The sequence below is a fragment of the Ixodes scapularis genome, unplaced genomic scaffold (assembly GCF_016920785.2).
Source record: "Ixodes scapularis isolate PalLabHiFi unplaced genomic scaffold, ASM1692078v2 PGA_scaffold8__174_contigs__length_109621045, whole genome shotgun sequence".
Classification (NCBI taxonomy): Eukaryota; Metazoa; Arthropoda; class Arachnida; order Ixodida; family Ixodidae; genus Ixodes; species Ixodes scapularis.
The window spans coordinates 59,283,162-59,344,109 of NW_024609883.1; the positions used below are offsets into that span (position 1 = coordinate 59,283,162).

At 47.9% G+C, this 60,948-nt stretch overlaps 2 protein-coding genes, 1 non-coding gene and 2 pseudogenes across 4 annotated transcripts; 3 read left to right on the forward strand and 2 right to left on the reverse strand.

Moving 5' to 3' along the window:
• Positions 1 to 2,515: 2,515 nt before the first annotated feature.
• LOC115323042 lies at positions 2,516 to 4,119 on the forward strand. Its single transcript, XR_005718198.3, has 3 exons — positions 2,516 to 2,961; positions 3,534 to 3,637; positions 4,083 to 4,119. It is a non-coding gene; the product is annotated as an uncharacterized LOC115323042 (transcript).
• Positions 4,120 to 11,708: 7,589 nt separating this feature from the next.
• LOC115314005 lies at positions 11,709 to 12,657 on the reverse strand (annotated as a pseudogene).
• A 31,435-nt stretch (positions 12,658 to 44,092) lies between these two features.
• LOC120836074 lies at positions 44,093 to 45,709 on the reverse strand (annotated as a pseudogene).
• A 1,689-nt stretch (positions 45,710 to 47,398) lies between these two features.
• Positions 47,399 to 48,286, forward strand: LOC115309373. Its single transcript, XM_040210706.3, has 4 exons — positions 47,399 to 47,690; positions 47,770 to 47,933; positions 48,017 to 48,146; positions 48,281 to 48,286. Exons 1-4 carry the CDS (start codon positions 47,484 to 47,486, stop codon positions 48,284 to 48,286), a joined length of 507 nt encoding a protein of 168 aa, XP_040066640.1. The 5' UTR covers positions 47,399 to 47,483.
• A 2,106-nt stretch (positions 48,287 to 50,392) lies between these two features.
• LOC115329952 lies at positions 50,393 to 51,461 on the forward strand. 2 transcript variants are annotated; one of them, XM_040501006.1, is made up of 3 exons: positions 50,393 to 50,459; positions 50,529 to 50,836; positions 50,995 to 51,461. In XM_040501006.1, exons 2-3 carry the CDS (start codon positions 50,550 to 50,552, stop codon positions 51,365 to 51,367), a joined length of 660 nt encoding a protein of 219 aa, XP_040356940.1. In that variant the 5' UTR covers positions 50,393 to 50,459; positions 50,529 to 50,549; the 3' UTR covers positions 51,368 to 51,461. The 2 variants fall into 2 exon arrangements, with proteins under 2 accessions (XP_040356940.1, XP_040356939.1); XM_040501005.1 differs by lacking the exon at positions 50,393 to 50,459 and having other exon boundaries at positions 50,461 to 50,836.
• The last annotated feature ends 9,487 nt before the right edge of the window (positions 51,462 to 60,948 follow it).

Here is a 60,948-nt window from a genome sequence, read left to right on the forward strand (position 1 = left end):
GTGCGTCGTCGTAGAGGATCTCTTCTGCGCTTAAAACGAAGTGCACGAACTCCGCGAACGACTCGCCGGCCGCCATGACACCCCAAACTCAAGTCGAGGAGCGGCTCGAGGAAGCGCCGGACCTACCTTGAGATTCTCGAGGAAAGAGTCGAGTAATTCCTCGAGTCGAGGAGCGTTTGGAGTGGAGGTCGGTTTATGAAGCGCAAAACCGGCCTCAAGTGGAGTTTTGAGTCGAGTTTGAGTCGAGGCCCGTTTATGAATTCGGCTGTTAGTTTACGACAACTTAGCTAAGAAGTTCGTAAGTTAAGAACATCGTAAGAAGAGGAGAAATCGGTATTCAGAAATCGGTACAGTTCGCGCTTTCCACTTTCTCGTGTTTCCTTCTCTCCTGCCCTCCTTTCCTCCCTCCACCGCCCTCCACCACCTGTTTACCGCCCTCCCCCGAGGGACCAACACGGAGAATGGATTAGGAGACGCCTCCGGTTAATCCGGCTTAACCCGCCGAAGGGGGGTCTGCTGCTTGACTAAAAATTATTTCGCTGCTCGAAAAAGAAAAAGAAGACGCCGCGGGCAGCGATTCAGTGCGCTTTGCCGGATGCGCAACGCTACGTCCGCCTTGAACGAGCTTTTAGGTATTGGTTGGACTAGCATTTTTCGAAGCACGGCAGGTTTTGTGTAGGTCCTATCATATGGTCCTGCAAGACCTCCCTGTCCGTTACCAGCTCACTACCTTTTTTTTTCTCCTGCGGATATGCCCCAGAGATTGATTACTAGAATTATTGACGTTTGTTGCAATTTGCAAATGATGTGAAACAAAGAAGTTCTCCTCAGCCACGCAAGGTACGTCTCGTATTTTGAAGTTATTGCCCAAATGTTTCGTTTGATGCTATTAGTGAATTATACATTGTTTTGGGTATTTTGTAGTCGGTTCCCGGACATTTCATCGAACGCCGTTTTATTGACGCCGTTTCATAGAGAAAATGCACGTTTCATTCAACAAATATTAGTCAGTCCGCGATGAAAGTAAAATGAGACATCCCTTTTTTTAATTTCGATATTCAAGTGATTAAAATAAAAAAAAAAATTTGGTTGTGACTTCATCTACCTTACAGTGAACAGTGTACCGCCTCACGCAATTGCGAAAAGGGAGCTGTACAACACTGATCTCTAATGTATTCGATGAAAAGGCGTTCAATGAAACGACTTCGATGAAAAGGCATTCGATAAAACGGCGTTTCGAAAAATTTTGAGAAACGGCTTCGATGAAACGGCGTTCGATGAAATGTCTGGTCCAACTCATGGTTATTTGTAGTAGCCGTTGCAATATTTCGTTGGGTGCTTATACGCATATATGCCGTTCTTTCTGACAGCAGCGTCTTACCAGCGGTAGCAGAGATGGATGAAACATCAGCCTATTCTTCGTTCGTTTCAAAAAAACGTTTGAGCGATGGAACAGAGAAGGAGTATACCTGCACCATTAAAAGTTTCCGCAGAACTATAAACCTTACATTTTCCTGCGAAGAAGAAATGAGCAACTTTGATGACTTGCTGAAAAAGGCGAAGCATCCACACAAGGATGAACCGTTAGCTGGTGTCATCACAAAAGCAGTACAGATGCTGGCTGATGATGAGAACCGGCGAGTGAACAAGGCTGCTTCACTAGTGGCAGAGAGGGACAGCGAGGAACCATCACTTTTACTCTGCGACTCGTCAGCACTATCCAAGATGGTCAACGCTGTCCAAGATCACGCTCGGAGGTGTCCAGAAGATGTCGTAATCGTCAAGGTGACACCAAGGGGATTCGCAGCTCGCCTAGAATTGAGATGCCATGAACATACTTTAGTTTTAGATACGAGCTCCAGTGTTGGAGATTTGCGAGTTGTGGACTGCTCTGTGGCGGTTGCCTTCGTTTGCAGCGGAATGCTGGGAACTCAATTTGAAAAGGTTTGCTTGTTCAGTGGAGTCCCTTATTCACGTCGAACACTCGACAAGCTCACTGTACAGATTGGTGCTGCGGTGGAGATTTCAGTAATGGAGTCATTGACAGCCGCTCAGCAAGAGGAATCGAGATTAACAGATCAGCCAGAATCCTCGACGACATCGCTGAGCATCGAAACAGACGCCAGGCACGCCTGCAGAAAAAATTCGTTTCATACTGACGTTATTGCCCTAGGGCAAAAGACCCACAAGGTGGTGGGAATTGTACATATTACCAAAAAAGAGGAGCCATCATCACAAAAACACGAAGCCGTTGGAACGCGAAAGCTCTACAAGTACTTTGATGAAAGAAACATTTCAGTTACTGACCACTCACACGACAGAAACACGACGGTCAACAAGATTATCAGAGAGCGTAATGGGACAACGAACTCCAACGACAGATGGCACGCCGCCAAAGGAACGCTCAAAGGAATGAAAACGATAGCGTTTGGCCCCCAAAAAAAGTGAAGGTAAGACGTGGCACCCTGAGCTTTCGGACAAGTGCAAGTTGGTGAGGAACCATGTATATTTTGCTATGGCAACGTGCGATGGTAGCGCCACCAAACTGAGGACGACGCTGCTGAACTGGGTTGACCACTTTTGTGGACGCCATTCCAACTGCGTGGAGGACTCTCCCTGTAAGACGGCGGGGCATGTTCCGAGTACGCTGTTGATCCAAGATCCAGTCGCAGAGAATCTCCTCTCTTCTTTTTTGAGATCGACAACAGTCTTCAAGAATGCTGGGGACTACATCCAAGCAAAAGACACCCACCACGTGGAGTCCTTCAACAACACCATGTTGATCTACATAGACAAGCGAGTTCATTATATGGACCGCTCCTACAACCTCAGACAGGGTCTCGCAGTCCTGGATAGGAATGAGCATGTCGGTCGGCAGTATACGTCGACGTACTTCGTCGAGGACGCCTGTCATCCTGATCGACAGGGGGGGAAGAAGAAGTACACGAAAAAGACGTTTAGGTATGACCATCATCTCGCGACTAACTCTCGCAGAACTATCGTTGGTGAACATTGCTGGAGTGTTACGGGAGGAAAGCTCTATTTAATATATGAAAAAATACTAAAAATGTTAGCACGTATATAAGAGAGGTAGCATATACTCGGTGATACCCTAAGCAAATGAAGTGCCCCTCAAATTAAACTATTGATTTAATGACTTTCATAGGTCCTGTGGTAATTGTAACTGGTTGGCTTGCCTCGTGCATGTATTTTATAAATGAGCACCTGTATGCGCCTAAAAATACTCCATGCGTCCATTTCCCGGCAGAACACTAGGGAGAGCCAATCACTGCGGTCTTCGGAGTTATCTCGGCCAACGAAATTATTACAACCTAAGGCCTCAATCAAGCTACTGAATAGTTGATTATTTCAATATGAGAGAGACCTAGTTTTGTTTCTTATCAGGTCTGTTTCTGTTTGCAATCAGTGTTTCAAGTAATAAGCTTTAATGTTATTTGATATAAAACCTCCATGTCCAAGACCAGTGAATTGTACCGATAGTACAAGCGCGTAATAAATTATTTTTATTTTAGTTTCACACAGAAGATCCGCCACCTGCTCCTTGAAACTGCAGCCTTGAAGGAGTCCAGCCAAGAAACGGACGAGTCCATCCCTGAAAATGGCTCCTGAAATCAAGGTATACCTTGCTCTAAATGTTTTATGTCAGAAATCGTGAGCGAAAACTTGATGCAGCGTAGCAGCCAGAAGTAATGCCCCTAAAAATAAATTTCAAATACGGTCACGAGTTTATCTTCAATTCCATTAGGGAGTCCATTTTCCGCTCCGGTCAACGTCTCACCAACTGCACATGCGCGCCACGCTACACCTGCAAGTGGACAGGGCCCCTCAAATGCGCTGACGTACTGTTGTTTACCCCTCATCTCAACCAGTGCTACCGTGTGCTTTTCTGCTTCGTCACTGCGTGCTCTTTGCGCGTCCTTTATGTTGCCCGTTGATTGGCGTTCCCCTTTCTTGTACTTACTTTTTTCCCCAATTCCTAGCAAAAAAGTTCTTGTGCGCGAAAAACTGTTTTGGTGCACTTGCACGGTGTGTATTTAATAACGTTACCTTTTTTTTTTCAGCCCCTGAAACCCTGCCCGTTACCTGATTGACCAAAAAAGCAAGGACACAACGACGGCAGCGTATTGAAACAGAGCAAAATAAAATGTACATAATATTTATAAGAACACCGTTGTCTTCATTGCTTGGCTTTCAAATTTTTAGTGCTGATAATCATCGTAATCAAAAAATTTTTATGAATGAAAACCTCTCGTCGTGCATCGAACCCAAGATTATGCTTACGTGAAAGATAATTCGGCGCGGGAGCGGCTCAAGTCACCGTAAACCTTGTTTTTTGTTTTTTTGTTTTTTTTTTCAACGCGGGATTTGCGTTTGAGTCTAGCTGAGGTACCACTGGCAGAACACGAATCGCATACTTGGAAGGTGTATACCGTTATATACTCCATCTGAAAACTCATATAGCTGGTTGAGTGAATTCAATACTATCGGATTTCGTGAAGCTCGATTTGTTGAATCGAACTTCAACAAATCACACGCACCCATTCCACCTATTCCTGTTTACCCAGTCATAGTCGTTCCCTTACGATGCAATACGACTACAATTAACGGCAGTTTATGCAATGTTGACGTTGCACAGCCGTGATCGCACGGTTTTTAGAGGCGCTATAGAACGAGCACAAGCGTCACTACAATTTCGGTACACTGATTGATTCCTGTTTCCCCGCCGTGACGTCACGCGAGAAAAGCGATTTCTGTCTGTGAAATTAGGAACACAAAAATCAAAATATAACCACGGTAATAAAACAAAGTTAAATGGATCTCTGCAGCCAATACCGATCCATTCGCGAGGTGACTATAGGCAAAAGCATTACCTCCGTGGCTTCACTCTCTGCACACCACCAGAAAAAGTCATACAAACTCTTTGGCGCTATTATCAACACGATTGCGTTTGCAAACCGGTTGTTTGACTCAGCTAGGGTTTGTCTTTTCTGGCTTTCATAGCTCTGTATGAAACCAGAAAGGTAGATACTTTTCTACATTGGGTGGGTTTGCCGGGGGCCTCCAGTTATTTACGGCCAAAATCACACTAGAAGCGCTTCAGCAATGTCCACTTTGGTTGACACAGGTACTCTCTAAAAATGCCTGTCGTCTACTTTCCCAAAGGATACTTGAAAAGCCTATCATAGAGACAGACGGACAACGAGGTCAAGATTGTGCTTAGACCTAAAAAAAATTGTAACACAAAGTTAGCCTTGTCATTCCCAAACTCGTTGCCGGAAAAAATTGTTATGCGAATTGCAAGCCAGGTTTGGTAATAGTAACATAAGATACGTACAGCAGAATACCCTGCCATAAGAAAAAAAAATGATTTGGCTAAAGCCAAAGTAACACGAAATAGGTGCTAAGTGTTTTTGCGAAAGGGAGCGTAAACCGAAAACAAATAAAAGACAGAAAAAAGGAAAAATAAGAAAAAAAGTTTGGTCACGTGACCAAAAAAAAAAATATCAGTCCACGCGACCAAACAAAAAAACGAAGAAAAAAAAAAACGAGTAAAAACCATTTTTTTTTTGCCGATTTCGACGCTAGGCCCTCTTGATCGTGCACCAACATAATTCGGCCAAGGGTAAGCTTATGCATTCTCACATCATAGGAGAAAGCTTAGGCGCCCTCGTAGTTTTTCATACCTGTGTTTACTTTATTTATGGCCAGAATTCACGTTCCAGAATGCTTTTAGACTCTTGGAGCAAAATTAGTTTTCCTCACCCGAATCATTTTAGACCTTTGGAGCAAAGCCAGTTTTCCTCGTCCGAATCATACGTGCAGGCATCCCCTGTTCCCGTCTGTAACAACACTCAACAACAACAACAGCTCATCCGAATCACCTTGTAAAGCCAGTAGACCGCACTGGGTCGTCCAGCTCATCAAGCAGCACGAGACCACAACCGGGAAGGCTACTTTCAAATTCTCTGACGTGCCCGTTCCCCGCATCCAAGGTCGCCGCTTGACAAGCTTATCTTTCTTCCACCTGGTTTCCGGAACCCCAACGGCAGCTTTGCTCCGTCCCCTTTCCCTCTCGAGAGGATAGCTCGCCCCGAGGCAAATCCCATTCTGTCGACGCTTTTTCCATCCTTCGCTGGTCTGTTCCCTCCCCGTCCCGCAACTTCGGGAGAGAAGGTTCTTCCCTGCAGAACGGCCCGTTTGTACGGCGGCCTTTAAAGGAGTCATGAAACGCCTTTTCAACTTTTTTCTGTTTAGCTCTCCTCCTCACCTCATAAATCGCGCATTGTACCAAACAGTTCAAGAAGTCGGAAAGGGGGGAGTCCCCTCTTGCTCGGAATCTCGCTTGACTGGCCGGACACAGCCATTGTCCCCCTAGAAGATTAGCCCGTCGCTCAAAATTCCAACTAGTTGCTTACCCCACCCCGTTCACCCCGAAGCTGACAGTGCTGTGGAAGCTACGTGCTCGTTGGGCCAGCCACACATTTTCCACGTGATCATGCTCTCTCGCGCATACCGACTCGCAGAGAATGAGGTCAAGTGATGAAAGGGAGACGGCTGATTGGTCCGGCAAGCGCGTAGCTTCCACCGCAATGTCAGCTTAGGGGTAAAGGGATTAAGTGAGGTCCGGTGTCGTGTGACGGGCGCTTGGGCCCTGGTGACGCGCTGCGGGGGCCCGGTTAAGCGCGATCCAAACCAACGCTTCTTTTTGCGCCTGTAGGTCGTGCGGCTGCGGATGTGACGCATTTTCGTGACGTCGCGCCGCTTCTTCGCTCCTTCCGGGCGCGCACGAAGAAGTTGGTTGATTTCAACTTCTTTCTCAAGCCGCACAAAAAAGCGCGGTGACGTAGCAGGCCGCGCCTGTGTCCCGGCCAATCGGTGGAGGGCAAGTTCCGGCTCCGCGTTTCTCGCCGTCTGGCTGCCCTCTCCTCCCCCCCCCCCCTTTTATTCTCTTCCAACATGACAACGCGATCTCTCTCCCTCTCTCTTTCTCTCGCCGGCCAGTCTGTCGCTGTTGCACTTTGCTTGTGCGCTCGTGCCTGCGTGCGCGCGTGCGCCCCCGCCCGTAGCTGGCCCGTCCAAACCAAAGCGCACGCTTCTGACTCAGAAAGCGCGCCCGGAAACAGCAAAAACGACGCGGAATGCGTCACATCCGCAGCCGCACGACCTACAGGCGCAAAAAGAAGCGTTGGTTTGGATCGCGCTTTAAAGCGCGATCCAAACCAACGCTTCTTTTTGCGCCTGTAGGTCGTGCGGCTGCGGATGTGACGTATTTCGTGGCGTTTTTGCTGTTTGCGGGCGCGCTTTCTGAGTCAGAACCGTGCGCTTTGGTTTGGACGGGCGAAACTTCGGGCGAGCGCGCACGCGCGCACGCAGGCACGAGCGCACAAGCAAGGTGCAACTGCGACAGACTGGCCGGCCAGACGGCGAGAGAAAGAGAGAGAGAGAGATTGCGTTGTCATGTTGGAAGAGAATAAAAGGGGGGAGGAGAGGGCAGCCAGACGGCGAGAAACGCGGAGCCGGAACTAGCTTGCCCTCCACCGATTGGCCGGGACACGGGAGCGTCCTACTACGTCACCGCGCGTTTTTGTGCGCGTTGAGAAGAAGTTGAAATCAACCAACTTTTTATGCGCGCCCGGAAGGAGCGAAGAAGCGCCGCGACGTCACGAAAATGCGTCACATCCGCAGCCGCACGACCTACAGGCGCAAAAAGAAGCGTTGGTTTGGACCGCGCTTTATGGTGGCTAGTAGCCCGGTGACGCGCTGCGGGGTCCGCGGATGTATCACATTGAAAAGGAGGAGAGTTTACGAAGGGAAGGAGGTACGAAATAGTCCGCTATGTTTTGCAAATTTTCGTAGCGAAAGTCAGGGTTCTGACTTTCTACCTTTGTTCTTTTGGCCCACTGAACGATGTGCTATTAGTAAAATCCCAATATAAATTGATTTACTCCAGCCTAAAATTCGTTTCATGAGTGAGAAGAGGAAAGCGACGTTGTCGTACGGAAAAACTAAAACTTACCGGTGCTGTTGCTATGGCGACGGCGTCTTCGGCAGCACGAACAACCAATCGGAGAGTGTGATGTTTCTGAAGGACGGACGGAAAACAACCTTTATTCTCCACGATACATCAAATATATACACAAAGGAAGGACGCGCCCCCTGGGGGTGAAAGAACACGAATGAATACCGAAACTGAATATAACATACTCCCTCCCTTATTCGTAGTGATTAGTTGCTAGTAAGTGTTAGATATTCCTAAGCATGCACTGTACATATTTACACACTACATAACCACTGCTATACACATAGACAACTAGTCGGTCTGATAGTCTTTGAGCCAGGCCGGTCGTCGGCGCTCTCGGGACGGGCGATGGGGACGCTGCACGGCTGGGGATGGTAGTGAGCTTGTAGAGCGCTGCGGTACCCCAGGGGACCGCGGTTGCGGCCCAGGAGAAGGCGGCTGCAGCATGGAAGGCTCCAGTCCAGGCAGCTGCGGATCAGGAACGGGCGTCTGCGGTGCGGCAGACTGCAGTCCGCCAGGAGGCGGCGGCCGCGACCCGGGAGAAGGCGGCGGCGGCAGGTCAGGCTGCGGCACTCGAACCGGAAGCTGCGGCGCAGGTGGCTCTGAACGTTGGGACGGTGGACTCGTGCCCCTCTCTGGAACCCTGGAAAGCTTGGAGGCATTCCATGTGCGGCCATCTCCAAGTCTGAAAGAGACAGGTCCCCTCTTCGCCAACACTTCAGTTGACGAAGAAAAGGCGCGATCTCCCTTGAAGCGAACTGACGGCTTCTTGACACGAACGAAATCGCCCACTGCTATTTTCGGCTCCTTAGCAGCTCTCCTCCGGTCCGTGTACTCCTTGCTACTTTGCTGTTGAAGCCGGACCCTTTGACGCAGTCGCGCCAGTTCCTTTACTGGGTCTTTTGCGAACGCTGGTGCCGAAAACCCTACAACATCCAACCTAGTTCGAGGCATCCGCCCATGCAGCAGAACTGCTGGGGCAACCCCAGTGGTAGCCTGTGGAGTACAACGGTAAATAGCAAGGTAGTCAGTGACTGCTTGTCGGATAGGTCGCCTTTCGAGGAGTGAAACTTGGATGAAGTTCTTCAAAGTTCGATTAAGCCTTTCGACTTGCCCGTTCGCCTGGGGGTAGTATACTGATGAGTGCGACAGCTTGATGGCCCGGTTTTGAAGAAAGGTTATAACTTCACGTGAAGTGAACTGCGGCCCATTGTCGCAAACAATCTCCTCCGGGTATCCTTCACGGGCAAAGACACTGGTTAAGAATTCTTTTACGGTGCTTGTGGTCACTTCGCTGCAAAAGTATACCTCTGGCCACTTGGAATGGTAATCGACCAATGTTACAGCAAATCGGCTATTGCGAGGTGCATGCTCCAATGGGCCAACAATGTCTAGGCCCAGTTTCTGCCAGGGTCTTTCAGGCCACTCAACAGGCTGCAATGGCACTGGCGATGTTTTGGCAGACTTATCTGCCTCCAGGCAGATGTGGCAGTTTTTCACGGCCGATTCCACTTGCTTTTCCATTCGTGGCCATCAGAATAGCTCACGAAGTCGCGCCTTTGTGCGCGTGATGCCCGGATGTGTCTCATGGGCAACTGCGATGAACTGAGCTGTGAGGGAGGACGGAACAACGAGGCGCTCTGCGCGCAGCAGCAGGTCATCAACAATAGAAAGCTCTTCGCGCACTGAGTAGAAAGATTTTGCCTCCTCTGGTACGGACTTTTGTGGTGGCCAAGAGCCGCACACGAACGACTTGACGGTTTGCAGGCAATCGTCGTTGAGGACGGCTTGCTTGAATTCTTCCTTCGTCATGGAGGCCGGCTCGACCAACGAGACGATTTCTTCTTCCTTGGAAAGTTCTGCCTCCGACGTAGGAGCTGGCAACCGAGAAAGAGCATCGGGCACAGTGTTGGTGGACCCCTTGCGGTACTCGACCGTGAAATTGTAACACAGGAGTCGTGCACTCTAGCGTGCAATCCGGAGTGGCCTTCTTCCACGCCCCTGCGACGATAGCAATGATACCAACGCCTGATGGTCCGTACGAATCTTGAAATGGCGACCCCACAGGTAAGTGTGCCATCGCTCACACGCCCAAATGCATGCCAATGCTTCACGTTCACCAACCGAGTACTTTCTTTCAGCTGGGGACAAGGTGCGAGACGCGAAAGCAACTGTGCGGAGCTCGTGGCCATTTTGCTGCTGCAGGACAGCTCCCAAACCGCAGTCGGAAGCGTCGGTCGACACGATGACTGGAAGTGATGGATCGAACATGTGGAGAACTGTACTCGAAGAAAGCATTTCCTTGACTCTCCGAAAACTGCTGTCTGTTTCAGCTGACCAGATGAAAGGCTCATTCTTGCGAAGCAGAACGCGCATAGGCTCGATCACTTCGGCCAAGCGTGGAACGAATTTGGAATAGTACTCGACAAGACCTAGGAACGACCGGAGGGCCGCAACATCTGTTGGCACTGGAGTGTTAATTATCGAGTCCACTTTCTCTGGAAGCGGTGCGATACCTCGTGCCGTGACCCTATGGCCTAGGAAGGAAAGTTCTGGAACGTCGAAGAGGCATTTGTTGTTCAACTTCAGGCCGGCGTCCTTGACTTTCTGCAAGACCGTTTTTAGATTCAAAAGATGTTCTTCAGCACTTTTCCCAAAGACTATCACATCGTCAATGTAGAACAACACTCCAGAGCAGCCATCAAGAATTTTGGCCATCATCTTCTGAAATGCCGCTGGGGCAGAGGCTAACCCAAAACAAACTCTTTTGAATCGGAAGAGTCCTTCATGCGTAATGAAGGCTGTCAGATCCCTGCTGTCAGGGTGCAAAAGAACCTGATGGTAGGCGCAAGCCAAGTCAAGCTTTGAGAAGTGTGTCGCGCCTACCAAGGCATGAAGAAGTACTCTGTGTGAGGCAATGGGAAGCTGTCTGGTTCAACAGCCTTGTTAGGCTCCCGAAGGTCAACACATATTCTGAAGCTGCCATCTTTCTTGTCAACGACAACAATGGGGGAAACCCATTCAGAAGCATCGACAGGTTCGATGATGTCAAGGCTCAGCAACCTGCGAAGTTCATCTGCTACTGGTTCCCGGAGTGAATATGGGAGACGACGAAGCTTCGAAATTACCGGCTGCACGCCTTGCCGAGTTTTGACACGATGCGTGAATCGCTTAGCAAGGCCCAACTCAGGACTGAAAAGTGAAACGAAGTCGGGTGCCAAGGCTGGCGGAAGGTTTGCTTGCCTCGATTGCTCTCTTGACTGCGTTGGAATGCGAGAAGGTGTCGGGTCATTGACACGCGGCGGCGGGACGACGGACGTGTGCAGGCACTCGAGAGTGGAACCCGGAATTTGAAGATTTAGAGCCTTAATGCCGTCGAGGCCATTCAGACAGGTGCCTTGGCTAACGATGTAGAAAAGACGTGGTGCAGAGCGCCCTTTAAATTGAACGTCTGCCTGAAAACACCCTAGCACGGAAATTGGACGCTTAGAAAAATCAAGCAAGGTGACGTGCGGAGCTGGAAGGAGCAAAACGCTTTCAAAATGACGACGAAATGCGTGTTCACACAGAATCGAAACAGACGACCCCGAGTCAACAAGAAATGTCAAGCTGACATCCGCTACGCCCACTTTTATGTATATTGCTCTGCGAGCAGAATGCTGCACGGTCAAAACTTGCTCAGAACTTCCACTTGACGAAACATCGTCATCAAAATCAACTTCACGAACCCTGCCTTGCGTTTGTCGCTTGCGGTTGCATACTCTCTGAAAGTGGCCCTTGACGCCGCAAAACGAACATTTCTTTCCCTGCGCTGGGCACTGTGACGCTGATGCGCGGTGGTTCCGCGAGCCGCACCGAAAACAGTGAGGTGAAACGGACCGGCTATCTCTGTCTCGCCGAGGGGGGCGGTGCCCCTGCGACGCACGTGAACCGCTCGCTTTCCTTGAAAAGTTCTGCTGACAATGCTCTTTTGGCTGTGAACTGGTTTTTCGCGAAGAATGCGGACGACGCACAGAAACAGGCTCGACTGAAGCAGAGAATTCCTTTAGTTCTTCAGCTGCTTGCTCAAACTGAAGAGCGATTCGTACTGCGCTCTCGAACGACAGGGAGGAACCCTCGAGTAGGAACCGTTCACGTACGCGATTGGAAGCAACGCCGGCAACAAATTGGTCACGGAGAGCCTCATCTTGTGAATTGAACGAACAATGCGAAACGAGCTGCCGTAAAGCAGCAACGAAGTCATGAACAGACTCGCCTGCGTGTTGGTTGCGGCGGTGGAAACGATGACGCTCGACGACTACGTTGCACGACGTCGAAAACTGCTTCCGTAAGGCGGCGAGTGCAGACGCGTACACGTCAGTAGTGGCCGCGGTAGGCTGATCTTGAACTGCCGGTGCTGCGGCGCTTGACCCTGCAGGTAAAGTCCGGAAAACACGCTGCCCTTCCGCCCCCAAACAATGCAGAAGAATGGCCTTGCGTCGCTCTGGTGGGCACTCAGCTGCTTCGGACGCTAGAAGGTAGACTGTAAAAGTCTGCTCCCACTCCTCCCATGTCAGGGACGGACGGCCGGGCGTCTGGAGGAACGGCGGCGGCGGAGCGAGGCCGGGGAAGCTCATGGTGGGGCGGGCGTAGCCGGACGGTACGGGGATGCCGAAGGTAGCTTGGAACGGGCTACATCCTCGTCGCCAGTGTGATGTTTCTGAAGGACGGACGGAAAACAACCTTTATTCTGCACGATACATCAAATATATACACAAAGGAAGGACGCGCCCCCTGGGGGTGAAAGAACACAAATGAATACCGAAACAGAATATAACAGAGAGCTCGGCATTTGTTCGGAGCCGTTCGGAGCACGTGGATTTTTCATAACAAACACAGGCGGCCTTTCTGCCACTGCTTGTCTGAAGTTCGTATCCGTGCAGTGATATGTCGACGCTAACACGATTTAAACTCGCCCGAATGCCGAGGCCGGGTTGCGTAACCACCCCCATTGACTGCTACGAACTCGATCGCTACCAAGTCAACACAAATGTCATCGTTGGTAAAACACGGCCCGCAGTTGTTTGCAAAGCGACGTAGATGGGAACACATTGTCGCGGCGTTTTTTGCGGCCTCGGAGATGCAGGAGCGAGCCGACGTTAAAAAAGATACGTTTGAATACGACAGTGTAAGCAAGAGCCACGTAAATGCCTGTTCACACTACGGAGCGGACGCGCGTGTTTGATCGAAGTGCTGGATTTGCGCTGTTGGACCGCGAATTGATAAGCGTTTCGGGACCGATCCTTTACAATTGCAACTCGATGCTGACGTGACACCCGGCGAAGAAAGGTTGGACCGGCATTGCGACCCACGAACGTTACAGCGATCGACAGTGAAGTGCAGTCGTGTCAGAATAAAATGGAATACTAATAACAAAGTGTACATACCATGTTGCGAAGGTAATCCATACGGCGTTTATTTCAGCTTGATATCACATAAAACAGAGATAGAATCGATGAGCGCCCCTTTTCGACGACAGCGTTTGTCACCGTTGCCTCGGAAAACAAGGAGATGACAAGAGGAAGAGATTGACCTCTTAATCTAGAATTGAGGTCAGCGATCAAACTATAATACGGGAAGGGTCCACAAGGGTCGCGCGGGCATATTCCATTCAGCCGCGCCAGCCGGTCGTGGGCAGACGGTCTTCGCCAAGGACCGTCAGATTATCGCTGCGCCGAGTCGGAGTGCCTGCTAGGCCTATCTGCCGATCGGTCGGAGTCCGTACTCGTGGCCCTTGGAGCTTTTCCCTGATGTCTGTGAATCCAGGGTTCTTGTTCGTTCGTCGTGGTTTGTTTCAAGTACTTTTTACTTGTTTCTTGCTGCTTGAAGTCGGGACGCGTAAGAAGCGCACGTAGAAAAATAAACATCCGTCGGTTGTCGCGACCAAATGAGCGACGCTGTCGGCCATGCTGATTTGATCGTAAGAAGTGCGTAAGACAGCTTCGGAGCTGTCGTAGGATTTTGTCGTAACCTGCGCATAACTTACGAAAATTTCGTTTCGTGAATACGGATTTGTTCTTAAGTTTTCTTACGCACATTTTTGGCGTAAGATCGTTTCGTGAATCTGGCCTCAGGCTTTTGTTGCTTTCGTGCGTTGCAGACGCGGCCGTGTTGTTTCACCGTAAACGGCCGGAATACGTCCATGCCAATTTTTGGGTAACAGGCATTTTTTTCATTGGAGTTCGTGGAATTTATGTGATGTGTTTGTTGGACACGCTTCGACAAAAACTGTTCTTCGCCGACGACGAGACGTTAGTTGAATGTGCGCAACCTTCTTTCTCAAGTGTGTTTGTGGGGTGCCTGAGTTGGATTATGCATCTATCAAGGACCAGATGATATCGCTCTTTTATTAGTATGTACGCTGCAAGCATGCTTCTGCCTGTTTTCCTCTGAATATCCGCGGTTTTTTGTGTGATGAGTTTTGCTTGGCATGAGGACAGTGTTAATTCTGCTTTATAATTTGCTTTTTGTTTTACAGAGAAGTGTGACCTTTGTAAATATGTCGAGAATACACTGTGTGTAATGATAGTGGTTTAATAAACTTCTGGGAGCGATCGAAAACATTTTGTTTGTCCATATATGTGATTGGATGTGCAACAAATGATATGCAACGTACACATAGTTGCACGACGTTCGGCCAATACAGAGCAGACGCATCGTAGAGTATTCGGACAATATTGCGTGAACGCTAGGCCTGGGCAAAACGGCTGTACGGCAATGCTTACTGGATATCAAACGGTGCTGCAAAACTGGACGTTTGAGTGATATTAAAACCGAGTTTCAGCCGGTACTGTCACGGTACCGCAAAGTATTGCCGTGCTGCTTGGGAACGGAGGTGATGACATTGGACCATCATGTTTCCAACGCTTATTTAATTTAATTATCTTCTGGGGCGCGTGAAAGAGCACCTCTGTAACACACCAGAGATATTACAAACTTGGGCAGGCCATTTGGCTTTCTTTGCCACTTTTGGCACTTATTTGGCACTTCAGTGGGTAGCCAGAGAAGAGCCACACTTCGGCATGCCCCGAACCGCCAAATTAAGATTTATTGCGGCAGTTATGGCTCAAATATGGCACTACTTTGGCACTCCTGTGGCGGACCAGAGAAAAGCCAAACTTTGGCACGTCCCAAATACCGAAATTAGGCGTTGCTTCGGCAGTTATGGCTGAAGTATGGCATCAACTTTGGCGCTCCTCTGGCGGACCAGAGAAAAGCCAAACTTTGGCATACCCCGAATTCCCAGATTAGGATTCACTATGGCAGTTATGGCTGAAGTACGGCACCAACTTTGGCACTCCTCTGGCGTACCAGAGAAAAGCCAAACTTTGGGACGTCCCAAATACCGAAATTAGGCATTGCTCTGGCAGTTATGGCTGAACTATGGCACCAACTTTGGAGCTCCTCTGTCGGGCCAGAGAAACGCAAAACCTTGGCATGCCCCGAATTCCCAGATTAGGATTTACTATTGCAGTTTAGGCTCAAGTATGGCACCAACTTTGGCACTCCTCTGGCGTACCAGAAAAGAACCAAACTTTGGCATGCCCTAGGATCGCCCAACTAAGGCTATAGTTAGGCATCGTACTTTGGCACTGATGAGTGCCATGGTGCAAAAACCTAACTGCGCCAAAGTTGGGCCCTTATGTTTACCAGACCTTTGCCCAAGTTGGGCATTGCTCTGGCGTGCTACCTGGGGAACGTGGCGATCCTGGCGGTTGGTCGTAGAAATGCTGGGAAAGAGAAGGAGCGAACGTGAATGTGTTGCTGCCGTCCTGGCTGGCGAAGCTTTCGTGGACTGTCGAGCTGGGGAGGAACCTGCAGCAGGACTGGCATCTTCTGCATCCCCCATCGCTGCTGTGACGCCGCTAGGATCATGGCGGGCGACAGCGTGAAACCTCTACGACCTCATCGGACGGAAATTGACGGAACACTTTTTTGGATGCCGTAAAAACACAGGTCGCAGACGCGTTCCTTGCAGCAACAGTTCAATGTTGTCCGATTTCGCTCGATCGCGATAACGTGTCCCTCCAAAAAGATTAATTTAACGGCTTTTTTTTTTTTTAGGCGGGAAGTAGTAATACAAGTACAAACGTTTTTTATTCTGTAATATTAATGTGTGCGTGGCTTGGGAGATGCAGGTCAAATGGTTGAAGGGAAACCAAAGCGGTTCTTTACTGGGGGGAAACAACCTAAATCGTCTTCGTTTGGCCTCCAGGATCGCGAATATCAAGATTATTTTTTTTTTTTTCAATTGGGTGCACGGAGGTTGAATAAATTAATTTTCGAAGTACTACCGAAGCCCCTCCTTCCCGGGGCGTGACGTCACATTAGGAGTTTTTGGAATCTCCGGTCTCGCGCATCTTAAACGCCTGTCAAAGCTATGCACGCTCACTCTGGCTATTTTCCGAAAAGTTCAGAAAGGGACGTTGCGACTGGTGTGAATGCGGGGGAATATACCTGGAAAGCTTGCAAATGCACGCGCTGCCCACACGAGGGACACGCTCTTGGCGATCAAAAAAGCCTAGTGTGACGTCACGACTGGACGGAGGGTTTTCGTGCTTTTTCGCTTTTACTTACATCTTCAGGGAAAACAAACGTGATATTAAGATTTTTGGGACTCAAATACGCCAAAATTCACCTCTAACTTGTGTTTCTTTTTTAAAGAAGTGTGTTAGTTTTATTTACGACTAATTTGTTTCTCAACACTGTAGTAACTAGCGATAGATGGCGCCACGTCTCCCAGCGGTGCCGCGCTTTGAGCACGAGCGCGGAGCGCGCGCAATAAAAGATCATTCGTTCGAATCTCCATGCTGGCTGATGCGTAATGCTTTCTACATGGTGGCAGCGATTTAAGCCAAATTAGTTCGTAGCGGTTCAAAGAAACGAAACAACGCTGGACAGTAGGCCCGGAGAAGGAGGCGACCGCGAAGAACGCCGAAGTGAGCGAACGGCGACCACCATGACAAGCCTACTACCGCCGCCGAAACCGCTAGACATGGCAAGCGAATCCTGGAACGCATGGAAGAAGTGGCTAATGGAATTCGAGCTGTTTGCGGTAGCAACGCACCTGATGGACCAACCTGACAAAGTGCAAGCAGCAACACTTCTCGTCTGCATCGGAGAAGAAGGTAGGCGAATTTACACTACCTTCACATTCGATAACGAGGAAGATAGAGAGAAACTCGAGGTCCTGAAGAATAAGTTCGCGGCGCACATGAAGCCAGCGATCAACCTCACGTACCACGAATTCATCTTTGGGAAAAGAGACCAAAAGGAAGGTGAGAAGTTTGATGAGTGGTTGACGGAACTGAGGGTGCTTGTACGCAACTGCGAGTACGGTGACGTCGAAGAACGTATGCTAAGAAGCCGAATAATACTCGGAACTAAAGACCGACAGTTGCAGCAGAAACTGATTAACGACAATCCTACCTTTGACAAAGTCCTGGAGATATGCCGAACAAGGGAACGAACTGAAGAACAGTTCAACGAAATCCACGGAAAGGACGAGCGACACGAGGACCCACCGACAGTAAAGGTGCTTAGAAGATCAGACCAAGCCACGTGCCACCGTTGCGGCTTTGTTCATCGCGCGAGAACGTGCCCAGCTACTGGAAAACAGTGCCTTAGTTGTGGCGAGCTAGGCCACTTTGCAAAATGCTGCAAGAGCGAGACCCACACACCAGACAGCCGTCACCGACGCCAGTCGAAAAAAGGACGAAAATTTGATCCCACAGTACGACAAGTAGAGCGCGAGGATACGGACGACGGCGATGAAGATTATCTGCTGTGCCATTTAACCGTAGATAAGATAGAGAAAGAAGACCGATGGAGCGAGACAGTCACAATAGAAAAAGATAGCGTACGCTGCAAGCTCGACACCGGGGCTAATTGCTCAGTCATCCCAGAAAGACTGATCCGTCTAATATCAAACAAAAAAGTCCGGATGTGCGATACCACACTATCATCGTTTTTTGGCCACAAGAAAAAAGCATGTGGAAGAACAACACTGACAGTGTCGAATGGAGCCAGAGCTGTCCAGGAGGAGTTCTTTGTGGTCAAGGAAGAGGTACCGGTGACGTTGGGAGGAGAACTGAGTGAAAAAGTGAAAGCCGTTTACAACTTCCTGTAACGCCGAATAGGAGCGCAGCTCTTGAGGAGGAGTGGAGGGTATATTCCTCCTCCTCCCTCGTGATCATGCCTGCTAGTCCTCCTCCCCTCCTGCTCCCCCTCCCTCTCCTTTACCACCTTTACCGGGCGGGGGAGGAGGAGCAGAGGGGGAGGAGGAGGAGGGGGAGGGGCGACGCCGACGCCGACGCCGCACAGGCTGGAAACGGGTCATGTGACCCCCTCCCCCGAGGTCACGTGACCCACCCGGACCATACTACACAATGAGGGGAGGAGGAGGAGAAGGAGGGGGAGGGGGAGGAGGGGGAGGAGGAGGGGAGGAGGAGGAGAGGGAGGGGCGCGGTTACGCCGACGCCGACGGCGACGCCAACGGCGACGCCGACGCCGCTCAAGCTGGAAACGGGCCCCTAAGAGCTGCGCTCTAAAACTTGGAATGATCAAGCGTCTGGCTTCTGTGTCAAGAGAACACGAAGACACAAATGCAGCAGATACAAATCTTTGTGACCCTGCCGGACCATACGCAGACGTTTTCAGCGGACTGGGAAAGGTCAAGGGATTTGTGTACAACATGAAGGTGAAGCCAGGTTCACAAGGCGTCGTTCGCCCAGCCAGGAAGGTGCCTGTGGCACTGCAAGAAAAGGTCAAGTGCGAACTTCAAAGAATGGAGAACCAGGGAGTTCTGACAAAAGTAAAAAAACCGACAGAATGGGCCAGTTTCATGGTAGTTGTCGCAAAGAAGGACAAAGTGCGCATCTGCATGGACCCAGTTGACTTGAATCGAGCCCTGAGGAGAGAACACTACCCGATGACGACAATGGACGACATTGCCGTTCGAATCGCGGGAGCGAAAGTGTTCTCTGCGCTAGCCGCATCCTCGGGATTCTGGCAGATCGAACTTGATGAAGAGAGTTCAAAGTTGTGCACCATGAGTACTCCGTATGGAAGGTACAGGTTTAAGAGAATGCCCTTCGGAATAAGCACAGCACCTGAAGTTTTTCAGCGTGTCATGAACGAAGTACTAGATGGACTCACCGGAACAGCAGTCGTGATGGACGACATATTGGTGTGGGGAAAGACTCGCCAGGAACATGACGAGAATCTGCGACACTTGCTCCAACGCTGCCGTGAAGTGAATCTACGACTTAACCCAAAGAAGATCCAATTCGCGAAGACAGAAGTCCGCTACCTCGGACAAGTGCTAACTGGAGATAGAGTTGCTCTTGACCAAGAGAGAATCAAAGCCATACTGGAGGTCAATGAACCAAAAGATCGCAAGGAACTTCGAACATTTCTCTGAATGATCACCTACTTGTCGAGCTTCATACCACGACTTTCCGAGCGTGCGGCACCACTACGAGAACTGCTGAAAAAAGAGATTGCATGGGTATGGACGGTAGATCAGCAAAGAAGTTTCGAAGACTTGCGAGACGCTTTGACGAAGGCACCAGTGCTGGCTTACTACACTGCAGAAAAGCCGATTACGCTGTCAGTCGACGCAAGCCAATACGGAGTAGGGGCCGTTATCACCCAAGATGGAAGACCAATAGCGTACTCATCGAGATCTTTGACAGCCGCACAAATGAAATATGCGCAGATCGAAAAAGAGATGCTGGCCATTGTCCATGGTTGCAGCAAGTTTCACCATTACATATTCGGCCAACCAAACGTAACAGTAGAATCCGACCACAGGCCGTTACAGGCTATTTTCATGAAACCGTTGCATCAGTGCCCGATGAGACTGCAGCGAATGAAGATGGCTCTCCAAAGATACTCATTGGAAGCAAAATTCATACCTGGAAAAGACTTGCAGTTAGCGGACGCACTGTCACGGTTTCCCACGAAGGAAACAATGCAAGAAGAAGAAGAGAAATTTCAAGTCAACTCACTGGAGCACATATCTGTCACACAAGATCGGCTAAATGAAATAAGAGACGCAACTGCAGCCGATGTCCAGATGCGTCTACTGCGCGAGTATGCACAGACGTCATGGCCCGAGCAGAAAGAGCAAGTTCCTCAACTCGGAAGGCCATTCTGGTCCTACAGAGAAGAGATCCACGAGGAAGACGGCCTTGTGCTGCGGTCAAACAAGATAATAATTCCAACGGCCATCAGATCCAAGATTCTCAACTTGCTCCGCACGGCACACGCGGGCAAAGACAGAATGAAGAGAAGAGCCCGAGAAATTTTGTTCTGGCCCGGAATCAACGCTGACATTGACCGCGAACATGACAAATGCAGCAAATGCGAGAAGTACAAATCAAGAAACGCCAAGATGCCACTCCTCAGCCACGCACTGCCAACGCTTCCTTGGCAGTTGGTCGGGACCGATTTCTTTACTCATGAAGGAAAAGACTACATAATCCTGGTGGATTTTTACTCATTTTATTTTGAGGTAGAAGAAATGAAAAGTACCACAGCTTCCAAAGTCAAAGAGTTCTGCCTTAAGGTATTCGCAACACATGGACTGCCGTTGAAACTTATAAGCGACAATGGCCCACCATTTGGCAGCCAGGAGTTCAAGCAGTTCTTGGAAAACCTGAAGATAGAACAAGTTACATCAAGCCCTTACCACGCTCGATCAAATGGCATGGCTGAACGAGCCGTGAGACAGGCCAAACAACTCTTGCGAAAGAGTGCCAACACTGAAGAGTTTTACCGCTCCCTCCTTGAGTGGCGCAACACTCCACGAGATGATGTCCTCCAATCGCCAGTACAGAGACTGATGAGCCGACACACAAGAACACTGTTACCTGCGCGATCGGAACATTACCTGCCGGCTGTTGTGCCACCCAAGGCTGTCACACGTCGTCTCACAGAAATAAGGCGGCAACAAAAGGCGAACTACGATAGAAGCTCAAGAACACTGCCAGACATTGACACGGGTTCTACAGTCACCGTCTACAACACCCTGCGGCGCACATGGTCACCTGCCATAGTCGTGGGACATCCAGTGCCGAGGTCCTACGACATTTTAACCCCAGGGGGTCGGGTCCACCGAAGAACCCGTGAACACTTACGAACGGCGACGGATTCTCGACGAGAGCTGACCTCCACGGGGAAAGACACAGCCTGCACGGAACAGAGTCCCAGTGACTTTAACCAGAGTCAGCCTCACCCGGGAGCGCGGCCGCGAAGAGGAACAAGGAAAAGAAGGCCACCACAACGATACCAACCATGTTGATGGTAACGCTCTACGCTGACTTTTCCAGAGAAAAGAGATGTAGTAACTAGCGATAGATGGCGCCACGTCTCCCAGCGGTGCCGCGTTTTGAGCACGAGCGCGGAGCGCGCGCAATAAAAGATCATTCGTTCGAATCTCCATGCTGGCTGATGCGTAATGCTTCCTACAAACACTAGGTAATGGAAGTGTCTAAAGAAGTTCGGTGGCCGCAGCCTTAACCTTTAGGCACTATACTGCATTTAACTCATGATATCCGCAGTGGATCTAACGAGTAATCCCAGCCAGTCGAGAGCTGCGAACAGGGGCCCTAATCTGGACACTTGCTAAAACTTCGGTGAGAAATCCCGCGGCTATGATTAACAGGAGCCAAGGTCAAGTTCGGCGTCACCCAATCAGAGCCGCCACATTTCTCGCCGCCTTTTTTCGCCAAGTGTCCAGATTAGGGCCCCAGATCACACTACTACGCGCTACCATAATGCTGCCTTTCTCCCGAAAATCACGTGGTAATCACGCAGCAAGGTCAGTCCGCGCCAAACGATGCAGGCCTAAATTAGTACCTCACAAATTCGCTTAAACCAACTCCCATCCTTATTAAAAACTGAACATTTTGCAATATTTTCAATACTTGCAATAAACCAAATTCAAACATTACTTTTAACTAAAAAACACAAACTTATTTTTAACCTTGTTCGTTTGTTTTCTGTCCTCTATACTATTCATAACCCTTGAGCACATATTTTTAGAGCTACATTTTTATGATATTTATCTTTGAAGACACAATACCGATTTTTTTGTATAAAATGTATATTAGAAAAATATTTCTAATATACATTTTTCCCCTACTACCAACCTACATAAGGTCTAAATCGTCATATAATATCGTGTATTTGAAGCAAAAAAAAGGTATATATATATCAGCTTTTTATGATATTGATAAGGTATCTACATTGTTAAAATACTCCGAAATTTGTTACAAAACACATTGGATAATTTAGAATAATAGGTTTATCTACTGAACACGGTGCTTATCTTGCAGTCTCATTTCAAGCTTTAAGAAAAAGTGTTTCTTACTCCTCGGGGCTTGTTTTCCGCAAAACGCCAGGTGTCGTCAAATAAACATGTAGGTAGTTATTGCAAAAATCTCTCGGAGAAGGAACGTTTACGTGACCATTACACGTAATTTTTTTTTAGACCGAGTCCGCTTGTGTCGAATTTAGGCCTGGATCGTTTTCGGGTGAAATGACCCAGCACTCAGATGGCCCGATAGCGGTCACTGATGTCCATCGTAGGGAGATTCTGAGTACGGTCGGATCTGAATGGGTATCGATCGGTCCCAAAAGGGCTGTCTTGCCAGAAACGAGCCACATCCAACACTCCTATGGTGCAATGCGGGAAGACTCCACGGGGTCCATGGTTTGTACACGACGGCTGGTATGACGCACCACTTACATCCCTTCGTCCAGCGCCTCCCCTCTCAATCCAACCGACCGTCAGGTGACGTCAACACGCTGTTCTTAGATCGGTCGATGGCTGCAGCCGTTCGACAGTCGAACCGTCCAGATGCCAAAATATCTGGCGAGTAGGACGCATGCGGGAGCGCCGATCGGACGCTCCCCCGTCGTGACCAAATCGGTCGCGCCGGGGGAGCGTTTTGACGCGCGCGTGTCTCGCTCTTGTAGCGCGAGAAACGTGCACGAGCAACAGGAAGGTATGTGAGGTGAAGTGTCGTTCGACATCGCGCGTTTCCTGCGCGATCTCTATGCTGCCCTTTCATTCGACAGTTTTAGGATAGGGGGGCCCAAAAGCTTGGGGACCGCAAAGAGATAGGTGCTCACCACTGCGCATGCGCCGAACCGAAACTCGGTTTTGGGTTCGCGCTCACCCCCAACGCAAAATTGGGCCTCTATTTGCTTGGGGCCGGGTTGAGTCGGCAAACATGGCGGCGCCCTTTCCGCTCGCTTCAGAGCAAATTCGTCATGGTCACTGCTCGCTTAGACAGTTTATTTGGCAATGAATAGTGCAACCGGCGTTCGCTTTGCTTTATCTCGCTCAAGTCACAAAGAATGAGCTGTGGGTTCTCCCCATTTTAAAGATCGTCCCTGATTCTGGCCGTTCCTCAGCCTAAAAAGACGCGGAAACCGTTGGCATGGCAACGTACCTCTACTTCGTGGTTTTTTTGTAGCTTAAAACAAGTATTTCAAGGCGTCAAAGTCGCTCCAGCTGAGATAGAAATAGAGCAACTGCTTGCAGAGCATGCTCGCTCGCGTTCGTCTCAGTTTCGGCATAGTTGAAGGCGTAAATCTTCGGCGACAGACGGACAAAGCACACACGAACGCCCAAAAAATCTGAGAACGAGCGCCAAAATAGAACGCTACGAAGTGGATTGTTTAGGCTGAATACAGTAAACAACATTTATACTATTTCAAATTGTCTCTTGTTTTAGTCGGCTTGATTGCGATTTACCTTAACTATTATTTGTAAAGAAACAGTACTTGCTAAGCGCACATAATAACCATAATAATAGTTTATTTTCCATGAAGCATGGTGGAGCAAAGGGTAAAAGCCTCAAAGGAGGCTTGACTAGCCCTCGGCCCCGTACATTGGCATTGCAGCAAAAAAAAAAATAATAAATAAATAAATATATATATATATATATACATAGCATATGCACCAGATTACGAAACACTTATTAATCACCTAAACAGACAGCATGCAGAGTCGTTGCAGACAGAAATCTGAAAAGCACAAAAAGAGTGCATTCTATATAGCATAAAAAAATTTAAAGATTCATTTGAGTGGGGGAGGGAAATCACTGCTACAGATAAAGACAACGCCAAGCCTTGAAGGAGGTAGTGTCAATGCAAATTTCTTTTTCTAGAATGAAATTTAACAGCTTTGGTATGGTATATCGCAACATTGGCCAACTATAGTTAGTAGAACAGTAGACAACCTTCCAATACTCCATGTGTCTAGTTAAGTGAACGTGTGGATTTGGTGTCAATGTCGCTAGAGTTGACAACTCAGAATCAATCTGTATTCATAAAGGCTATGAATTTTTAATAAGCTAAACTTCTTAAGCAAACTGCCTGTATGGAAATCATAAGGCAGGTTAGGTTGCATATTATTCTAACCATTTTTTCCGCGGTAAAAATATTTTTTGCAGGTTTGTGAATGTGGTGTTACCCCAGATGAGGTTGCAGTAGCTCAGATGAGAATAGAATACAGAGTTGTAAATTAATTGCTTCGCACTGACTGGGAATGTTCTGCCGTTACGGAATGTCAGACCTATGATGGTAGATAATTTTCCAAGTAAGTGGTTCATGTGACTGCCCACAACTTATGTTCCGAAAATATGACTCCAAGACTTCTAAAATTACTGACAATTTCAATTGGCGTAGAGTAAAGCACAATGCTTCTCCTTAAATTTACGCACTTATTCTTGGGTCGAAAAATGATAGCTTTAGTTTTATCATTATTAATTTTTAAGCAGTTATCATTTGCCCATGTACCAAGTTTAGACAAAGTGTCATTGCGATTGTGACAAGATCATCGCTATTGTCTGAAGAAAAAAAAAAGGCTACTGTCGTCGGCATATATGACAAATTTTGCAAGACTTATGTTTACAATGTCATTAATGTACATATTCAAAAGAGACGGTCTAAGAACGCTCCCCTGTGGGACGCCTGAGGGAATAGGTTTAGTGTCTGAAGAAAATTGGAAATAGAAACATATTGGCAACGGTGTCGCAAGTAGGAACGTAGAAGTTCTAAAGGTAACCCGTGGACACCATAAAGCTTAAAATTTTTTAAAGTAAAATGTTATGGTTGATAAAATCAAAGGCTTTCGTGAAGTCTACGAATACACCTAGAAACCGCTTTTTTTCCTCGAATTCTTTTTTTTTTTAATATATTCTTTTTGCTATAGTATTGTTAATTCGGTCGATCGACCTTTCCTAAAAACAAATTGGGCGGGAGTCAGAAGGTTATGCTTATCAGAAAATTGAACTAGACGAGTATGTATTATTTATTCTAGGCCCTTAGAGAATAACGGGAGGATAGTAAGGGGTCGATAGTTGCTGAGAATATTTTTATCACCGTTTTTATGTAACACTGCCACTTTCGCCATCGGCATCTTTTTAGGAAATAACCCCGTTGTTAAGGACAGATTAAAAATGTGACACAAACAGGGTACTACTAAGTCAAGTATGTATTTAATAGGTCGAATTTGCAAATTATCACAGTCAGAACTACTGCTATTTTTCAGTTGCATAGAAGCGGAGCAAACTTCAGAAGTTGTGACGGTTTCAAGAAAAATTGAATGGTTATTTCTATACTCCAAGTAACTGTGAAACGCATCTGTGGTAGTATTGTCACTAACTAAGCCTGCAAAGTAGTCACTGAAAGTGTTAGCTGAAGAACTACCATCCAAGTACACCCCTTCATGGACAATGCTGTCTACAGGCTGCCGATTTGGAACGCGATTTAAAACGGAGCTTACCTTTCTCCAGATAACATCCGCACGTGTAGATTGCGCCTGAAAAGAGTTTGTGTGATACACTGTCTTAGCCTTCCGTAGTATTTTTCTTAATTGATTTCGATATACCTTAAAACTTAAAAGCTGAGACGGTTCTTTAGTTTTAGGGATTTCTGGTATAGCATACTTTTTTCTCAATTTTCTTCAACAATTCAGGCGTTATCCACGGCTTCCGGATGTTTTTAGACACTTTCAAGGTTTTCCAAGGAAAGATGACGATTGTAGATAGTTGTACCTTCCCCCAAAAATGTATTATGCGCAAGGTTAACATCCTCGCAGTTGTATATTGGGCTCCAATTAATTTCAGAGATATCTGATTTAAAAGCATTTAATCTGTCGTTTGTTATGTCTTGAAATACAAATGTTGCTGTGTTTCTAGCTTTTTATATGGATTGGTATTTAAGCATAGGAATATTGTAAAGTGGTCACTAATATCATAACTTAGCGTTCCGGATGTAATCTTATCAGGCTGTGCGTTCATAATAAAAAGATCGATCATTGTTTCACTACGCAATGTGACACGAGTGGGAGATTTAATAACGCTGACACATCCGTTTGTTTTAATTAAAATATTAAATTCCCGCTTCAAAGCGCTATCTTTCAACATATCGATATTAAAGTCTCCCCCCCCCCCCCCCCCAACAAAAAATTGAATCGTAATGGTTATCATTTACGACCTGTAAGAACCGCTTGCCAGACTGAAAGATGAAAATACTGCGGCCCTCTGGTAGTCGATAAAGCACACTTATAACAGTATACCCCGTTCTCACAGAAAGCACTTCATAGTCTTGAGTAATACAGCAATAATCAGCTCAAAGTTCACATTTTATTGAATTATTTACAAGTAAACACAAACCGCCCCCGCGACGAGACGTGCGATTCAAAACATAACTGAAGTATAATGGCATTTGAAGTACTTCGGTTTCTGTGGCATACCACGTTACAGTTAGCATTATTATATCGAATGAAAATTGAAAAAAAGTGCAAAACGAACTGTTAAACTGAGCGCTTTATTTTTAGCAGATTGTGCATTAACGTGAAAACATTTTAAAAAACACTCGTCCTCGTGACCAAGAAGCTGTTTTAGGTCCCGAGCAAGCACATTATCACAATAAAGCATTACAAAAGGTGGATCCTTCTTTTAATCTATCACGTGGCATCTAACGCTGTTTAAGCATACGTTTTTTTTAAATCTATTTTTCTATTTCGATTATTACGCTCGTTAGCCGCATTGGCGCAGCAAGCAGGAAACGTAAGCGCGCTGCGCTGCGTTACGAAACCCATATTCTCTAAGCCGTCGACGCCAATCTTGTTGCGTTTGTGCCCCCCAATTTTTTAGGGGGACCCAAATGTTGGGGCCCCTTATTCTTAAACTCTCATTGCCGTTCCTCTCCTCGCGTTTGGGGGGGGGGGGGGGGGAGTGCACCCCTCCTCCTTTATTTTTTTACACACTTGTTTAGCGCATAGTAATTGCTGCTGTATGATGCATATTAAATACCCCAGCACAGCAGTTTTTCTGCATTGACTGAATGGCCCCTCCGTAGCGTTCAACCAGTATCGCCAAATCTCAAAGGGCAGACCGATATCGGTCTGGGTACAACCTCGCAGTGTTAGCTTAGTGAGATAATAAATGCATTTTGGAAAAACTGGCTTTCGTAAGTGTTAAGCTAGTTTTGCCTTTTTTTTAAAGTCTGAGTGCGAGAGGTTTGATTGAAACGCTCAAAAGGTTTACCTAAATTAATAAAAGTATGAATCGCAACCTATGAGTCCGCATTTTCTTCCAGCGATTAGTCGTCAGCAGTTATACATTGTCGTATAGGTACGTTCCGAGGCAGCCCGCTGGGCGTTCTTCGTTTTTGCACGTCGTATAAAGCAAGGACGGTCATTCTTCCCAAATTGAGAAAACCTTTACAAACTGCGCCCAAGAGCGCGCGCGACTGCATACGCAGAATCCGCCGTCTGAATTCGAACACAATACCGGTTTCTTTGGACGGAAATCCACCACAATTCAAAATTCGAAGAACGAACACTCTGGGAAGCTTGCGCCGAGGAGGGAGAGAATGCATATTGGTATACTTCGCTCCTCCCCAAGGGGACAGTGTGGTGGCACTTACGCTCTCGCTGGATCAATGAACCGCTTCCCCCTATCACCCAACCCAGTTTGCTGCGCGTGCGTAGGAGAGAAAACTTGATCACGTGGCGAAACGTGAACGTACTTTTGGTCTATCACGCGCGTAGCCTCCTTCGCAGAATCAGCTTGGCGGTGAGCCGAGCAGAGGGAGACCCCTGGAAAATGCTCGCAATGGAACGCTCATTATCGGACTCCGTTCGAACCGGAAGGAATCGGCAGTCTTTGTGAAGATGCCGGCAGTCTAAGAACTGCACCTGAGAGCCTCGCACCCTGAAGTTAGTAACCCCTCTAGGCCACCTTCGGGCATTTGGAGCCTTACAATGAATAACCGCCACTCTGATAAGCTTATATGCGACATACTGTGCTATCGCGAAGTGGGTTTGTTCTAGCTGGCCGGAGAGAGTGTCCAAACGGTTAAACTCTCTTCGTGTAAGCGGCAATAGTCAGTATTACACCCCACAAGCGCTCCCCGTGTGCACATGGAAGAGGCACGAACATGCGCATTGCGGAAACGAAGATCTATGAACGTCGCGTTTCTACAACATGATGATTACACCGCTTGCTCTAATTGGTCCTCCCCAGAAGAGAATTTCTGAAATCATGACGTTAGGTCGCGCTATGAGGCTACGTGACCTCACATCCCGCCACGTAGTCGCGTAATGCCAGACGACCCCATGACGTCTTATCGTGACTTCACTTGACGTGCTACTGTGACGTCACGTGACACCATGGCGCGACACGGTGACGTCATATCAGATATCATTGTGACGTCGCGTGTCCCTATAGCTTCATGATGTGTCACACTGTCACGTGTCACTGTTAAGGCTCTACACTCTAAGCCCGGTCCCACTTAGTAAGAGGGACATTTCTTCGATTTTTTCCCACTTAACTTTAAGGGGGGCGACAGACCTCTTAATATTACATGGAGATGCTCCCTCTTAATTAAGTGAGACACCACCCCTCTTAAAGTAAGCGAGGCGGCGTCTCCCTTAAATTTGAGGTCAGAGTCCCTTAATTAAGAGGGACAGTTTTTAGATATTTTCTTCCTTAAATTCGGAGGGACGGTGGCCCGCTTAAAGTGCAGGGGCATAGTCCCCCTTAAGTCGGGGTCACGCTGCTTATACTTCATACAAAATACATTCTGCAGACATGTTCCGAAACGAGTCGCCTCGACATCCGCGCTTCGTACGCCACGAGGTAACCAATCAAGAGGTTACTTTGTCACGTGGCATAGAAAGCACGGATGTCGCGGTGACTCGTATTGCAACATGTCTGCAGAATGTATTTTGTATGATGTATAAGCAGCGTGACCCCGGCTTTAAGTTACCTCTGTTATTGTATCGTACAATTTCTGCTCCTTCGTGTTTTGAGTGTAAGCTGACATGCTGCACTGCACTTCTCGCACTTTTGCTGATATGGTTTAACCAAAGTTATTTTGTGCTGCGTAGCAGAATTGAAATTTGATCTGTATATCTTGTTTGATAAACGGAATCAATGTGTTAAAGGAAACAGTAACAATCTTTAAGAGTAAACACTGTTTTATTTGCCATGACACAAGAAAATATTTTGATATGTCTTCATCAAAATAATAATTCTATAACGATGTTCTGGTAGCTTTTACGAATAAAAAAAGACTTAGAACGACGCCAGAAATCGGCGTTTCTTGGAAGCTGTCACACAAAAAATTTCGTGCTGCAGAGTGACTCATTTTGCCTATCATAAACAACAACAATACAATCGTGCTGGAAGAAAAAAAAAAACTTTTTTTAGCGGATAACACAAAAAGAAAAGTACATTCGAAACAAAAGCCCGTGCGTCTACTTTCCCGCACAACACTTGGAAAGACAATCACCATAGCTCTCGGAGGCAGCTCAGCGAATGCAGATGCCAAAACATATGATTATACCAAAAAAATGAGTTGCGACATTAAGCACAACAAGCGTGATGTTTTGCATTGGTTAATGTCACAACTCGGACTGGCTTTTTTGGTCTAATCTTATGTTTCGGCATCGTGATTCGCTGAGCTGCTTCCGTAAGTTACGGTGATTGACTTTCCAAGTGCTGGCTCGGGAAAGTAGATTCCTGTGCTTTTTTTTAGAGCGTAGTTACCTACTTCATAGCATTAAAAACTAATTATTCGGCGTCTCTTGCCATCAGCAGAAGCTCAGAATTTCTGTTGTTTCTGAACGGTTATAAGCGATTTTATGAGCTTCTCCGACATAAACTGAATCGAAACACTTTATTTTCAACGAGCAGACCCTAGAGGAGTACAAGGGTTTGTCCACATGCCACGGGGTAGGAAAGTCCCGTTATGTAATACACCCATAAGCACATAACTAGTGCCCCCCCCCCCCCCCCCCCCCCCCCCATAGTCGTGCTAGCGGTGAGTTTCACTGACCAGTTCCCAGAAACGATCCCTTTCTCCGAACCGAAGAAAGTCTTGGGTCTTGGACTTTTTCGTCAGGGGTAAAATCGTCCTGCAAACAGCAATTCTTAAAAAAAAAAAAAAAATTGCGTCAGCGTCAAACTTAGATTTCTATTTTTGCATTCGCTTTTTCACATACCATAGGTGATGAAAGAACTTCTGGCCAATCGAGACCGGAGGATGGTCTTAATGTTCAAGAATGTCGTTGGGTTGTCTCCGCAGAAGGCCCCTTTTACCTCCTCCAGGTTTCCCAGCATGGTGACGATCGTGTTATGGAACCGAAGTTGTGCATCCACCTTTAGCTGAATGAAAGACCATATTGTTTTCTTTAGATACAGAGGGTGGGAATTAGAATAAAGGTAATGAAGCGCTTTCACCTGTTATCAAGCAGGCGATAGGAAACAAATGCGAAAATAAAGTGCAAACAGTTCAAAGATTCGGAACCCAATCTGTATGCGATGAAATAGCGAGTGACATTAGCTTATGACGCAACTTCTGCTACTATTAATTTTTGGTACGAGAATAGACTGCAGTTTTAATTAATTTACGAGAATCAATTGTTTCTGTATTACCAAGACAAAACGAAAACGCATTTAGTAGTAGATGAACTTTAGAAGCCCCATGTGCTTTGGAAAGCATGGATTGCATTTGCGGCTCGAAGCTGCAGAAGTGATCTAGCGCATGTTTTAGAAAGCAACATAATCAAATAAAAAATTACATTTCTGTAAATATTTCGCCGCAAGCCATTCATTTTTTTTTTTTTTTTTTTCAGAAGCAGTGCATATGCCAACAGAACGTAAATAGAGCCTACCTACATACCGGAATACAAAAAGTTAAAAATTACCGAGCTCGTTGTGAACCGTGTGCGGAAGGCCGCAGTATAGGCTCACCACTCAGGGTGGTGCGTTCCACCGTGCAGAGGGTCCCGGTAGAGCTCTTTACACGAGCAATCCGAGCGGAACCCCCGCCTGATTCCCTTCATGTCAACGTTCGTTGCCATTGCCTCACTCTGAAAACAAGATTGTTAATAACGGTCAGTCATTTAACGCCCACAGTCAACGCACTAGCCCTAAAGCGCATAAGAAAAAAAAAAAAAAAAAAAGCAAACTTTTGTTTATGTACTTTTCGCGGATGCACGACACAGAAAAAAAAATATTCAGCCAGCTACAGAAAACAAAGAGCATAATAAACATCATAAATAAAATCTCCAAAAACAAAAACAAGGTGGGCGCAAAAAAAAAAAAAAAAAAAAGCCGGTAGCTGTGCCGGCACGACCGTCAAAATATAACGAACAAAACAGTACGCCAAAGAAATACAAAAAAAAAAAAAGTACTCCCTGGCCGCCGCTACACCCTTCCCCCAGACGCCGACGCAACGCGAACACGCGAAGAAAAAAAAAAAAAACCTTTATTTCTTCTTTTTGTTTTGTGCTCGTCCAATCCCCCTGCCCTTTTCACAAAAATACACACACATTATGGGTTTTTACTCGCCGCCCACTTGAGAAAAAAATGTTCATAATCACTGCAACGCTAACGATGTCTACAACATAACGTTGCAGTGTAAATTGCTGTAATGAATTGTGAAGGCAAACAAACGCAAAATCGCCAACATTGTTTCTGTCAATCAACGCTCTCGGGCGGTCAACCTCAAGCATTTAGTGCACACCGAGAAAGAAATCGGCGAGCCAAGCTTACAAAGACTGACTGCCCCAGCTAGGGTGCCTTTATGTTGGCTTTGCCTTAGGGAGGGTGATGCCATCCTTTGTAGTACTCGATGCCGACAGTGTACGCTCACGGATAAAATACCAGGAAATTGCCGGTAATAATATGCCGGCGTAGCACTGCCAAAGTTAGCAGCTCGAGCTGGGAGAAGAACGATCGCGCGTTTGAAATTGAAAAGTAGACAAAAGCGTCGGACAGAAAATGGTCTGATATCACCAGCTTAAGACAGACGCGTACACATTGGGACACCCTAACCCGCTAAAAGTGTTTTGTGCGAAAGACAGCCCTGCGGCTCACGGCAGGGCAAACGATTAGCGACGCTTTGTCCTAGCTGAACAAGCAGATCCAGGAAGCGACCGCGTCCGCGGACTACAGCTGAACACTCTCACTCTACATGCAAAGCTCGTGCACCTCACAGCCAGCGTGAAAATATTGATGGCTCGTTATTCCCACCCGCAATGCACCCAAAACAAAAGCGCCAATATGACAGGATTACTCACCCGAAGGAAGTCAACCGAGCAGCATGACGCTTGCTACTCTCCGGCAACGACCGTTTCCAGCTCTCCGTGAATTGGCGCGAAGCCTTAGCACCGTCTGAACTCTTTGCCGTGGATTAGTGCGCCTGCCCCTCTCCTCCTGACCGAACTACATTGGTCCAGTTAAGAGGGACTGGTCCCCTCTTAATATGAAGGGACACGCGTGAATTTTTTTGTCTGTCTTTCCTGTTCAGAGGGACTAACGAAACGGTTTCCTTGGTCTCTCTTAATATGTTGGTGTCCCTCTAGATGTTGCTATTTTATTTTTCAATTTCCCTCTTAAAAAGGGCTGTCCCCCTGAAAGCATTGTTGTCCCCTCTAAAATCAGAGGGACAGCCTTTTTTATGAGGGACCGGTTTTAGAGTGTAGTGGCCTCATTATAAAGTGCGCTCTAAAGGGCACAAAAAGCCCTCAAAAATGCTTTGTTTTGGCCACGTACATAGCGAAATGTTTTTGTGATGCTGTATTATCACATCTACAGCTCTGGAACAAAGCATATCACCACACGTGGAGAGAAACATTCTGAGTTAAACAGAAAAATAGAAAAAGGTCTTGACCACCGGCGAACATCACACTCTCGTATATAAATATGTGTAGATGCTGATCAACATTCGCAATCGAAGCGTACATGACAATCTAGACCAATAAGATATAGAAAAAAATAGCTCATATTGCAAATGATTTTATCTGTACCTTATTGTTCAGCACTGTCTTAGTCCTGACGAATAAACATTTCCGGAAAAAAAACTACAATGCCTTTCGTCAATGCCACATTGCACTACGCGGGGCAGAGAATTCTGGGGACGTTCCGATGTACGCACGGGCCTCCTCGTACTCTCCGTACATCTTGAAGCGGTGAAATGTTTCTCTTACTACTGGGAGTCAAGGATACAAAGAAAACAGAAGGTACACATAACAAAGCTGACACGTACCCTGCTTCATTACCGTCCTGCTCTTTTTTTTTTTTCGTTATCAAATTACAAAAAGCAAAAGCGATACTCCTTTACAAGCCGTGGTACTCCTTCACAAGCCGTACTTTAAAGTAGTGCGTCGAAAAGACGATTAGAAGCGGTGCTTGTTTCCGCAATGGTATATTCCTTTCAGCCTCTCCACAAACTTCCTTAAAATTCTCTCTCTTTCATGCAAATGTATTTCACTGCACATTTGTAATCGAAACGCACATTGTTGGCTTCATAAACCTACCTAAGTGACAGGACGGCTCGTGTATCCCGAGTAAGCTCAGTGCAAAACCGTTTTTGTTTCGCATAATACGCTATATACAGTGTATTATGCGAAACAAATCTGTTTTGCGATTACTTAACAACAAATATTGCGCTTTTAGTTTTGTTTAAATGGAAGCGAAACTTAATTACTATATATGGTAATTTTTGCTTCCATTTAAACAACACTAAAAGCGCAATATTTTTTTGTTAAGTAATCGTCTTTGGGGAAGGTGCTAACAGAAGTGATATAGCAAGCAAAAAATCACGAACACTAAAAGCGATGACACGCTCCAACACTTGACACACGTTCAACAAATCCCCAGATTAGAATTATCATAAAACAAGTAAGGAAATAGGGTCATGGAGCACGTACAGTCGGAAGCAAAAGTTTGCGGGGCACGGCAGCGCGTGCCGAAATGCAGCGCCGTGCCGTGCAACGGCGCCCCGCCGGATTAAAAAGCCGCCCTTCGCGCATGCGCGCCCTTCGTGCTGGCAGTCATGTCTCTTTCGCTCGTTTCTGTCCGACTCATTCCTGATGACCGGAGTTGGCGCCAGGGGCGCAAGTTGCCGTTTCGCTGACTGTCATGCCTCGAGTCCTCTTCAGCTGCCTCATCAGCAGGGTGTCGAACCGGAACCGAACCGAACCGAAAACCGGAACAGAACCGTTATTTTTAGCCGAACCGGAACTGAACCGAACCGAAATCTTCGCCGCCATCTTGGAACTGAACCGGAACGGAACCGGAAAAAAATATAACGGTAACCGGTTCAAAACGGTTCACGGTAATTTTTTTTTGTTAGTATTACAAATTTATTATTTGGGAATAAAAAATTGGCACGTGAATTCCTCTAAGTATTGATCAAATCGTCATATACAGAATTCCAATGTATAATAAATCCTGGTTTTTTTGCGGCGCTTTCTTATTGGCACTATGGATAGCCATGTGTCACATCGTCACGTGACGTCATAATGTCAAGACATGCTGTCAAGTAATGTCACATCACGTGACCCCGTGACGTCACATGACTCACCGCGTAAAGTCGATTCCAATTGAGGACGTCGCTAGATCTATTAACGTTGTTGATACCGTGACGTCACATGACATCACAACTTCGCACTGAGAGTTCCGTGACATCATGATGTACCCGATTGTCATGATCCCGAGTCAAATGCTCTGGTTCATGACAACCAGTATCGCCAAACATTCGGGTAACGGCTCGTGTTCAACTCAAAGATTATGATGGGCCCGAGCCCCACAAGAGCTAGAAGCAGAAACAAACGAAAGCGACAAGCCTCAGGCACATGCAGCATGTTCGCGATGATACCTTTATACGGCTTTGAGTTGTTCGGTGCTCGCGAATTTAGCACGAGTGTTTACAAGCCTGCAAATGGTACCATCGTGTGCATGATACTCGTGTTTGAGCATAGTCTTCTTTATTCTACAAAGCCTGTCAAATCGCGAAATACTCTGGTTTAAGGCTAGCCGCTGTCGTTTGTTTCTGTTTGTCGCTTTAGTGGGGCTCGGGCCCCATTATAGCCCAACTAAAACTATATCTGAAGATTAGCCCATGCTCTGCTTTGCCAACCCTGCTTATGACTATGATAAACACTGACGCTGCATATATTAGAATCAGATCACGTGGCTGATAGTTCTAATTGCGAGTTGAGGAGGGGAAAGCTGTTTCATTTCTTTCTTTCGACTGTCTCCCATATCTCGGAGGGGCAAACTAATGGATGCTTTTGCAAGTTATCAACGTCAGGGATTACAACTTAGCGGTATTTATTGAACTGAAGGTAAAAAAATGCTGCACGGCCCATTTTACATGTATGCACACCATTGAGGCTCCCAAACATGTTTTCGTTATTGCTGAACTGCCTCAGAAAGTTGTACCGAGAATAGAAGTGTTAAAGGGTCTAAATGTGACGTATTAGTCCGACGTTACATGGAACTATTAGTGTCTACGTGAGGGATATCTGAAAAGAAAGATCCTAGTGGCCTCACGGGGATAGCCAAACGTTGGCAGCCGCTCTAAGTCTCACAGGAGTGTCGTTTTCAAGTTCTCCAAGTTTCGACCGCCCTGTATTTTGTTTAACCTTCACAGTTTGGTGCAAAGTAAAAGCAAGGAAGAATTACTGTTAACGAATGACACAAACATAATTGTCGAGTGAACACCACTCAATACGGAGCAGGCAACCCCTGAGGAATAAAAAGTATCTTGAGGAGCAACTAAAAGAAAAGGGAGTGGGGAGGGGGGTAGTTTTAAAGCATACTGTGTCGTAAAGATTCCTCTACCCCGCACTTTCGGCGCAGACTAGAAAGCGTGGCCTGGAAACGATAGTGACAGATGGGTAGCTGGTACAACTTTTATTTGTAAAAACACTCTTGCCAGAAAGAGCGTTTTCGCCGTGCCAGATACTCGCGCCGTGTCTAACGACGATGCACCAACAAAAAAAAGGCCTCTCAAATACATAGCTTGCACTGAGCGCGAAAAGTTTGCAGCGTGCATTTTGCCCCATAGGATTTGATATTCTCAGCAAGAACAACTGGCAATGACAACCAGTATCTAGTGCGATTACGTCACGTGCAAACCATGTTAAATACTTCAGCTTTCTGGTGAAGTGCGACGTTCGCAACACTAGCAGTATACGTCCAAGGTGTAAAATTGTGTAGTATTTATAGCAGTCTCGCGATGATATACGGCAGCCTAATGAAATGTTGCAGCACATGACTGACAAAGAGCAGAGTCGTGAAGTAAGGCCCCAAAACAAGTGCACGTAAAACCTAAGGTAACATTAGCCTCCCGAGGTAGTATCTCGCGACGTTTCGAGCTGAGGCAAGCTGATGCCCAAAAGTGATTTATATTAGGATTCCAAAAATCTTCTTTTGCCCTGCGCGGAATCTATGTTTAATTAGGGATATAATTGTACGCATTTCTATGCATTTCTTTTTGCAGTAAAGCGTTGTGTAAGGGATTATTTAGAAAAAATTTCGTGTCATCTCCTTATTTCTGCACATTTCGTGTATTTGCCTTACGATATATCATGTGACCACTGTTTTTTTGGCATACCCTGCAACCCAGTATTTTACACTGCAAAACAGCTAACAAAAGCACGTTGCCGAAGACTCAACAGCTGGCGTATTTTCGAGTATCGTCCTTCCGTGTCGGTCTCAGGCAGTTATGTGAACTTCATAAAGTCAAATTTATCGATGATAATACAAATATACTTAATTCCTGTCTGAATATTTGGCAGCATAAATAGAAGATCCTCACCTCAAAGATATATAAGTAAATGCACCTTTAAATTATCTGAAAGATGTTCTGCAAATCTTTTTCGGCGCTTTTATCCTCTATAGACACGTTATAGGTGATTTGGAAAAGCTTTAAATAATGTTGTTGTTTTTTTTATTTTGAAGCTAGTTTAAATAACTATATGTGTTCCTCACGCATATATAACTTCTCAAATATATAGAAGTTTATTATTGCGTTTTTTATGTGTTTTTATTATCGCCTTCTTTTACTGGAACGAATGATGGAACTATGACGATTGCACACTTAAACTCTCAGAAAGTGTCCCATTAAGTAGCTTCCGAATTGAGTAGAGCATGAAATCCCACCTTGTTCTATTTAACAAAAATCACCAATTAGAGAGGGTGATGCTTATTTGCAAATTAAATTGACCGGCATTTTGTCAAGAGAAAACCTCAGAACCAGGCTATGCCAGTTTATCCAATATAGAAAATGTTCACATGGGTAAGCACTGTTTTAGGTCAGATTTGATCTCAGTACGAAGGTTCTCATAGGTTAGAGTGAACAATTTCAGCCACTCCTTTTCGCATGATTCGTCGCCCCCATCATGGTGCTAAGAGCAAACAATGCTAGTTAGAAGAAACAAGCATTGCGATTGTCGCTTAGTGTTTTTATAAAATATAAAGTGGAAGGACTTGTCCCGTGACTTTCGTGACATTTTTAAAATTATATTGCCTTAAGCTCAGTCGTCTCGTTGTCATATATATATTGTGAAACGTATTCCGTAAAACACATTTTATGGTATATATGGCGACGAGGTGCCCATTTCATGATTTTATTCACTGTAATTAATTTCTTAGTTCAAGGGCAAAACCACGATTCAACATCTGATACTGCAATACAAAGTTGTACCAATCACGGGTATTTTAGGCAACCTACTTCACTTCGCGAAAACATTTCGATTCAGGTACAATGTATGTGACTCTGGTAAACGAAGGGAGGTTGAGTCGTATAAACACGACGTTTGGTATGTTAATGTAGATTTTCCTTTCTTGTTGTGTAGGTATAAATAACAGAATTTTATAATTTTTGTACCTGAAAATAAAACTGAATTGAACAAACGATAAAAAAAAGAAAACTATATACTGTAAACGACTTATTTTTCGTGGGCTCAATATTTCGCGATTTAAGTCAAAGCTGAAGTTTTGGAATAATTCGTGGGTTGTAATTTTCTCGACGCGGTGGAATCTCACTATAAATTTCAATCTGTTTACATTTTACCGAAATTGTTCGCGGGACCCACTTTTCGCGATTTGTAGGCGATTCGCGAAATTCTCAAGAATAGGTCCTCGCAAAAATCAGATTGTTTACAGCAGTTAGTTTCATGGCCTAAATAGTGCCTATTGACAGAACAACGCAGAAAATATATTCTCAATTTAGCGGTTCAAACCGGTTCGAACCGGTTCGAACCGGTTCGAACCGTTATTTCTGCGCCCCGGAACTGAACCGGAACTGAACCGAAAGCCGTGAACCCGAACCCGAACCGAACCGATAAAAATATCGGTTCGACACTCTGCTCATCAGCCACGCTGGGTGACAAAGCGCCTGGTTATCCCACCCCGCGTGCTGCGTCACAAATCGCGGCGGCCGAGGCAGCTGAAGCAGACGCGCAGCGTGACAGCCAGCGAAGCGCTAACTCGCGCCCCTGGCGCCGTCTTTTGTTATCCGGAGTGCGTCGGAAAGAAACGAGCGAAAGTGACATGATGGCGAGCACGAAAGGCGCGCATGCGCAAAGCGCGGCTCCTTAATGCGGCGGCGTGCCGTCGGACGGCGCGGCAATGCCTTTCGGCACGCGCTCCCGTGCCCCGCAAACTTTTGCTCCCGACTGTACATAAAGCTCTGACATCGAAAGCGTGATGCAGAAGGATTATAATGGCACTCGTTCGATACAGACCGTGCTTTTATCGAAGTCATGTCTTGTTATTCCAGACGCTGTTAATAACGGGCACGAATTGAGTTAATTCAAGCATTTTAATGCGAAAGTATGAACTGGGGGGGGGGGGGGGGGGGGGCATAGAGCGAAGCCGGCGTTGTCTGTAACTGTCTGTAGCAGCTAAACGGCAGTTAAATTCCCATGGGCCAATAGCACCGCAACACAAATGCTTCGTCACGGAAGCCGCCAGGCGCTCAAGGTCAAAGCGGACGCGCATTAAAAATAAAACACAAAGAAAAGCACAGCAACGCAGATCCATCCTCACGGAAGCCGCGGATCCGGCGGGGTTCGCCGCGTCTGCGCGGTGGGGGAACGTGATGTCACCGCCGGAGCGCCGTGTGCAAAAGGAAGACGTGGCACGCTGCTTGCAGGAATGCGATATGTGTATAAATGCTTTCGCATTCCTAGTCGCAAGCAGTCTTAAGTGTCTTCAGCGTACGCTGTATTTTTTATCTTGTTTTTTGGACAAGTCACATTATGGACGCGTCTTGAGGGGAACCGATCGATGTGCCCATATTCGAGAGTTGTAGAATAAATGGCCCCAAAGCTTTCTGGGCTCCAAAGAAATTGGAGCTCAACACTGCGCATGCGCCGATCCCAAACTCCATTTTGGGTTGGCGCCAACCCGGTCCTAACAAAAAGTTGAAGAAATAGTGGTAGGCCACTATTTGCTTGGAGCCGGCTTGCGTCGGCAAACATGGCGGCGCCCTTTCCGCTCACTTGGGAACAAATTCGTTGGCGGTGGCGGAGCTACGCTGATTGCCAGTTCGCATGGCAGCGTCTCGCTACCCTAAGACTCCGAGTAAATATTATTTGGTCAATCGGCCGAATGTTTGTGGCACGTTACTGCAGCTTAAAAAAAAACACAAAGAACAAGGCTTACAAGGCTTCCAAGCTGCTCCAGATTACATCTAAATGGAGCAGCTACTTTCAGAGTATGCTTCCCTAAGTTCATCTCAGTTTCGGCATAGTTCAAGGCCTAAATCTTCGGCGGCAGACGGCCAACGCGGCACCTGAACGCCAAAGAAAAATCGAGAACTAGTGCTACATTAGAGCGTGTGTGTGTGTGTGTAAGCGTTGAAATTTATTTTAAAATCAAGAAAGGGGAGGGGGAAGGAAGACCAGAACAGTGTGGCCACTCCTTCTAATGGGGGCCTGCCAGTCCCGGTCTGAGCAACAAAAGAAAAGGGAAAGAGAGAGAGAGAGAAGGAAGAAAGAGGAGGAAGGTTCAAACAAGACACACACTGATCAAAAGATATTAAGTGGTGTCTAGTCCAGCACTGTCAGGTCTGCCACCTCAATGGCAGAAGGTCATGTTACCCGTCACAGTCACAGACCTTGCGCCAAGCCGGGCCCGCGTACTGGAAACTGGAAGGAACACCAAGCATTAAAGATGGTCAGCCAAGCCGGTGTCTTCCAGGAATGTCAGGAGCAGCGCAAATGTTTTCGTAGCGATGCGCCTGGGACCTGGCGGGAAAAGCAGGTGCGAAAGGCTCTGCCTTGCTGCGCCTATTTTGACGAAGTTCAAGGTGAAGTCTAGAACGCTGAGCGTCTAAGATTGGGCAGTCACAAAGGAGATGTTCTTTATCCTCGGGAACTTGGCATGTCTGACAGTGTGGGCTGTCCACGCGTTTGATGCGGTAAAGCCAAGAAGCCGTAAAAGCTGAACGTGTTCTGAGTCGGTAAAGAAGGGCTGCTTCTGGGCGGCCGAGTTTGGTGGGGACCGGTGATGGTGGGGTTCCTCCAGCTACGCCTACGTCCGGGTGCCTTTTTTGCGTCTCACGTGCGATGAGAAGCCTGGCCTCGTTGATCTTCGGCACGTGGAGAGTGCTGTTGGTGAGTTCATGTGCCTCAGCTGCGATTTGGTCGGCCCTTTCGTTGCCGTCGATCCCACAGTGAGATGGCAACCACTGGAATGCTATAGTCCAGCCTTTCTTTTCTAAGGATTCGACTTTGAAAGCGATGATGCGGGCAATCGGAGGTGCGTCTTCCAGATTGGTGAGGATTTGAAGTGCCGCTCTGGAATCTGTGAGCAAAGCCGCCTTTTCTGGGCTCTGAAAGTTGTGGAGGGTATCGAGAGCAAGTTCTAGTGCTTTTAATTCTGCGATGGTGGATGATGTGTGGAAGTCGAGGCGACCGGACTTGATAATGGCGAGTTCAGGGATAACTACAGCAGCAGTTGAGGATTTCTTTTGATGACAGACTGAGCCATCAGTGAAAACTTTTATCCAACAGTCGAAAAAGCTGTCGACGTGTTCTTCCGCAAGATTACGGGAAACCACATCCGAGTACAACTTTTTGCTGCGTAGTTGGGGAATTTCTTCCGATATATTCAGAAACACAGTTGTATGAGGGGGTGGTGGAGGATGGTCTTCATCCAATGTACCGGCCGACTCCTTAAACTCTGCGTAGACTTTTCCTAGGCGGGAATTGGGACGTCTATCGAAGCGTTGTAAGAGGTTGGAAGTAGACCTTGTCAGGGTCTGCCGGGCGAGATGTCGTTCTGCCTGACGGAACGCTAGATTGACTATTGTGTTTTGTCTAGCTTCGACCAAAGTAGGGACGTTCGGCGCAGACGGGGGAAGACCGAGGCAGATTCTGAGGGCTTTCCTTTGAATGATCTCCATCTTCGTGAGCTGAGCGTCCCGTACGAGTACAAGTGGGAGCGCATAGAGCAACCTGGATTGTATCAGTCCCCTATACATTTGCAGAGTCATAGATCGCCAGGTTCCCCAGGTTTGTCCTCGGATCCTGCGAAGTACGTTGAGGTGCAGGGCGCACCGAGATATTGTTTGTTTCACAGCTGGACGCCAGGAAAGGCAGTCATCAATAACCCGTCCTAGGTACATGTGGTTGCGCATCCGTGTTATGGGAGTACCGTTTACAGAGTACGTGAAAGAGCTGGCCTTAAAGCCACGTGGATGGTGAGCAAGTACCGCGGTTTTAGATGGCGAGATAGTTAAACCCAGTCGAGTAATTTCCTTTGAAATACCGTCAAGAGTCAGCTGTAAACGACGTTGCATTTTAGCATGCATGGCTGTTGGTGACGTGGCCCAAAGGGCCACATCGTCCGCGTATATTTGAATTCTTGGAGATCGGTCATCACGGGCGAGAGTTCGGGGAAGAGCGGCCATTGCAACGTTAAAGAGAAGCGGGCTTAGTACGCTTCCTTGAGGAACTCCTTGAGTTATGTGTCTGATTGTGCTGCGATCGTTTCCGATGCGAGCTTTCATAGTCCGGCCAGTGAGGAAGGCCTTGATAAATGCCAAAGTACGTCCCGTGACGCCAAGGACTTGAAGCTGGTTAATGACAGTAGCGTGAGGAATCGCATCAAATGCTTTGGTAATATCAAGGAAAATGACGGCGTAACCGTGATTAGCTTGTTTGGCTTCCGCCAACGCTGAGACGAGATCCCCAATAGCATCTGCCGTGCAACGTCGACGGCGGAAACCAGAGAGTTGTTCAGGGATCGCGCCAACTGTTTCTAGTGCCCAGTCTAGTCTTCTAAGTATCATGCGTTCGAGAACTTTTCCAAGGCAGGAGGTGAGTGAAATTGGTCGGTATGATGACAAACCTTCTACCGGTTTGCCTGGTTTGTGGATTGGTATGACTTCGGAGTTGAGCCAAGCATCCGGCAGTGCCGCCGTGCTCCAGACTGAGTTTAGCCCCTCCAGTAGTTTAGGCATCATGACAGGGTCTATGTTTTTTAAAGCCTGGTACGTTATCCCGTCCGGCCCTGGAGTGCTTAGACGGGTGGATCTTCTAAGTGCGTGCTGCAGTTCTTTAAGCGTGAAGTCGGAGTCTATGTTGGGCAGTTGATGAAGGGGGGTCACTGATGAGCTAATTTGAAAGTCTGAAGGGGGAGAGATTGGACGGGAGAATTGATCGGCCAAAAGCTCGGCAGTTCGTGCTAATATAATATTTTGCGATATAGCAAACGCTGAGATCTGAAGCAGAGGAACTACCTCCGATGCGAGAGCACGTGCCATCCTCCAAGCCTGTCTTGCGCCACCGGGAGCGCCAAGAGATTCACATTTTTGTCTCCACTGTTTTCGCTGAAGTCGGCTAGTATGGCGGCGGAACGCTGCGTCGATTCTTCTATAGCGCTGAATGTCCTCCATTCTTCTTGTACGTAGTGAACGATTTTGGGCTTGCCGTCGGCGGGCCCTCAGCTTGAGGTAGAGGAGGTCAGGATTCGGGCGGGAGACCGGGACCTGGACCAGCCTCGTGGCGTCATATAGGGCTTGTGAAATAGCCGTTGTAAGATTGACGTTTCCTTCAGAGAGAAGGTCTTGGAGGTGCGAGCGATATTGGTCCCAATTGACGACTCTGCAGGTCCTATGTGTAGCGCTTGCAGAGCTTGGGGAGGAGATAATGATCGGGATATGATCACTACCCCAGCTGTCATGTTGAGGTTGCCATCGTGCGCTGAGTTGTGGTGTAGCGAAGCTGAGGTCAAGGAAACTGTTGGAGACCCCCGGTCTGACAAATGTTGCGGTTCCATCATTCAGTGGAACAAGCCCTAGCGTGTCCACTGTGGCCTCAAGAGCAGATCCGCGCGTCGTTGTGTGCTTATCTCCCCAGGTGTGATCATGGGCGTTAAAGTCTCCCAAAAATAGTACGTTTTCTGAGCAGCGCGGCATAATCTTCATCATAATCGTAGGGTCCCATTTTGTTCCCGGACGGACGTACGCAGAAACTATGGTGGTGTCGCAGTCCCCTTTACGTATCGTTACACCGGTGAACTCAGCAGCATCGTCACATAAGTCTGTCTAATCTATTTGATGCTGATCCAGTTCTCTTCGGACAAGTATCGTGGCTTTCGGCACTTCGTTCCTCGTGTTTTCAGTAACTGGCAGTAGGCCCTGATAAGCGACGTATGGAGAAAGTCTGAATTTGCCGTATTTTATACGAGTTTCTTGAAGGGCTAGGACGTCGTATCGGTTGGTCTTTAAATGTAGGCGTAGATCTGAGAGGCGTTGTTGTATGCCGTTAGTATTCCATTGAAGCACTGTTGGACATGCAATATTTCGGGTGCGTCTCTTTGGGTGGATGTTGGGATGTAGCATTATGCTATATTCAGCAGTGGGAACGCTGCCTGAATGTAACCGTATAGAATGTGTGCCCACGAGGCATCAATGCCATCAAGATAAGCGCACGCCATTTCTGCTGCTATTCTGAATAATTTTATCCAATTCGCCGTAGGTTTTTCCGGAGCATCTCGGGGTAATCTTTTTGAAGAGTCAGCCGTTGATGTTGGTTCAATATTGGTGACTCCCGTTGAGTGTTCAGAATTTTTGACAGATGCTCCGTTGCATGTCGACTTTTCAGTGCCCGTCGGAATGGTGACACCGGGTTTTGGCTTATTAGTCGTTGTTGCAGAGTTGTTGTTAGGTAGTCTTTCGATATTTTTTTGAGGATCGGTCTTGAGTGCTGCGGCATAGCTTAAACCCTTATCGTCAAGGGCTGGGGGTTGCCTGTCCTACACTGGGGCTTCTCCACTTTTCTTGGAGGTGCTGTTGGCCACCACATTGAGAATGGGTTCTGGTATGGCTCCCGACGCCTGCTTTACAATAATTCTGGCAGAGCGGTAGTCAACCGAATTTCTCTTGGCGTACGTGACGACATTTTGCTCTTCTCTCTATTTTGAACACGCAGGAGATGTAGCTTCATGTGCTTCTCCACAGTTGACGCACTTGATCACTGTGGATTTACATTTGGTGTTGCTCGTAGTGTTAGTTATAGGATGCGGCTCTGCACAACGAGAGCATGCGGAAGAACGTGTGCATGAGACTGCGAAGTGCCCAAAACCACCACAGTTGCGACACTGGATTGGACGGGGTTTGAACTCCGTCACTTGGTGTCGTACTCGTCCTAGCAGCACGAAGATTGGCAATGGTGAACTGCTGAATGTCAGCTTTACGACACCTGTCACCCCAAGACGACGTACTCTGGCTATGCGGCCATCCGATCGCAGGTTTTCTAGAATTTCAGGATCTGACAGTTCAGCATCGACATTTTTTATGACACCAATCGATGTGGGGCCCTCGAGGGATTGGTAGGCCCTGACAGAGACACCACAAAGTTCAGGAGATTTCAGCAGCGTCCTTGTTGTTTGTCCGTTGCGCACATCAACGGCGACGACGTTGAGGCGCTCGTTGGGGCGGATCTGAAGGATGCACTCTGGACAGAGCTTTTCTAGGGCGTTGGAAAGCCTCAAGCTGCTTAAAGTTGCTAGCTTTTGGTCAGGCTTCGTAGCGGCAAAGATTACTGTGAGTCCTTCACTGACGTTCGGCTGTTTGCGAACTGTTCCCGAACTCGAAGCAGAGTCGGACAGTGTTTTGTGTGAGAGCTTACGTGATCGTGCCTTGTTCCACTCTTCGTTGTTGGTGTTGCTTTCATCCATAATTTCGACCCCGGTCTCAGACGAGTTCGCTACCGACTCGGACGTCCAGAACTTGGACGCGGTGTCATGAGCATCGTGAGTTGAGTCGTTCGGCATGCAGTGTTGTCCAGGGGTGATGTGATCTGTCGATACTGGGTTTGTGACGTTGGTGGCGGCGCTTTCAATGCTCTGCTGTGGAAGTTCGATCGTGGATCCGGGCATCATGATTGGGGTCTAGAAAAGACCACCCTTACGAGTGGCTTTTCACTGGCGACTGCTCGGACGTCGCCGGTAGTTCTGAAGCTTCTTATGGTCGGTCTTTGAAGGTCACAGCTGGCTATAGGCTACCGAAAAGGCTGTCGAATTGACGGAACGAAAATTTTACGTCCTCAATCTCAGGCACTTCTTCTTCCTTCCGCTACATTAGAGCTCTACTGATTGGATTGCTTTCGCTGAAAACATCTAACAATAATTCTACTGATTTTAAATGGGCTTTTTCCCGCGGAGCTGTTAAGGGCTAGGTTCCTTTGGATCGTGTTCGGTACGAAACAAATGTCGACACAAAACTCTGGAGAGTTACCGCCATCTATGAACAAATGGCGACATCCTGACAACGGGCTTGCCGGCCTTGCTCATAAATGGCGGCAACCTTCCCAGTCTTTCCACTCTGGTTTCCACCAGAGTGCAAACGCTGAATTTCTCTAGGCGTCGTCCTAGACGTCGTCCTCGAAGTCGTCTCAGAAGTCGTCCTCAAGGTCGTCCTAGACGTCGTCCTTGAGCTCGTTCTTGAGGTCGTCCGAACGTCCTCAAGTCATCCTAGGTCGTCCTAGAAGTTGTCCTCCAGGTCGCACTAGAGGTCGTCCTAAACGTCGTCCTTGAGGTCGTACTAGGCGTCCTAACTGAGGTTGTCCTCGGCATCATCCCTGAGGTCGTCCTCAAGGTCGTCCATAAGTCGTCCTTGAGGTCGTCGTAGACGTCGTCTTTCAGGTCGTCCTAGACGTCGTCCTTGAGGTCGACCAAAAAGTCATCCTTGATGTCGTTCCATCATAGTACAGCTTCGCTGGTCTTCCTTCCTCACCAGAGTGGAAAGGCTGAAAGTTTTTTTCATTTTTTTGGGGGGGCACTTGACAACTTGCCGCTTAGTATGTGGTTTACGGAACAGAGTTCCTGGTTCGTGCTTAAAACTGAAACCAATGGGATATGTTGCCTGTACCAAGTAGTGTGATATTTTCTGAGTGGTGGACTCGCGTTTTGCCACGTATATACAAATACTTTGTTGTGGTGAGTGACCGCCTTTCCTCGTCCACATTTGTTTTCTATTTTGACCTAAATAAAATTCTATTTTATTAGTCAGTGTGCAGTGGAACACCAGAGCGAAGAAAAAGAAGCACGAGAGTTCACCCGCAGAGTTAAGCCTAGTTCACATGCAGCGGTTTTGGCCCTAGAGCGGCGCTATTTCTGCCGTCGCGGCGCTTTGGCCAGCACCAGCAATTCTGCGGCACGAGCGCCGCGACGGCAGAAATCGCGCCGCTTTAAGCGGGTTTCACATGCAGCGATTCCGCCGCCCAAATCGCTGCCGCTAGCGGCGCGGCGGCACGAATCGCGAGGTTTCATTTCACATGAGCGTTTTCTGCCGTTGCAATGGCCAATGTTGCTTGCAGCAAGCAGATGCGCAGAGTCGGTTACAGCGGCTTCTAACAACAATTTTTATGCCTTAGTTTTCAGTGTCCCCTTTAATTTAACCTTAATAAATCAAAGAAAAGCGTCGAAAAACTAAATAAACGTTGGTCGTATTTGTTTATGGTTCTTTTTTCAAACTTCGTTTTTGCGGAGGATGTAACCTCGGATCATCCTCAGCAGCGTCACGGGCAGCGCCTTCCTCGGATGTAAACACTCCAACTGATATGGCCGACCCGAACCTCCTGGACATAGTTGGTATTTCCGAAATTGGGGTATGTGCTCATGATCCGGAGTATGTCCGTCTACGAAGACTTGAAGAGTATCTTCTCTTAAGAAAGAAGCAGATCCTGCTTACTCTCCCGAGCCCAAGGCGCTGGTGGGTAAGGCCCATCTGGCAAAACCGCAGGAGAGAGTCGGAGTTCCACACATCGGTGAGTTGTGACCTCGTATTTTGATACCAAGGATTTTCTAGTGGTATTAGTTTTCTCACAATGTAATATATTCGTGCAGATGCCTTTGCTTATAAGTGGGGACACGGAGTACTTCCAGAAGTACTATAAGATGAGACCTGAAAAATTTGAAGAGCTCCATTCCCTGGTCGAAACACCACTCACAAGAGCTTACCTCACGCGGGAGCCGCTATTATCGCGGGCTAGACTTGCCATGACACTCAGGTACTGGGAACTTTCCTGCTTTTCTAATTAGCTCTGATTTATGCACAGACATATGATTTACTGTTCCACCCGCTTTCTTTAAGGTACTTATCGTCTGGAATGCAGATACAGGACATTGCTCTGGCCTTTAGAGTCGGAATCTCGACAGCGTCGGGTGTCATTCACTCCACCTGCAAGATTCTCTGGACAGCTCTCCAACCCCTTTGTCTAAAGGTATGTTGAAAGGCTGGCTGGTCAAATTAGTGATAGAAAATGCTTTGCTTAAGATTAAATTTTGCGCACCTCTTCTATTACCAGTAATTTGTGAGGTGCTTTTAGAGAAATACTGACACTGCTGGGGATTCTAGTATTGAATACGTTTTAAATCGGGAAATAAGCATACTGATTAAGATGGTGCGTCCACGGTGACCGTTCAATGCAGATCCGAGAGCTCAGCTCGCGCACTGCCGTCCGAGCCCCGCTTCTTTTTGCCTGACAATACCTGGGTATACAAGCCGTCACAGTTCGTCAGCGGGTTTCACATGCAGCGATTTTGGCTTTAGAGCGGCGCGATTTCTGCCGTCGCGGCGCTCTGGCCAGCCGCAGCGGCTGAGCGGCACGGTTCCACCTGGTTGGAAATTCTTCGCCGCGGCAGAGCGGCAGCTCTCGCCTTGGCCACTCACAGCGAGGCGTTAAGTCACGTGACAGGAGGAGAAACATTGCGGGAAAGCTGGCGCACAGGACGGTGGCGTTTTCACGTTCTTGAAGCAGACGACAAGCAGAGAAAGTACGCAAGCGACTGGTTTGCGATATCTCTTTTACGGCGGGTCGCGCTTCTTTGCTTCAGCAGTCGCGTCGGAACTGTTCAGTAGATCATTGAGGAGAGGGATTGCTGTCCCCTTCCTCGTAATTTGTTTTCTCAATGAATTACGCGACTCTTTTTTGCTTTCCTCGCCCGAGTACCGACTGTAGCGAGCGCAAGAGACGCTACTTGGTAGCGGGTTGTACGTGCGCTAGTGAGAAAAACAAAAGAAGAAGAACTGAGCGACATTGACATGTTTTTTTCCAACACAGATCGTTGCACCAAGTAAGACGAAACATGTTGCGCCCAGTTCAATGAACTGCTTATCAGTGAACTGTCCAAGCGTCGGGTTCCTTAGGACGCGCAGCTCAAAGAATTTAGGAACAATGGGATCAAAGAGAAACTCGGGGAAGAGGTGACTGAGGCCTTGAAAGTGATCGACAAGACCGGTATGAAACGACTGCACTACTACCGGTTCGCGAGGTTCGGGTCGGTCATATCAGTTGAAGTATGGTGCCTGGATCGCGTCTTTGAATGGTGGGTTTACCGCGGCCAAAAAAGTGGTCCCTCGATTTCCGCCTGATGACGTCATAAAAGTGTTCTGCTGTCGCCGGTCGCGACCCTGGTGGCGTCCCAACAGTTATGGTGTATGTAGCAGATGCCTGTTCTGCTGCAGGTCGCTTTCCACTGTGACAGTTCACGGAAGCTAGTGCAGCCGGAAGTTGGGACGCCTAACGGGACGCCGTGAAGACAGCGACACTCGCGTTCGCTCCTGCTTTTCGCCAGCATTTCTACGGCCAACCGCCAGGATCGCGACAGGGAACAGCATGACACTCGCGTCATTTGTTGCCACATCGGGACCACTTTTGATGTATGGGCGGGATAGGACGCTAAACACACCAGTCGAAGACGCGCTCCAGGCACCATAGTTGAAGTCTACATCCGAGGAAGGCGCTGCCCATGACGCTGCCGAGGATGATTCGACGTTTGATCCTCCGCGACAACGAAGTTCGAAAGAAAACAAGAACCATAAACAAATAGGATCAAGGTTTATTTAATATTTTAAACGCTTTTTTATTTTATTAAGGTGAAATTAAAGGATAAAATGAAAACTAAGGCATTAAAATTATTGGAAGCCGCTGTAACCTACTGTGAGCATCTGCTTGCTGCAAGCAACATTGGCCATCGCAACCGCAGGAAACGCTCATGTGAAGTGAAACCTCGCGATCCGTGCCACCACGCCGCTAGCGGCAACGATTTCGGCCACGAAATCCCTTCATGTGAAACCCGCGTAGATTAAGGGTGCTATATCAATGAAGGCCATCTTGCACAAAGTTGAGCACTTATTATGAAGTTCTGGAGTTGAGTATTGTAATGTAGTATACAGATCATGAAAACCTTAAAACGGTTAAGGGATTAACCAATGTTTACTTATGTTGTTATAAAACAGATTGTAAAGGTATCTGTGTGTGCGTACATATATTATATACCATCGAAAATTGTAGTTTATGAAACTGATTTCAGAACTTCCATGCAGTCGCGTTTGAAATATTTAGAAGGCTCTATTACATGTCTGCTGCTATGACACAATGTCATCACAGGTGCCAACTACTGAGAGATGGCAGGAAGTTGCTGAGGGCTTCCAACACAAGTGGAATTTCCCCCACTGTGTTGGTGCTGTGGATGGCAAACACATCGAGATTCAGGCACCACCGAATTATGGTAGCTTATACTACAACTATAAGGTGCAGTTTGCGTCAGTACTTTTTATGAGCTGTATTTCTCACTGCATTTATGATTTGTTGTCATTACAGGGTACGTACTCTATCGTACTAATGGCTGTTGTGGACAGTGACTTGAAGTTCGTTGCTGTAGACGTCGGTGCCTACGGACGACAGAGTGATGGAGGCACCCTAAGTGCCTCTCGGTTCGGTAAATGTCTCGAAAATGGCCTCCTCGGCCTGCCACCACCAAAGCGGCTTCCAAACTCGACAGTAATTGCACCATATGTGTTCTTGGGGGACGAAGCGTTCCACCTACGCCCAGACTTTTTGAGACCATACCCGGGAAAGCACCAGGACGATGACAAACGAATATTCAACTATCGGCTCAGCCGTGCAAGGTGACTTAAAAGCGCAATAACCATGTAGTGAATTGGAGGGGGTGGGCGGGTAGTTTCTAGCAGGGCAGCAAATAGTTTAATTGTTGTTGTTTTTTGTCTGTTTTGTTGCGGGATAATTGTAAAGAATCATTTCCGTGAACCTGTCTCCACTTGTGCAGGAGGTGCGCCGAAAACGCTTTTGGCGTGTTGGCATCAAGGTTTCGGATATTCCGAAGAACCATCAACCTGCTACCAGAACACGCAGACTACGTCGTCATGGCAACTTGCGCACTACACAACTACTTGCGGGAGGACTCCGTCTACATTCCTCCTAGCTACGTTGACAAAGAGGATGCCTATGGCAACATCACGAACGGCAACTGGCGATCGACATTCAAAGACGACGAAACAGTTATGACGGACCTGGAGCCTCCGGTGGGGCACAATTACAGCGGTTCCGCACGTGAAGCGAGAAACCTCTTCTGCTCCTACTTTATGAGCAGGCAAGGGGCCGTACCTTGGCAGCGGACCTCTGCTGGGCTACGTCCTTGAACGGAAGCGCACCTTGTGCTGCGAGCACTTGCAAACTTTTGCATACATTGCATGGTAGACACCATCCAGACGAATAAACAAGCAAAAGGTGTGACTCATTTGTCTTTACTCGCTCTTTACAAGAAGTGCATCAGGGTATCGGCCTTGAGCATACTGAGATAGAATATGTAGAAGTTCCATCTTAAGGTGAGTCTGCATAGACTCGGGTGTCGCCTTTAAGTATGGATCTAGGGAGAGCAGGAAGTGGACAGTAGCATCCATAGGCTTGTGTGCTGCCAGGGCCCCTCTCACAACGTTGAGTTCGTCTTCCACTGCTTCCAAGTCCTGCTTCCGTTTTTGGCTTTTTGCGTGTGTCCTAGTCGCTACGCTTTCTCTTGGGCAGCTTCCCGGCTCGGCTGCTTGGGAAGGACCAGCAGCAGAGGTCTCGGCGTAGCCCGGTGACGCAAAAATCAGATTCAGACTGCTTGAGGCGTCCGGCCCCCTTGGGCTCCCTTGAGGCGTCGGACTGTCTGCTGCCGGTTGACTCATGTGTGCCACCGTTAAATCGGTGGCCTCCATGTTGCTGAAGCTTCTAAAAAGAATGTAAATTATTAAATGGGCGGTGCAACAATTTTTCTACTTCGCGAAATACCACTCAGAACGGGACACTGACGTTACTGACATATATGAAACACGCGTTCGTCTTTCAAACCACGTAATAGAAGTTCCAGAAAAACATTAAAAAAAAAAAAAAACGAGCAGCGTTCACCCCCTCAACTCGCAGCCAGAACAAGCGGCCATGTGATCTGGAGCCGATTATATGCCGCCAATGTCGATCATAGCCACGCGCTGGGGTTGGCAAAGCATAGGACACGCGCTGAGTTCCAGACATTGCTATGGCTCGGCTATTGTCGTCGTCGCAGCGATTGGTCACGGGCCACTACCCGAATGCTTCTCGAGCTAGTAATTATTACAAGCCCAAATCGAGTGCCTACGCAATACTCGGGTCCAATCTATGAACCGCATTCAAATATCGTCATTTGGGGTCTACTGCGATCCCCACGGTACGTCATCAAAATTCGCAAAGGAAAGATTGAATGAAAATGATCGCTTTTGTCCCTGAAATTACACCGCAACAAAAGAGTTTCTTAGCCAGTGGCGTTGCGAGTATCCTTGAGTCCCACTAGTGCCAGTAAGCTCGTGCAAAGTGAAAAACATTCCAATTGAATATCGTTGCACCGCTCCTTTAAGCACTTGTGCTCACACCTATCAATTAATATTGATATTTTCCAACACTTACTTGCGCAAACCTAATGTGTCCCTCAGGAACTGCATTTGGTCCATGTAGGGCCAAACCTTAGATTTTGAGGAAGCTGCAGCCCCACTCTTTTTTGTCCCCTTCTCGTCATTCATTTTTTTTCGGAAAGTGTCCCTCAGGTTCTTCCATCGGGAGTGGACCTCATCCACTGTCACTGAAATGTCAAGTCGTATACAGCGTGATGCATGTTGATTAAAAGGCTGATGATGCTGGACATTTAGATTAACATAGCGCGCATTGCGCATGTTGCCGTCTTCGAGAGCGCTCGTAATACAGTCGACTCAAAAGGGATAAATGACTGTCCTACAGTCGGCGATCCGCATCGAACACAAGCTTTTTGGCTTTGATAACAGTAGAGAGTTTTATCAAACGCTTAACACAATACCGATACGATGCCGGTACAGTCCGGGCGCGCTTAAAAGCATGCTACAAAGTAGTAGCGCAAGCTCCGCTGTACCGGGCTATCGTTTACGATCTGCTAAAACTCTCTAATATCGTACGCGCCACCAGAGCCCTGCGACAGGCAACGAGCGGGGGCGGGAAGCGCAGCATTGAACGCTTCTAAATTTGGGGTCAACTTTCTGTGCCATTTCGAAGAGCGCGCTTCTATAGATTTCGCCGGTGCTCAATGTTCCGAGATTCACGCGCACCCACACAATTGATTTCATAGCGTTGGAATCTTGTCCCCAAGTATAGGAAAGCAGAGAAACATTGAGTTACAACGAGCGAAAGTACGAAGGCAAGCTGGTTATGTCACATTTCTTAGGTAATGTCAAGTGCTTGGTCACAAGCCATGGGCATTGCTGTTCTTGGTCTACTGCGACTGCTGGGAACAACCTGTGCAATTGTTCAGATATCACTATAAGCCACTTTGCAATATTTATTTTAAAAATCAAGACCCCTCACCAGATACGTCCGAATTACTCGGATATTGGGGGGCAGGGGTGGGGGGGCAAACAGAGTTATTTTTTGCCCCGTCCAAGTAAGTATTCCTTACATCAAAATTTAGAAATATCTAGGGGGGCGCGAGGAAGGGGGGGGGGGGGGGGCGATCGCCTCCCTCTGTTCCGATACCATGCACTGCCTTTGACGTTTGCTGAATAATTCACATGGTTAAACAGTGTAAAAACGTTGAAACCCGTAGTAGTTCAGTGGTTTCATACCGGTCTTGTCGATCACTTTCACGGCTTCAGTCACCTCTTCCCAGAGTGTCTCTTTCGTCCCACTGTTCCTAAATGCTTTGAGCTGCGCGTCCCAAAGAAGCCGACGCTTGGACACTTCACTTATCAGGAGTTCATTGAACTGGGCGCGATACATTTTCCTACTTGTTGGGCGATCTGTGTTCGAGAAGACACGAAATGTCGCTCAGTTCTTCTTCTTTTATTTTCCCACTAGCGCTCGCACGAGCCGCTTCCGATTAGCGTCTCTTGCGCTCGCTACAGTCGGTACTCAGGTGAGGAAAGCAAAAAGAGCGCTAGCGTCGGAATTTGTTTTCATTGAGAAAACAAATTCCGAGGAACGGCACAGCCATCCCCCTCCTCCATAATTTCCTGAACAGTTCCGACGCGACTGCTGAGGCAAAGAAGCTCGACCCACCCGAAAAAAACAAACCGCAAACCAGTCGCTGCGTGCTTTCTCTGCTTGTCCTCTGCTTCAAGAACGTGAAACAGTGGCTCTTTCTTTCGTGTGCATGAAAGCTTTAGAGTGCTTGTTTTGAGGGTGCGCTGTTTCCTTGTCAGTCGTGAAGGTGAAACCGCCGCCGTCCTATCTGCCAGCTTTCCCGCAATGCTTCTCCTCCTGTCACGTGGTTTCCCGCCGCGCTGTGAGTGGCCAGAAGCTGCCGCTCTGCCGCGGCGAAAAATTTCCAACCTGGTGGAACCGCGCCGCTCAACCGCTGCGGCTGGCCAGAGCGCCGCGACGGCAGAAATCGCGCCGCTCTAGGGCCAAAATCGCTGCATGTGAAACCCGCTTTAGGGCCAAAATCGCTGCATGTGAAACTCGCTTTACGAGCACCTACCTCGGTGCTGCAACTCCAATCTCGAAATAGAACGATCTTACCAGCCAGTTTAACTACGCCACCGCTGCCACAATCCATCAAGGGAATTTTAGTCTTTCTGCAAGTGAGAGCTAGGTTCGACATTGTACATGTACCTTTTTTTAGTACACAAAAGTGACGTCATCACGTCTGAATGGTTGGAAACAAAAGTGACGTAATTTCCCTAGAAAAATGTGGGCGGAGTCGGCAAAACTGGGCGGAGTCGGCTACCAGACGTGACAACAAAATGACGTTTCATTTTGTACCGAGTACGTTTCAAAAGGTACTTGCTCGGAACTAGGTGTCATTGGCAGCATGTGTTCGGCGGCGAGGCGTCGCCGTCTCGTCAATTCGTCTTTTTCTTTAATAGAGCTTTTTTTTTCGCCAGAAAGGCTGTATCGGGAACACCGCGATGCATTCGAGCTCCACGAGGAGATCTTTTGGAAGCAATACCGCTTGCCCAAGATCGTGGTGCGGTGGTTGTGCGACGAACTTCGCGAGGAACCGGAGGTGGGAAAGTGCGTACCTCGTGGACGGTCATAACTGTGGAGCTTCAAGTGTTGTGTGCACTGCGCTTCTACGGCACGGGAAGCTTCCAAGGCATGGTGGCGAGCGACGAACACGTAGCGCGGGACCAAAAGACAGTCAGCGTTGCGGTCCGCGCCGTGTCCGTCGCTATCGTGCGTCGTCTTGGGGTCCAGCGTGGCTGGATCCACTTCCCCGAGACGCCGAGCGAGAGGTTCGACGCGGAGAAGGGCTTCAGGCTGTTCGGCAGGATACCCGGCGTCATCAGTTGCGTGGACGGGACCATGGTCTCCATCGTCGGCCCGTCCAAGAACGACCCCACCGTCACGAAGGCGGCGTACTGGTGCCGCAAGTACTTCTACGCCCTCAACGTGATGGTGGTAAGTACACTCATGTTACGTTGTCAAAACGCGCCCCAAATCTCTAGAAAAAAAAAACGTATTGCCGATACGGTTTAAGTATGCCGTTTTATGACTGCGGGCTGTGGGGTCTCACGACTGCGCGAGCGTGTGCTCTACGTAGCATGTGAGCCGTGAGACTCTTCTCCCAAAAATAATACTTGTCTGTTAAAGCTTCCGTAAAAAAAAAACACATTATTTTTGTTTCAAGGTAGTTAGTTGTACCTTGCATCCAGGAAGGTGTGTTGACATGCATGTGTCAGACAAAATAACTTAAAAGGTTCTGAAATTGCGACTGCTTTGTGAACCATAAGTACAATCTACTACTTGTGGATTCAGGTAATTACATGTCAATATCTCTTTCACTTTCAGGTGTGTGACGCCGACTGCCGGATAATGTGCATCGACCCACGGTATCCCGGGTCGGTGCACGACTCCTTCGTGTGGCAATTTTCCTGGCTCCGAAACCAACTCGAGCAAGGGCAGGTGCCACGCGACGGCCGGTTCCTGCTTGGTGAGCATACTAAATTCATTCCTTACGCACACGGTGGCTCCCACTGCTTGAAAGCCACAGTACTACACATACTGTGCTTGTTGTGAGGCACACAGACACAGTTGCTGGAACTCCTTGAAGTGAGACAACACCCAAAGTTTGGCCATTAATCTCTGTTTATGTCCACATAACTCTCACACTCTGCAGGCTACGAAAGCCACACTACACCAATCTCACGATAGTGATGGACTATGCAAGGCATGCGACCGCAGTGCGAGTCGCTGTCCGGTTCGGCCCACTCACTGTTACTGTCTGCCTGTACCCTCTTGCTGATTGGTTTTTGCGTGAAGTTGGAGCTCTTTCACTGATACCTGGGGGCTCGCCTGGTCGCTTTGACGGTCGTCAGTTTGTACGGAATGGCATCAATTCCTCCTTGGCCACTTGGGGCTCGCCAAATCTGTCCTCGGGTCGTCTCTGTCCCACACACTGGATTCTTTTCCCTGACCCTTCCTCTTCGGTCTGCTTATATAGCTCCTCCTATTAGACCCTCCGTGTCCCAGCAGGACCTGACTCCTTTCCAATCTAACCACCCCCTCTCTTTTCCCCATCTCCAACTCCACCGAGGATTAGGAAAGAGGTTCGTCGAACTGGCGCCTTATCTCCTTGCTTGCCAAAAACAAGGCCAGCGTGTTCTGCTCTGCCCGTGCCTAAGGTCACGGCCACACTCCCAAAAGCAACAGAGCTTTTATCTGTCGGATGCAAGGGCCTAATAATGCACTTGCATACAACACAGTACCCCTAAGGAATCGTGCACACATCCCATACAACCCACCAGGAAAACACATAGTTACATGAAATAACAGGGAGTTTGCAGGCAAGCTGGTGCTAATTAATCATAATGTAAACTGATACTGTAGTGCAGAAATATTAACACACTTTTAAGTCCCACTTAAGTTACATTATAATTGACATAGTTGCACACAGCTGTTTTCTTGCCTTTTATTTTAAAAAGTAAAGAATGTAATATGTTCCATCCTCTACATGTGCAGGTGACAGCGGCTACCCCTTGGAGCCTTGGCTCATCACCCCTGTCCCCGGGAACCACGCGACCTCCACCGCTTGCGGCCGGTTTAATAAGGCGCATTCCTCGATCAGGTCTGTTGTGGAGCGCTGCATCGGGCTCTTGAAAAACAGATTCCGGTGTCTGCAAAGGCACCGGGCTCTGTATTACCACTCTTCAACAGCCACCGCCATTATTTCGGCATGTGCAGTGCTCCACAACATCTGCATTGCATCGAGCGAGCCAGAACCGGAGTCAGACTCCGACCCTGAAGAGTCAGAGTTGGAGTCTGAGCCGAGCTCGGACGGTTCTGAGCCGAGCTCGGAGAGGTCAGCGTCGGCTCCCGAGAGGCTGGCTCCTGCCGGCCCTCCGGTCGGCCTTCCGGTCGGCCTCTCGGACAGGGGGAAGTCTCTGAGGCAGCGCCTTGTCGCCCGGTTCGGAACCCGCCGCAGACGTGCCCGTGCGGAGCGCCACACGCAAGGGGTCCGCCGCCACGACGGTAGTCCCGACCACCAGGGACACCGTCGGGAAGCACCTCAGCGCTTTCGCTGCGGTGGTGCCCAGCACGGACGCCGCCAGCGACAGGGAACCTCTCGCCACCACGACTGAGGTCCTGACCACCAAGGACCCCGTCACATCCTTGCCCTCAGTGAAGTCCTACGCGTGGAAGCCGTGAAGTGCACACTTCGCTTCCTGCTCCACAGTCATGGCCGTCCACAAGCTACATACTCTCTTCAGCTCCTACACCTTGTGAAGTTCGCCGCACAGCCAGCGTGCTGCCTCCGGATACGTGTCGAGTGCATCGCGGTGAAATCGATACAGCCTTTTTTTTATTGTTATGAGCAGAAGGCACGAGACGCAGTCGACAGTGACAGAAAAGGTTCGGAGGTTTAGTTGCCAGACCAACAAATCATCTGGATTGCCCCTGCAAAGAACTCAGAAGTAATTTAGACTACCTCTAGAAAGAAATGCTTGCTTTTGCAGAGATTGCTTTCTTAGTTGCTGATTGAACCAGGGATATTGTTGTCATGAACATTGTTTCATTTTACAAATGCTTCAAAGCGTCTTGCCTTCTGCTCCATTTTATTATCTCTTTTATGGTACTTCATCAAAGTTAGGTGATTGTGTTATCTCAAGACAGTGCACATGTAGTTTGTTTTGAAAATTGCTTTACTTCTTAAAAAAAAACCTGTGACTTCATGAATAAAAGTGTGATAACATGGAATGTAATATTTCATTCTTGAAAGTGAAACTGAGCATCGACTGGAACCATGTAAGCAACTGGGCAATCTTAAGTATATATCACAGATATCTTGTTGAACACTCTGGTCTTATTTGAGCACAATAGTTAAATTTCGAAAGGAAAAAAAAATATATTCTCTGACTAGCATACCACCATATAAACACTGGACCACTTTGAAAGAATTATCACAGATGTTGCGCCAAACATTCTTATTTGAGCACAGCAATAGCAAGTTCTCGAAATATAAAAAAATTGTTTCTGACTAAAGCAGCCGTCACTCGCGCGCTCCCCGTTGGTTCCGCCGACCCCTCAGCTGCCCCCGGCACACCCGGCTCCTCGTGGTTCGATATTTTGGTTTGAAGAAGGCGTGTAGCGCACATCCCGCATAATATTGGGACAACTTTCTCTCCAATTAATTCTTAAATGTATTGCAAAAGGATACAAAAAAGCGGTTTGTTTTAACAACGCCCAAAAGGTTTTGATTGTTTTTCAATACTTTTACCTGTACTAGAACAGATGCGACGGCCAGCGACGCACAGGATTGGTTGCGGTTCCTTCGCTAAACGCAGGAACTGCTCCCCGCGTCGTAGTAAATCCTACCCCGTATCCCGCGCGTAGGGACGCCTCAGGGAATGCGTAGCTACTTCCGCTCGTCGGTGGTTGGCTCCGGACGTCGCTCAAACGGGTGACAGGCGTCAAGTTTGCGATGACGTAGCGGCGTCAAAGTGGGCAGAGCCGCCACGTGAGTGTTGCTGGGATACGCTCCTCCTTTCCATTACGTCACTTCCATGTACCTTTTCTCAAATGTCCAACCTAGCGATCCAGGATAGCTAGGTTCGACATTGTACATGTACCTTTTTTTAGTACACGGAAGTGACGTCATCACGTCTGATTGGTTGGAAACAAAAGTGACGTAATTTCCCTAGAAAAATGTGGGCGGAGTCGGCAAAACTGGGCGGAGTCGGCTACCGGACGTGAAAACAAAATGACGTTTCGTTTTGTACCGAGTACGTTTCAAAAGGTACTTGCTCGGAACTAGGTGTCATTGGCAGCATGTTTTCGGCGGCGAGGTGTCGCCGTCTCGTCACTTCGACTTTTTCTTTAATAGAGCTTTTTTTTTTCGCCAGAAAGGCTGTATCGGGAACACCGCGATGCATTCGAGCTCCCGGAGGAGATCTTTCGGAAGCAATACCGCCTGCCCAAGATCGTGGTGCGGTGGTTGTGCGACGAACTTCGCGAGGAACCGGAGGTGTGGAGAGTGCGTACCACGTCATGACTGTGGAGCTTCAAGTGTTGTGTGCACTGCGCTTCTACGGCACGGGGAGCTACCAAGGCATAGTGGCGAGCGACGAACACGTAGCGCGGGACCAAAAGACAGTCAGCGTTGCGGTCCGCGCCGTGTCCGTCGCTATCGTGTGTCGTCTCGGGGTCCAGCGTGGCTGGATCCACTTCCCCGAGACGCCGAGCGAGAGGTTCGACGCGGAGAAGGGCTTCAGGCTGCTCGGCAGGATACCTGGCGTCATCGGTTGCGTGGACGGGACCATGGTCTCCATCGTCGGCCCGTCCAAGAAAGACCCCACCGTCACGAAGGCGGCGTGCTGGTGCCGCAAGTACTTCTACGCCCTACACGTGATGGTGGTAAGTACACTCATGTTACGTTGTCAAAACGCGCCCCAAATCTGTAGAAAAAAAAAACTTATTGCCGATACGGTTTAAGTATGCCGTTTTATGACTGCGGGCTGTGGGGTCTCACGACAGCGCGAGCGTGTGCTCTACGTAGCATGTGAGCCGTGAGACTCTTCTCCCAAAAATAATACTTGTCTGTTAAAACGTGCAAGCTTCCGTAAAAAAAAAAAAAAAACATTATTTTTGTTTCAAGGTAGTTAGTTGTACCTTGCATCCAGGAAGGTGTGTTGACATGATGTGTCAGACAAAATAACTTAAAAGGTTCTGAAATTGCGACTGCTTTGTGAACCATAAGTACAATCTACTACTTGTGGATTCAGGTAATTACATGTCAATATCTCTCTCACTTTCAGGTGTGTGACGTCGACTGCCGGATAATGTGCATCGACCCACGGTATCCCGGGTCGGTGCACGACTCCTTCGTGTGGCAATTTTCCTGGCTCCGAAACCAACTCGAGCAAGGGCAGCTGCCACGCGACGGCCGGTTCCTGCTTGGTGAGCATACTAAATTCATTCCTTACGCACACGATGGCTCCCACTGCTTGAAAGCCACTGTACCACACATACTGTGCTTGTTGTGAGGCACACAGACACAGTTGCTGGAACTCCTTGAAGTGAGACAACACCCAAAGTTTGGCCATTAATCTCTGTTTATGTCCACATAACTCTCACACTCTGCAGGCTACGAAAGCCACACTACACCAATCTCATGACAGTGATAGACTATGCAAGGCATGCGACCGCAGTGCTGGTCGCTGTCCGGTTCGGCCCACTCACCGTTACTGTCTGCCTGTACCCTCTTGCTGGTTGGTTTTTGCATGAAGTTGGAGCTCTTTCACTGATA

What these genes read in the sequence shown, in the direction of transcription:
- LOC115309373 (XM_040210706.3), top strand. Translation starts at nt 47,484, where the DNA reads ATGGCCGACCCGAACCTCCTGGACATAGTTGGTATTTCCGAAATTGGG. An exon ending in AGTCGGAGTTCCACACATCG is followed by an intron (nt 47,691 to 47,769) that starts GTGAGTTGTGAC and finishes ATATTCGTGCAG; the next exon opens with ATGCCTTTGCTTATAAGTGG. An exon ending in AGACTTGCCATGACACTCAG is followed by an intron (nt 47,934 to 48,016) that starts GTACTGGGAACT and finishes GCTTTCTTTAAG; the next exon opens with GTACTTATCGTCTGGAATGC.
- LOC115329952 (XM_040501005.1), top strand. Translation starts at nt 50,484, where the DNA reads ATGAGCTGTATTTCTCACTGCATTTATGATTTGTTGTCATTACAGGGT. An exon ending in TATCGGCTCAGCCGTGCAAG is followed by an intron (nt 50,837 to 50,994) that starts GTGACTTAAAAG and finishes CCACTTGTGCAG; the next exon opens with GAGGTGCGCCGAAAACGCTT.